The sequence below is a fragment of the Microtus oregoni genome, unplaced genomic scaffold (genome assembly GCF_018167655.1).
Source record: "Microtus oregoni isolate MIOR12 unplaced genomic scaffold, Mior012 000028F_ref0000031, whole genome shotgun sequence".
NCBI lineage: Eukaryota > Metazoa > Chordata > Mammalia > Rodentia > Cricetidae > Microtus > Microtus oregoni.
Window position 1 is genome coordinate 6,181,983 of NW_024543087.1, and position 72,089 is coordinate 6,254,071.

The window sequence follows — 72,089 nt, forward strand, 5'->3', positions numbered from 1 at the left end:
ATTATCTGCTTGTGTGACATATAAGAACCCTGACAGAGGAAGTGGCAGGAGGGATCACAGATGAGTCCAACAAGGTTCCCTGGCATGGCCCAAAGACAGGAGCTGCTATCAACTGTCCTGACTCATAGCCACACATTTGATGCTCAGTCAAAACACATGCTCTGTGGTACCAGAAGCTAAACAGGGCTCTTGTGGCTTTTGAGTTTATTGGGTTGTGGTATGGCTACATTTTACCAGGGAAAAGACTTCCTGCATGCCAACTGGTCAAGCCGGAGGAGTTTCTATCCTCTCCTAAAGTTGAAAAATAACGAACAGGGGACAGGCATATGGCTGTTGGTTCTGCGCGTGCCTAGCATATGTGCGGCCCTGGGTTTGGTCCCCAGCAGAGTATATAACAATGTGACAGCACACACCTGTATCCCAGCAACTGGGGAGGCAGAAGCAAGAGGAGGAGATGCTCAAGGTCATCCTGAATCACGTAGTGAACTGGGGGTCAATGCAGGCTATGTCACAGGTCAAAATAAACAGCTCCTACTTTGTTCTAGAAGTCACTAGAAACCATATTCTTCCATGTAAGCTTTCATCTTTATATGAAATCTTTGCTGATACTAGGTAATAAATTTTACATATTTCCCATGATAACTTTACAGGCAAACTTCAGTAGGGCTGAGTCATGGTTTGGGTTTTCTTGAAGGGTCCTTGCAAGAAGCCTTCATCTAGAAAGGGATCAACAGAGGCTTTTAAATTCAGTGGAGTGCCGGGCGATGGTGGAGCACACCTTTAATCCCAGCACTCGGGAGGCAGAGGCAGGCGGATCTCTGTGAGTTCGAGACCAGCCTGGTCTACAGAGCTAGTTCCAGGACAGGCTCTAAAGCCACAGAGAAACCCTGTCTCGAAAAACCAAAAAAAAAAAAAAAAATTCAGTGGAGTGATATATACAAGTAATATTAAATGCATCCCCTTGTGAGTTAGAATTAGTACTTAAGGAAGCCCTTGATGTTGCTGGGAACAGAACCCAGGGCCTCACCCAGGCTATGCAAAGGCAGCTATACCAACCGTACCCCCAGTCCTAAGAAGTCTTTTAGCATAAGAATAACTGTTGGGCAAAGGTGGCTCACTGAAGCATGATTAATAAAATCTCAGGACCAGAAACTGGGGTTCAACCTGAAGATCCGAAAAGCAAAACAGCCAGCCACTAGCTCTTACCTTGACCTCAGTTTAAAATGACGATCCTGCCTCCTGGAATCTCAGAACGAGACTGTGTCTGAGAGCTGTCTCTTCCCATCTTACATTCCTCTCTAGGGCTGGGATTAAAGGTGTGCACCACCGTCATTAAAGGCATACACTGCCCAGTTTCTATGGCAACTAATATGGCTATTGGTATTAAAGGTGCGTGTCATTATGGCTACTGAGATTACACGTTTGTGTTACGGTAATCTGGTCTATAAGGCTGACCTGTGGGACTGTTTTACTCTCAGATCTTCAGGCAGTCTTTGTTTATTAAAATACAGTTGAAATGCCACTACAGCTCATGGTGGCTCACACCTTTAATCCTGGCAGAGGTCGGGGATGGGGGGGGTCAGGGGGATGGAATCTCTGTGAGTTCGAGGCCAGTCTGGTCTATAGTGACTTCTAGGACAGTCAGATCTACATAGTGAAACTCCGTCTCAAAATACCATAAACAAACAAACAAATAAGGGGAGCATAACTACTGAATTCATCATTGGCTACCACAGAATTGCCACGTTAGGTAAATTGATATAAAGGAGCAGGCAAGACCACACAGCTAGATGAAGGCAGAGCGGGTTCAGAAGGAAGTAAAGTGTGGCTCAGAGAGCAGACACATCACTGTCCCCTGGGAACTGACAAAGAATGCCGAGTCTCAGGTCCACCCAGAGGCACTGCCTCAGAACCTGCCGGGAGCTCGTTAGAGTCTCGGAAACTCTCCTCACAAACCACACCGCTACAAAAGAGAGAACTTTGTTAAAGACAAGAAAGTTAGTGCTGACTTGGAGTCAATCTAAACGCCCATGGGCTGCAGGGCAGATAAAGAAAATGTAACATACAAGAGAATACTATGTGTCTATCCCGAAAGGAGCTCCTCTCATTGTGACAGTGTGGGCGGACTTGGGGACATTATGCTAGGTGACACAAGGGTGCACAGGAGACAAATGACTTTACTCCTGTGAGAGGCTGAGAAAGTCCATCTCTGGGTCACATTTCCCCCAACTGGGTGGAACTGCCCAGCACGCATAACTCAATATAGATGAATCATAACTCAATATAGATGAGGTTTACAAAGCAAAACCTAAAGACAGGTCTTTTTAAAGAGTACAGTCTTACCAAATCTTGTAGATATATTCTCATTAACCCATAGCTGTTATGAGGGCATCATAGAAAAAAATCAACAATAAGTATATTGTTAGCATACGCTCTGTCTCTTTCTTTTCTCTTTCTCTCTCTCTCTCTCTCCCTGTGTGTTCACACATGTGTTACATATATTCTTATTGGTTCATAATCCATGCTTATTTCAGTATTTGAGGTAATAACAGAGCCCCCCTGCCGCACACACACCAGGCTACTTGAAGTCCACAACAGTGAAGAGTCACTTTCCTGGCCTCTCTACATATTTCTTGATTTAGCTTAGGCAGTCTTCAAGGTTGCACTGAAGACTTGACCACTCTAAAATGTGCACCATTTCCAACCTAGTGCCCCACGTAAAAACTCCATCACTCAGCTCAAGTTCCTGTCCGCTAAGGTATACATGTTTGACTTCTCTTTACAAAAGTTGAGGTTCATTCTGGTCTACAGTCATACCCCCAGATTTGCAGAGTGCTAGTCGTACCAGTAGCTGTAAAACAAACAAACGCCTGTTGAATGGAAGCCGGAAGCCGGAAGCCGGAAACTGACTTGTCTTTTCCTCTTCCCCAGCTCCTCAGTTTGACCTGTCGGGGAGTTTCCTTGGAGAAGCACCTTGTCATCTCACAACTCTCTAAGATAACCGTGGAATGGAAGAGGGAAATTCTGACAGAAGAATTCCCCAGTATTGTGTTGCCCCGGTTGAAGCTGATCACATTTATCAAACACTACAGAAGTGCTAATGTTATGCATTGTTAGCTACAGTTAATGCAATCAAGGGAACACCTTTGTGTGTGTGTGTGTGTGTGTGGGCATGTGTGTGAGAATGGGAGAGCAGGAGAGGTTACAGTGGAAGTTAGTGTGGACTTCTGTCCCTTTAGGGAAAGACATGAGGACACTGGTGTCACCTGGGATGCTAAGAGTTCCTGACAAAGCCTTACTCAATAGTCAATGAAAATGTGTGTGTGTGGGTGTGGGTGTGTGAAAGAGGGGGAGAGGGAGAGAGAAAGAGAGACAAATAGTTTTTAAAGTGGAAAGCAAAATCAAACAAGACACCAAGGCCACAGGCTGCCACGATGGCGGATTTCTATTTGCTCTACCATGTGCTCACAGAAGCCTAACTCTGAAACACTTACTCTTTTACCTTCTGAAGCAAAATCCAAGCAGCACATATGGGCCAGAGTAGTTCAAAAAAGAGTGTGGGAAGAAGATGGAAAAAGAAGAAAAAAGAAAGCAAAGGACAAGGAGGAGGAGGGAGGTGGAGGAAGGGGGAGGAGAATAAACAAGATCCTAACATTTATGCAAACCTAAGAAAGCAAGCACTGTCAAGACACCTCTTACTGTGGGTGATTAAGGGAAGTAGTGAATGCAATTGACACAAGATTATTGTAGTAATTGTGGGTTTTCAGCTTCCCAGCAAACCATTCCATCCTCTCTCTCTCTCTCTCTCTCTCTCTCTCTCTCTCTCTTTCTCTCTCTCTCTCTCTCTCACACACACACACACACACACACACACACACACCACATACCTGCAAGATAACATAAACTATGAATATAGAACAAACCAAAATTAAGCAACACCATGAAAAAAATTAAAATAATGTATAAAAGACCAATATACTGTGGTGCTGTGCCCGTGTTGATTTTGTTCCCAAGGTAACATTTCTGCCTTGGGTTCGGTGTGTGTTTCCAAAAAACACCAGCATCTGAATCATTGGGCCGAGTGTGGAAGATTCACTCTCACCCTGTGTGATCCGGTACCATCCAGTCAGCGAGGACTGCTTGGAACAAAAAAAGCTAATTTTCTCTGTCTCTGATGGATTAGGATGCCCTGCCCATCTGCTCTTGAACTCTGGGACTTTTGCCAGCAGTGTTACAGATCCTCGGGTCTTTGAGCAGAGAGCCACACCATCGGATTCCCTGGATTTGAGGTCTTCCCAACTGGGTGGGGGCTTTCGCCTGGCCCTTTGCTCCTCCAGCTTGTGGAGAAGATACGCTGTGGAGAACTTTAAGCTTGGTATAATCATATGAATCAGTCCTCACAGTGAATCTATCCATCTCTATCATCTGTCTGTCTGTCTGTCATCTAATTTACTCTTCATCCATCAGCTGTTTTCATCCCTTATCCTTTTTTCCATCCGTCTTTTTTACTGCTTGTGTTTCCTCCTAATACACTAACCATGACCAATAGTCTACCTTAGGAGTACAAAGACACCAAGACAATACATTTGCATTGTCTTAGGCCGTCAAATTTATGGCATAGTTCTACAGTAGCAACCAGGAACCAACCTAAAGGGCAAGGACACCACTTCATCCTCAATGTTCACACAATAATACTCAGTAAAGGGACCATCTTAGCATGACCAAAGCCAGACAGATAGCATCTTAGTGGGCAGGCTACGTTTCCAAACAGTTCTGGAGATTTTAGCTGCACGGTAAAAAGTAAAAGAGCAATGGAAAAGAAAAGTGGTTCTAGTCCTAGAACGTGAGTGAATTCTGGAAACACAGGATCTGCTGATCACTTCTCCTCAGCAGTCCAAAGCCCTGAAGTTAGAATCTTCTGCATGTAAGGTACGCACACGCCTTTGTCAGGAACCTCACGCTTCATTGAGGTTAGGTTCTTAGTTCCTTAGTTGCCCTTTTAAAAATATAATTATCCCCAGGCTAGGGAGAAGTGTCAGTAGCTAGTGCTTGCCTGCAAGCCCGAGGACTGGAACCTGTATTCCCAGACCCTAAAAATGACATTTAGGTGTGATGGCTTGCCTGTCATCCCCACATCAGATGGTAGAGATGGGGATCTCTGGAGCAATATGGAGACCCACTGTTCTCACAAGCTCTGGGTTTGATGAAGAGAGCATGCCTTGATGATAAGCAAGGTGAGAGGGAGATCAATAGAGGCAGATTCTCAACATAAACATAGGGCCTCTGCAAGCACATGTATGTATATCCTCGTGCAAACCTGATACATGTATCCACACAATGCAAACATGTATGTATATCCTCGTGAAAACCTGATACATGCATCCACACAATGCAAACATGTATGTATATCCATGTGCAACCCCCGTATGTGTGGCCACACATGCAAACATGAGCATATATCTATGTACAACCCCCTATGTGCACCCACACAATCCAAACATGCATGTACATCCATGCACAACCCTTGTGTATGTGTGCCTATACACATGCAAACAAACACGTATGTCCATGTGTAACCCCTGTAGGTGCGCCCATACACAAGCACACACAAATGAAAAAAGAAAAGTTGCATATTTTTGCATATATTTGAGTCTTTTGGGCAATAGGAAGGAATTAATTAACAAGAATTTATGCATTATTTGGGTGCATGACTACACAAGAGAGTTTTAAGACGTAAAACAAGCCGTTGGGTTAAGTCTGACAGTGAATATGAACTTAATCAGTAGCTTTTCACCAGTTTTCATAAATAAAGACATGGTCACATGCTAGAACACCTCTGGCTCTAAGAATAGCAATTTCTGTAACAATGCTTTTTTTAAAAGTCCTTTTTAAAAGTTAACTATAGAAAAAAATCTTAGTGAACTCAAAAACAGGCATTTGGGGGCTGGAGAGTTGGTCCAATACTTGTTGCTCTTCCAGAGGACACGGGTTCAATTCCTAGCACCCACATGGCAGCTCACAACTGTCTGTAACTCCAGTTCCCTGAGATCTGACACCTTCACACCAATGCACATAAAATAAAGTTAAAATAAATTATTAAAAAACCAGGCTTTTATAATCTTCAGGGAGACCTATAATAGAATGCCAAGCAATGACCAGGGAATTAGGAATTAGTGTTTGTTTGCTTGGTTTCATTCTGAAGAGGGAACTATGTACCTCAATGGCTGGGGTGTGGTTGCCACAGGCGAGGTGCTGTTTAATCCCTGCAGCTACCCTGAGTACAGAGAGTTTTATAGATCCTATGGAACATTCAGGAAACAAGCTCAAAATAGGAAAGCATTTCATTAAATTATTTTCCTTAAAAAAAGAAACAGTAAAGAAAAAAGTACCAATTATTTCAAATTCAATGATTTTCTTTCCCCTCAAAAGGATAAAATCATTCCCAGATGAGATTAAGTGTAACCATGAGGATGACAAAGGACAAGTCACTTAAAAACTCCAAATAACAGCTGGATTTATTCAGTAACAAGGTCAAATCTACTTTCAGCCCCCTAGCTTGTTACTGACATTGCCTACCCGTCCCCCTTCTATCACTCAATGCTAGAGATCATCTCATCTAACACAGACAATGGAAGAGAGATGTTGCATCTGAAGGTGACATCTCCTGATGTCTCAGCAGAAGGGTACTCTGTTTTCTGAAAGAGGCCTAAGAGAGAGACCCTAGGCCTTCTGTGTATGGGCACAGCAAGCCAGCACTGATCATCCAGGAACAGAAACCTGACCTTCACCTGACATCAAATTTGCTGACTCGTTGGCCTTGGGCTTTTCTGATCCCAAGATTATGAGGAAGAAAATTGTTTTGTAAAAGCTCAAGTTCGTGGTCTTTCAGTGTAGGGGACAGTGTAATACAGGGCGTTGTAGAGATCTTCCATTATTAACATCCCATACCCGGGACTCTCCAGAGCCTTGAAGTGCTAAGAAGGTTGTGGCACCATTCACTCATCCGTCCATATTACCTAGCTCGAGAAAGAAGCTCAAAAATATTCCTGGTGGAAGAAGGAAATAGATTTCTTTCTAGATCACAACAGTCCATTCAATGAGCCTCCCCAAGGGTGTACTGTCACAAGAGATGTGAAACACACACACACGGTGGGATTAGAGATAAGTTAGCATGACTTTGGGATTTCACAGAGCAGTACGAAACACTGGAAGGCACTGGAGAAACGCCTTCAAGTCTAATCATTTATTAGCTTTATATTTTTTATTTGTTATCAAGATAGGTCTTCCTAGGTAGTTCAAGCCAACATCCATGAACTTACAATCCTCATGCCTCAGACTCTCAAGTTATGGGGTTATGGACAGGAGCCATGACACTTGCCTTTCACTAAAGTTGTAAAGAAAATAATTTCCAATCTAGAACTCAATATCCATCAAATTATTCTTTATTAAATATGAAAGTAAAATGCAGACATTTTCAGAGCTCCAAAGTTACTTCTTGAAAGTATTTTCTTAGAAAGATATTGGAAAATATGCTTGACCCAAACAAGAGAGTGAGCTAAGGAATAATAAGTTATCGGAGCAAGACATTGATCACCAGACTCAGAAAAGACATGAAGCAGGGTCTTAGCTTGCGAGCTGTGCAGTAGAGGACCACAGTTGTACAGTGGAGGACCACAGCTGTACAGTGGAGGACCACAGCTATACAGTGGAGGACCACAGCTGTACAGTTGAGGACCACAGTTATACAGTGGAGGACCACAGTTGTACAGTGGAGGACCACAGCTGTACAGTGGAGGACCACAGCTGTACAGTAGAGGACCACAGCTGTACAGTGGAAGACCACAGCTGTACAGTGGACGACCACAACTGTACAGTGGAGGACCACAGCTGTACAGTAGAGGACCACAGCTGTACAGTGGAGGACCGCAGCTGTGAGCTGTACAGTGGAGGACCGCAGCTGTACAGTGGAGGACTACAGTTGTACAGTGGAGGACCACAGCTGTACAGTGGAGGACCACAGCTGTACAGTGGAGGACCACAGTTGTACAGTGGATGACCACAGCTGTGAGCTGTACAGTGGAGGACCACAGCTGTACAGTGGAAGACCACAGCTGTACAGTGGAGGACCACAACTGTACAGTGGAGGACCACAGTTGTACAGTGGATGACCACAGCTGTGAGCTGTACAGTGGAGGACCACAGCTGTACAGTGGAAGACCACAGCTGTACAGTGGAGGACCACAACTGTACAGTGGAGGACCACAACTGTACAGTGGAGGACCACAGCTGTGAAGTGGAGGACCACAGCTGTGAGTTGCACAGTGGAGAACCACAGCTGTACAGTGGAGGACCACAGCTGTGTAGTGGAGGACCACAGCTGTGTAGTGGAGGATCGCAGTTGCACAGTGGAGAATGGCAATTGTACAGTGGAGAACCACAGCTGTACAGTGGAGGACCACAGCTGTACAGTTGAGGACCACAGTTATACAGTGGAGGACCGCAGCTGTGAGCTGTACAGTGGAGGACCGCAGCTGTACAGTAGAGGACCACAGCTGTACAGTGGACGACCACAGCTGTGAGCTGTACAGTGGAGGACCACAGCTGTACAGTGGAGGACCGCAGCTGTACAGTGGAGGACCACAGTATACAGTGAACGACCACAGCTATACAGTGGAGGACCACAGTTGTACAGTGGAGGACCGCAGCTGTGAGCTGTACAGTGGAGGACCACAGCTGTACAGTGGAGGACCACAGTTGTACAGTGGACTACCACAGCTGTGAGCTGTACAGTGGAGGACCATAGCTGTACAGTGGAGGACCACAGCTGTACAGTGGAGGACCACAGCTGTACAGTAGAGGACCAGAGCTGTACAGTGGAAGACCACAGCTGTACAGTGGAGGACCACAACTGTACAGTGGAGGACCACAACTGTGAAGTGGAGGACCACAGCTGTGAGTTGCACAGTGGAGAACCACAGCTGTATAGTGGAGGACCACAGCTGTGTAGTGGAGGACCACAGCTGTGTAGTGGAGGATCGCAGTTGCACAGTGGAGAATGGCAATTGTACAGTGGAGAACCACAGCTGTACAGTGGAGGACCACAGCTGTGTAATGGAGGACCACAACTGTACAGTGGAGGGCCACAGCTGTGAGTTCCAAGGTAGAGGACTTCCATAGGGAAGTGGACTAGAGCTTCTGCTTCTACACTCTTCTATAGCAATAAGATGGCAACTGCTATGTATGTCCAAACGTCACAAGGAGACTTCAATGACCAACAGAGTGAATGAGGATTGATGTGATGTTTTCTTTCACTCAACCAACCAATAGCAAACAAGACTGCTGTTAACTGTAGTGAAGCAAAACTCTGTACAGAGAAACCAACATTAGCACAGACACTCCACGACTCAGCTATAAAAGAGATTTCCAGTAACACAGGGTTGGGGAGATAGCACAGTCAAAGCACATGCCTTGCAAGCCTGAAGGACAGAGTGTGAGCCCCAGGACCTTAAAAATCCAGGCTTGGGGGTTTGTAATCCCAGCACTGCAGAGGTGGGGACAGGCAGATACCAGGGGCTCACTGGCCAGCCTAGCCTAGCCTACCCGGTGAGTGTCAGGCCAGTCTAGAAGAAAGGTAGACGCTGCCTAAAGAACACCACTAAGATTGTCTCTGACCCCCTTCTTGCCCACAACTTAAAGTACCATGAACACCGCTGTGGTGTAACCTGTAACCTGTGTCCTAATGCACCAGTGTAAGACACAAGACAACAGCATGAACGGTGAGACGAAGAACATGAGCATCTCATGGGGAGAGTCAACAGGGAGCAGGGAAAAGAGAAATAAATGCATCCATGTATGCATATTATTTAAGTAAAGCGATTTCAACATCAAATTAAAAAACAAAACTCCATTCAGTTGGGTTTCAGATTGTTTCTACTGCACCACGGTGGACACAGATACGACCCACAGAGTGAGGACCTCCTGGACCCTGCTGACCACTGCAGGGGTGGACTTGATATTCAAGCAGCTGGTTAGATTCAAGCTGCTGGGCACCGAGTGCTGCGATGGAATGTGCTAATGGGAGGCAGAGGGATGGAATGTGCTAATGGGAGGCAGAGGGAAGGATGGAGGCCCTGACGAGCCCACACCGGGCTTGGCTCTGAGCTAGCGTCTCCTTTAACCTTGTTTGTCAGAAGAACAAGCAACACCGCCTCTGACACCTTTGCCTGAAGAATAGAGAGTTTATTTTTAAGATGACATGTGTTGCAAGTGTCTACCGCTGAAGCTCATCACGCATAAATTTTACATTACGAATATCTCAACGGTGGGTACAACCCCCAGGAACACCGTAGGTTCTGAAAGTCGAGGTCAGTGTTCAGTAGTGCCTATCTTGACTCCTTCTCGGAACTGCACCATGATCTATTAATAAGATGGATTTTCTGTTCGTATATACTTTATCCTGAAGACTAAATTATGGGAGGAGGGTTTCTCAGTTTGAACTATAGTTTTGGAAAAGATGAAGATGCTCCAGCCCAGAAAGAGAAAAGGGGGAGAATTCGCTTATGTGAAAATATTCTAAGCTTTGAATGTTGTATCAGAATGTGCTCCGCAGAGCTCTGAGCTTGAAGGGCAAAGAACCCTTAACTAGACTTTGCCTGTCCAACACCAGCGTGCTCTGTGATCGCTGCATCTTCTGTGCCAATCTGATTTTCATTTTCTTTAAAGCAACACCCCTGGCGAAGTGAATCAGAAGAAACAAAGTACTAGTCAAACTGAGATCATAAAACGCTCAAGGGTGTGGATTTTCCCAACAGCGTTTAATGGGGGCTGCCAGAAAGAACCTAGTTTTCATCATTCTGCTGCATCTTGGTCTTGCTTTGAAGCCTACATGACTCCAACCAGTTCCTGTTGCTGTGTGAGAATCAGAGCATGGGTGGCAAAAATGACAGAGGTGGCTGTCCGTCTTTGCAATATCCAGGGGCAGAAATGGTGCCCGCACCAGTAGTATGGAGACAGGGATGGGTGGGCACAGCCGCTCTCATTAACAGTTCCCGATATGTTTATAATAAAAACAAAGAAAATCTTTGCACTGTATGAGGTATGGCCAAGCAAGTGCTTTTACCCACTGAGTCGGCTCACTAGCCCCAACAATGCTCTTCTGACCATGTAAGACTTCCACTATTTCCTGAAATAGAAGAGTTTATGGACTGAATTTCCAGAGAATCAGCATCATTACTTTTGAGGTGTAGGAAGATTGAGCCCCTTTCTCATGGCCACACGATCCTTAAAAAAGAAACTGTCTTTTAAGTCAGCATATATATAATTCAGAATTTTATTTAATGAATGATTTCATTCAATCATTAAAAAAATTGATTGAAAGAAAGTGAGACCTGGTACTGCAGGCCTGGAATCCTGGTCTCTCGGGAGCCTGAGGCTGAGGCATCACTAGGTCAAGTAGCATTTGAACTATAGAGTAAGGGCTAAGGCAGTCTAAGCAATTTAGCTGGACTTTCTTTCAAAATGGAAATAAGAATGGGTATAACTCAGCAGTAGAGAGCTTTCCTAGCATGAACAAGTCCCTAGGTTCTACTTTAGCATTGAAAGGAAATGGCTCAGAACCCCTGCCATTGGTCTGGCACAGAATACCAAGATGAGAAAAAAAGGGGGGACTATTTGCATCAGAGAAGTGAATGATGGTTCCTGTTGGTTCCCTTTGGTTCTTGCCCACCCTCACCCCTTTAAAGTGTGCTCTGCTTGCAATGGTCCCTTTGGTGACAGTCTACTCTCACCCCTTGAGAGACCTCCACTTTTCTCCGAAATAACCCCTGCCTGCCTTCCACACTAAGCTCTGTGAGCCTCAAGTGGATTCTTCTGATGGTATCTGCATTGACCAGGGTCCCAGCCAGCATCTCTAGAGAGAGCCCAGTGATAGCTTCTGGTGTCTCCATTTGCTTTTAACTGAATTTTCCTCATCTTCACTATGGTAAGGCTTGGAGACCTTGGGTTAGGACCATGGAATTCCCTGTTCTTTTATTTGCATCCAGTTTCCTCCTGTGTGTGGATGCTGAATCTGGCGACATCTTTATTACCTTCCTATTTTCAGGACCATATGCTACAGGTTACCAGATCTTGTTCCACTTGTACTTCTGCCTTCCCTGCATCCACATGAACCTAACTTTGTTGTCTTTCTCAAAAGGAGAGTGATCAATATTGTCTGGGTGTCCCTAATGTCATACATAAAGTCCGAGCATTTCTTGCATTGGATTGAAGAGGTAATATCAGACCTCAAGTGATAGGCTCTTTTGATTTTAAAGTTTTTTACTGTGTAGAATGTGTGAACTCAGTCCCGAAGGGGACTTAGAGATTTCTTCATGGCTATTAGCTTATGATACATTATAGTCAAAATAATCCTGCTAGCTCTAGATCAGTGGTTGTCAACCTGTGGGCCATGACACCTTTGGGTTTGCATATCGGATCTCCTGCATTTTGGACATTTACATTCCTATTCATGACAGTAGCATAATTACAGTTATGAAGTGGCAATGAAATAATTTTATGGTTGGGGGTCACCTCAACAGAATAAACTGAATTAAAGAGTCACAGTGTTAGGAAGGTTGAGAACCACTGCTCTAGATCCTTAAAGGCAGGAAATTCTATAGCTGAAGAATGATAACACTTGCTGCTAATGATGCTACATGGCCCACTTCCTAAATCTAGCCCCAGAGCACAGACACTGAGAGAAACAATTAATAAATGGGACCTCCTGAAACTGAGAAACTTCTGTAAAGCAAAGGACGCAGTCAACAAGACAAAACAGCAGTCTACAGAATAGGAAAAGATCTTTGCCAACCTCACATTGGACAGAAGGCTGATCTCCAAAATATACAAAGAATTCAAGAAATTGGTCATCAAAAGAACAAACAACCCAATAAAAATGGGGTACAGACCTAAACAGAGAACCCTCAACAGAGGAATCTAAAATGACTGAAAGATACTTAAGGAAATGCTCAACATCCTTAGCCATCAGAGAAATGCAAATCAAAACAACTCTGAGATTCTTACACCTGTAAGTATGGCCAAGATCAAAAACACTGATGACAACTTATGCTGGAGAGGTTGTGGGGAAAAGGGAACACTCCTGCATTGCTGGTGGGAATGCAAGCTGGTACAACCCTTTTGGATATCAGTGTGGTGATTTCTCAGAAAATTCGGAAACAACCTTCCTCAAGACCCAGTAATACCACTTTTGGGTATATACTCAAAGGATGCTCAACCATGCCACAAGGACATGTGCTCAACTATGTTCATAGCAGAATTGTTTGTCATAGCCAGAACCTAAATGCCCCTCCACTGAAGAATGAGTAAGGAAAATGTGGTACATTTACGCAATGGAGTAGCACACAACAGAAAAATATAATGACATATTGAAATTTTCAGGCAAATGGATGGAGCTAGAAAACATCATAGTGAGTGAGGCAACCCAGACACAGAAAGATAATTATCACATGTACTCACTCATAAGTGGTTTTTAAACATAAAGCAAAGAAAATCAGCCTATAATCCCAGAGAACCTAGACAACAATGAGGACTCTAAGAGAGACATACATGGATATAATCTACATGGGAAGTAGAACAAGACAAGACCTTCTGAGTAAATTGGGAGCATGAGGACCTTGGGAGATGGTTGAAGGGGAGGGGATAGGCAGGGATGGGAGTAGAGAAAAATGCAGAGCTCAATAAAAATCAATTATATATAATATATTTATATTTTATATTTATATATTTATATATAAATGGATGATACATGGCTTCATGTACATCTACATGGATACACATACTATATCAAATTACACATGTGTGCCTACATATATATACACCACACACACACACACACACACACACACACACAGAAATGTATTGGGCTAATTATAACCTTAGGAGTAAGCTTATTGGTCTTTGGCCCTTATGTACTTGACTGCTGTCTTAATTTGTCTTTCATTTACTGTTGATACACTTTCAGATGATCCAGAAGCAACCAAACCCCATCTAGTTGGGTTCCCTTAATGATTCTCCAAGGCCTGAAAGTCAGCAAGAATGGAAACACTAAACCCTTCCATGGCCCATTTCATCCAAAGACAGTCAGACTGACACATCTCTTAAATGATTTTAGAGTCTCAACTCTTGAGGGGAGACTGCAAGGTCTACACAGTAGCAGGCTTGTAGATCAGTAGACAGGCTTCTCCCTGTTCAAGCAACACTTGAAAACCAAGAACTGAAAGAGTCAGGCACACATTACTGGTCAAAAGGGTGAGAGACAGCCCTGTCTCTAGCTCTGGGTTGAGATGCGGCAATCTCTACTATGTGGAAGGCAATAGCACTAACTGTCTAAAGCTTGTCGGATCACAGATCAGCTGGTAAAGAACAAGACTTATCATTGTCCCCTCCCAAGAATCAATCAACTGGGTACAAAAGTCCCCTTCAGGAAGCTGTCAGTGTACAGCTTTAGAAATAGTATAAAACCTGCGTACAGTGTAGATCAGCATGAAGAACCCTTTAGCCATTGACCTCCACTTTCACCCTTCAGAGTGCATTCTTTCTTCCCTACTGAGAAACAGATCAGCTAGCTTCAACACACACACACACACACACACACACACACACACACACACACACACAAAGAGAGAGAAAGATAGAATCATAGAGACAGAGGCAGAGAGAGAACAGGCTGGTGGTAAAGACAACGCCAGCCAGTGACTGCTGACCATTACATGTTGGCTGAAAATGAGGAAGAGAGGGGAGGATGCTGGGAAGTGGTGGTGGCTTGGTTAAGTTGGTTAATGAAATCATGGAAGAGAGCGAAACTGAGGAGTCAGGGACTGGGTCAGCTGGACTTCTCAGGTTGTGATCAAACTCTGTCGTTTGTTTCAATGGAAAGTTTGTAGAAAGTCCGAGAATGGTGTGATACGCTCGGTTCCACTACATCACGTTGCTACTCTCAAACAAGTTACAGCATATGAACACAGCATACACATACATGTACACATGTTACATATTTGGCTTAATATTCTGTCCATATTTTCCTCCACTTAATTAAAATAAAAACCTCAAGTTCTCCGTCTCCTTTTAAACGTGTGGAACTGTGTCTTGGAGAAAGATTCTTTACTTGACACACAAAGGCTGCCAGTCCGCTGGACAGTACACAAGCTAGTTCTCCAGGTCAGATATGTAGCTCTTTCTTTGAAAATCTAGGTCTCTTCTAGATCTTTCTCCCCTACAATCTAATTCTCATTTTTTTTTTTTAGTCGTCTTGTCCAATGATACCTGAACAGCAGTAAGGAAGGGTGGACTCCAGGAGTCTACTAATGATATTATTTAGAAGAGGCAGTGGCAACCATGCTCTAGAAAGAAAACTGGGAAATAACAAGAAAAGATAGAGATTGCTGCTTTGTAGAGAATCTATATCTTGAATTCTGTAAAATGATCCAGATGTCTCTGGATCTGTCTCTGCCTTTGAGAGATATCTGTTCTCATTGCCTCATCATCTCTCATTAGGAACAGATGGCTACTGTACTCACGCCTCATTGTACGAAGAAGCCAACAGAGATCTGCTCCAGAGTCTTCAAGGGTTACTTTGGAAATGAATATGATTTGATAGGCGTCCATCTTTTCAGAGCTCAATGAAGAACATGCCACGAAAGATGCAGGTCATGTGGGCGATGAGCTTCGGCAACTCTTAACGCTTTCAGTTTCAGAAATGCATGCTCGACTCTAGTCTTTGATCAGTTAAAATGGTATTTTAGTTGTTTCATTAATATTGGAACAGAGATTTCTAAAGAGAAGAACATCTAATATCTAAAGAGACTCTGAATGAGAAGGAAGGGGAAAGGAGGAAGGGGGTGGGGTGGAGGGAGGAAGAAGAAGGGAAAGGATGGATGAAGATACCTTTCCTAAACCTGCTAGGAAACATTTTAGATCTATTTGAAGGCTCAATATATCACAATTAACATATTTTTAGGTAATCACACCCCCCCCAAAACTGCAACTTTATTTTTCTTTTCTTTAACAAACATCCAGGCAGAACTCTTGCCTTCAAACACATTTTGGATGTTGTAATTTGTTCATCTTATTGTTCCAACACATACCAATAAAATTAGTCTGCTAGGCTCTTAGTTACTTAGCAAAACATATGACATTTTAACCGGATGCTTTAAAACCCAGAATAGAAGTTTAGTCTGGATTTTAAGAATAATCTTGACAGAGAAAAAACATGTATTTATATAATTGAGCTAGAGTGTCAGCCACAGTGGCAATGTTTAAGGTCCTTTTAGAAGAGACTTCTGTCAGTGAACGGCAGACATAAAAACACAGCAGAGATTCTTCACTAGCCTGAGAACTTGAATAAATTAATGTCTGTTTTTCCACCTGTAAGTGGAAAAGAGATGTCATACGTAGGATGTTAAGTGCAATAACTGGCACATAGTAAGTTCTAGATCTCTGTGAAGTATTTGTTGGTCCCAACATCCTCCTCACAGCCTCACTGTCCAGGGGCAGCTGCCTTGAGGCATAGAAACACACAACAGTCTGTGACCACACCTACTGAGAATTGGAAAGCACCACTGAGGTCTTCAAGTTCCACCTCCCACCATTCACAGGTTGGAGAACTGCCTCAAGGGCACATCCTTGGTTAGGAGATTTCCTGACTTCTTCCTTGAGCTTGAGCTTAGACTGATGATGTCTCCACCTCAACACTGCAATGTATGGAGAGTGAACTGATCTTAGTGCTGGGTTCTAACTGGCTTCAGGATTCAGCTCGCAGTATGGGGTGCAGTGGGGTGGCTCTGAGATGAAGGCTGGAGTTGTGGAAATGGAGCTTGGAGATGCTTTCTGTAACACAGAAAGGGTGGATAGAGTTAATTATTATTATTATTATTATTAATGTTCATATTTAGTTTAGTTTAATTGTGTTGAGGACTGTCTCTGGGATTTTTACGTGCTAGGTATAGACAGATAACTGAGATAGACCCCAAACTTCAGTGACTGCTCTTTTGAAGTATGCATCAGGTCATATATTTTTTTTTTAAAGACAGGGTTTCTCTGTAGCTTTGGAGCCTGTCCTGGCACTAGCTCTTGTAGACCAGGCTGGCCTCGAACTCACAGAGATCTGCCTGCCTCTGCCTCCCGAGTGCTGGGATTAAAGGTGTGCGCCACCACCGCCCGGCTAGGTCATATTTTTATATACCCAAGTTAACAGTACCTCATCTCATTCAAAATAAAACCTTAAACAGAGACCATAAAGCTCAGAACAACTTCCCCAACACCCAAATGTCCCCATCCTTACTCTGCCTCATATACCTCTTGGTTATTGTCAGAGGATAGCTGGTACCTTCCAGATACAGGGCCTTGGTTCCTCTGCCTGGACTGATCACTGTTCCCAAGACATCCTGTGGCTCTGATTTCAACTCATTAGAACCAGCTCAAGTCTCTACTCGAAGGCTTCCACAGTTCCTCTCACACACAATGATGTTCTGCTCTGTCTAGCTGCCCTTCACTGTTCTTAACTTTATCATTGGCTGGCATTTTGATGAGGGATGAGTGTGTGTGTGTGTGTGTGTGTGTGTGTGTGTGTGTGTGTGTGTGTACTTTATAGCCATGTGTATATGTGTGTGCAAGTGGGTGGACACGTAGAGACCAGATGTCAACAGCAGATTAGCAGGTATCTTCATCTATTGCTATATTATTTCTTCTTCTTCTTCTTCTTCTTCTTCTTCTTCTTCTTCTTCTTCTTCTTCTTCTCCTCCTCCTCCTCCTCCTCCTCCTCCTCCTCCTCCTCTTCTTCTTCTTCTTCTTCTTCTTCTTCTTCTTCTTCTTCTTCTCTTCTTCTTCTTCTTCTTGTTTTCTTCTTCTTCTTCTTCTTCTTCTTCTTCTTCTCCTCCTCCTCCTCCTCCTCCTCCTCTTCTTCTTCTTCTTCTTCTTCTCTTCTTCTTCTTCTTCTTCTTCTTCTTCTTCTTCTTCTTCTCCTCCTTCTCCTTCTTCTTCCTCTTCCTCCTCTTCCTCCTCTTCCTCCTTTTTCTTCTTCATTTATTTTATTTTTGAAGATAGAATCTCTCACTGAACTTGGAACTCGGTGAGGTTGGCTGGCTCACTGGCCAGCAAGCTCCAGAGATCCTCCTGTCTCTGCCTCCTCAGAGCTGGGATTTCAGGCATGAACCACTGAGCCCAGATTTTTATGTGGTACTGGAGAACTAAACTCAGGTTCTCAAGCTTGTACAACAAACACTTTACTAACTGGGCCATCTCCCTAGACCTCGGTGACTAATTTATTTGCTTACTGTGTTTCTCAGAACTAGAATGTGGGTTCTGTTTTTCTGGCATCAGTGAGGATTTAAATGTGAACCCTGGCACTGTGAGGTAAATGGTGTACTCATGAGCAGTATCTCCAGCCTTGGAATTGGGCCCTTCAAGATCAGGAAGTTAGTCCCAGAAGGAGAGATGAACAGAGTTCTGTATACTTAAAAGACTCTATTGAATCTGGGTGTGGTGGCAAACATCTTTAGTTTGATCACTAGAGTGGTCAAGGCAGGTGGGTCTCTGTGAGTTCATGGCCAGCCTGGACTACACGAGTCCCAGGCCAGCCAGGGATATAAACTAAGAACATGCCTTAAAGACAGATGATAAACAAACAAACAAATTAAACCAAAAGACAAAACAAGAAAGCTGTATTAAGGGCTGGAGAGATGGCTCAGTGGTTAAGAGCATTGAGTTCAATTCCAGGCAACCACATGGTGGCTTACAACCATCTGTAATGAGGTCTGGTGCCCTCTTCTAGCCTGCAGGCATAAACACAGACAGAATATTGTATACATAATAAAGTAAATAAATAAATAAATATTTTAACAAAATAAAGAAAGCTGTATTAAAACTTTGCTCTCTTCTATACCTTAATGCATTGCCAGACCAATCACTGGTATATAAAAACTCAGCTAATGAATCAATTTTAAAATGTTTTTAATAGAGAGAGCCAGATATGGTGGTATATACCTGGAGTCCCAACACTTGGGAGGCAGAGTTAGAGAAGGATCAAGAGTTTGAGGCTAACCTGTGCTACACATAGTAAGATCCTGTCTCATAAATTCAAAAGCAAGAGGTTGGCCGTCTTTCAGACCTGATATGACATGTTCCCCCTGTAATCCCAATGCTCCTATGATGAGATAGGGAGTGGAGACAGGGGAATTCCCAGAAGCTCATAGGCCATGTAGCTTGGTGCTCACAAAAGCAAGCATGAAGAGATCCTGCCTCAAACTAGGGAGAAGGTGAGGATCAACATCTCCATTATCCAATGACCTCCACATGCACCATGCCACGCATGCACTCATATGCATGCATGTGTGAACATGCTTGTGCATGCATGTGCACACACAAACACACATGTACACAGTTTTTTAAGGAATAAAAACAAAAAAGGGAGATGGAAAACAATGTGGATTTATGGTGTCTGAAATAGGTTATGAAGAAGATCTAGAGATCCTAACATGAATTGTTTGCACTTAGCCAATAAAGTTTTTAAAAATGCTTAAGAAATTGGATTTATACAATGTTCCCCTTTCTTTCTTCCTACCCTTCCTCTGTATTTCTTTTCTTCAAATCCATGTATCTTGCTTACCATCAAAGGGCCCTTGCGTATGGTATTTCCCTAATGCTCATTCACCCACTAACAAATAGTTTTAGTCTTTGAGGCTCCTTACAAGTTGGACACAGTGTTAGCTACTACAAACAGGGTTGTGGAGGCACAGTCCTTACTCAGACCGTGTGTACTCAGTGTTGTAGAGCAGGGGGGCTGAGCACACTTGCAGTTTAATCTCACGGCTGATTGCCTGGGTGCTCCAAGGAAGAAGGAAAGCCCAAGAAAAGAAAGCCATGGATTTCTGTCAGATTTCAACACGGAAGACGGTCATGGGTGTCAGCGTCTGTCCTTCGCCTTGCTTGATTGAGACGGGGTCTCTTTGTCCCTTTTCTATTGCTCTCTGGGTCTCCCTTCCCCCTATAAAAGCACCAGCATGGCACATGCTTGTATTGTGTCTGGCTTTCAAGGGGGTAATGGGTGATGAGGATACATGGCCTGCTCCTCCAATTTCTGTAGCAACTGATTTACCCACTGGGCCATCTCCCCCATTCCAGAAAGTCATCTTTATCCTGTACCCTGAACAGCTTTTAATGCACATGAATTAATTTACCATTGTAAGTTCTTTACTTTACTATCCTCATTTCATAGGTAAGAGACAAATGGCTTTCTCAAAGTCATATAGCTCTTCAGGAGATTAAATGAATCCATCCAATGTCTTTCTGTCATTTTTCTTATGTAGTATAGGACCCTTGAGTTTTAGGATATTACATAGAGAAGCTGAAGACACCCCCTTTCATCTTTTACTGTACCTCTTAACTGCAAACAAGTTTCCACCGTCCACTGGGCAAGCAAATGTCTTTCCACTCTGTTGCTAACAAAGGAAGGAAGGTTCTTGCTAGAGATGTTAGCCTGCTGCCCTCTGGCTCTAGACTCGATGCTGAGATATAAACTGTGAAATGTAATTCTCTTCCTCTTATTTGACTGTCTGTGTGGGAAGCGCTGGCAGGGCACAGGAGGCTAACACATCTCTCCACCCACTGCAAAGTCTCCACCGACTGCGGCAGGTCCTTGGAGGTCCCACAAGTAGGAAAAGTGCTAAGTGAGGCAATGTTCCAGTCAGCGGGACAATTTTCAGGGAGAAAAATCCCCCTTGAATGCTGCTGTTGTTTTCTTTAAAGACCCAGTCTAGGAAGAGAGAGAGAAACAATAGTATGTGCTTTTATTTTGGACACCTTACTGCAAATGTTCTTTGGAAGCTTGTTTTTTGTTTGTGTTGTGGGGGACTAGACCTGACTATAAACTAGATGATACTGTACTACTCAATTACATTAATAGAGCTTTTTATATTTTTATTTTGAAATAAGGTCTTGCTAAGTTGTCTAGGCTGGCCTTGAATTTACTTCATTAATTACTCAGACTGGCCTTGAATTTATTGTTACCCAGGCTGGTCTCCAATTTCTATGTTACTCAAATTTGGGGTCATCCTCCTTAGCCTCCTTATTGACTGGGATCACAGGCATGCCCCTCTGAAAGCTACATTGTTTGGTCACTACTTTAAAAAGATGAGAGCAAAAATGATCTTTGAGGAAAACTGAGTGTGTGGCCAAGAGTGAAACTTGACCCTGCATGTTGATTGCTATGTCCACAATGCAGAGTATCGCTGGAATCTAATGGCTAACATCCAGGCACTGTAGACAGTAGTAGGCTCCTGTAGGTAATCTACAAATCATATCGATGTCCCCACAACCAAGAGTCACCTGGCCCCAGGTACCAGTAGTGATGAGGTAGGGACACAATATTACGAGGCTGGTCTATTATAGAAGACTCGCTTTCAATATTTCTAAATTGAAATCAATTCATTTTTAAATTGAGTTTCGTAGTTAGAGTATTTAGTAGGTCCTAGGAGGAAACCCTTAGGTAATCTAAAAGATCAAAACAGGGGCAAGACACAAAGACACACGACGGAATCTCGCTTCTGAGTGAATGGGGTCGATGCCCTGTTTCTGATGCCTTCTCTGAGTGCCACCCAAACCCCAGAGAACGCACATAAAATAAACATGGTGGCTAGAATGGTGCACAGAGGGAAGGCAGACTGGAGAGGAAGTCCGAGACTCGACTGCCAATCCAACAGTGAATCCGTGGATTTTCTTTCTGCCTCATGTATCTCCAGATCTGGTGCAGACAACTCTGGGAACTGGAAAAGCTGAGGGATGGGGTGAAGGGAAAGGGTCACCTGACACATAACTGTTGAGATAATAACTTCTCTGCTCTAGCCAAACCCTGCAGACCAGACTGTCACAAACCCTCTCCCAGGCTAGGAAATGGAGAATAGGAGCTCAGACATCTACCATGAGGGCTGAAGAAAGGTGTCCAATGTTCCCTGCTGCATGAGGTTAGTCACAGCCGTGAAAATACCGACTCAGAACTTTCCATTATCACGTGCAGTAACACAGTCCTCTCCCTGATGCCTTTAGTGGAGAACATCTCAGAAACCCAAACATCTAACTCCCCGACAGGAATAAGATTCAACATGTAAAAACACATAAAAAGATTACATGTCATGCGTTAGTAGGATTTATCCCAGGGAATGAAAATCTGGCTTAAATATTTAAAAACTGGTCCTTGGAGCATACCACTTACCGTGACTAAATAAGAAAACTCATGTGAATGCATCAATCAGTGCAAAACTATTTAACTTACACAGATTAAAAATGGCTATCAGAAAAGTAAGACTATAGAGGGACTTCCTCAGCAGAGGGTGTCTACAAAATCTCATCACTAACATTGGACACAGAGACGAAACAGCTCCCCTGAGATCAGGAACACTCCAAGAATACTTGTCTTTTGATTTTGCATTTTTTTTAGTCAGTATTTCAAGTAGATTGTGAGCCAGGGCAGTAAGCAAGACAAGAAAACAAAAGACATATAGATGAGAAAGGACAAACTCCCCCCATCTGTAGGACATGGTTGTCCATGTAGAAAAGACTTAAACAAAACATACAATTCCATATTCCATATTCTGGGAGTATAGGGTATAAAAACCATACCTGTTAAACGCATTTTTATATACTAGTAATAATCCTGGGCATCAATGTTAACAATATAATGCTGTTCTCAATTGCTCGTAAGATACTTGGTTGTAAATCTAGTAAAGTATATACAGGACTTGAGTGTTGAAAATTACACAGTACTAATGAAAGCAATCCCAAAGGCCTAACCAAATGAAGAGACAGAGGCGTTCTGTGTCCTGGTGCCGTGGCTTAACAAGTAAAATGTCAGTTTTTTACCAACACAAACACAGTGCCAGTGCAATTTCTACCAATATCTCAGTAAGCTTCTGTTTTGTTTTTGTTTTTTGATAGGACTCCAGTGCATAGCCGTGGCTGGCCCAGGACTTGATGTGTAAACCTGGCTGGCCTTGAACTCAGAGATACACCTGCTTCTGTCTCCAGAATGCTGAGATTGAAGGCATATGTCTTCACACTTGGCCTCAGCAAGTTTTTTTTTAAAGTATTTGTTTATCAATGTATTTTATGTAGTTGAGAGCTCTGTCTTCATGTGCACCAGAAGAAGAAATCTGATCCATTACAGATGGTTGTGAGCCACCATGTGGTTTCTGGAAATTGAACTCAGGACCTCTGGAAGAGCAGGCAATCTGAGCCATCTCTCCAGCCCCAGCAAGTTTTAAAACATTACCTTAAAATGTAGATGGATGAGCAGATGGTCCAGAACAGTTCAAAAGAAGAGCAAGAAGAGGAGAGGGAAGGGGAGAGGGAAGAGGAGAGGGAAGAGGAGAGGGAAGAGGAGAAAGGGGAGAAAAGAAACCAAGCATAACTAATTTCAATACTCCTATAACATGTACAGCCATGAAGACTGTGATGGGGGAGAGAGACAGAGACAGAGAGATCAACGGAACAAGATCGAGAACACAGAAGTAGAGTTCCATAAATATGCACAGCTGAGGCTTCCTCAAGGCTCAAATCAAATGGAGCTCAGTGAAGGAACGATACCACTTCCGGGACCTTGTATCTGGGCAATTGCTATCTATTGGCAAGGAAGAATGGAGAAGAAGGGGAAGGAGAGAAGGGACAGGAAGGGAAGAAAAAGGAAAGGGGTGGGGAAGGGGAAAGACGAAAACTCGACTTGAAACCCAACCTTCACCCAAGAATTAGCCCAAATGGATAACTGACTCAAATGTAAACTTGAAATTTAAATATTTTGGGAAAAGAAAGAAGAATGAATAGAAAAGCCTCAAGATCTGGAATTAAGCAAAGTTTTCACCATGAAGGGATTGAGGGACAGAGGTTGCTTTAACTTGGTTTCAACATTAGATGCTCTAGGAGTATTTAATAAATCACTTAGTAGCACATCAATGTAGATGTTTATTAGTTAAATACAAAAGAAAATAGCTATGGCCCTTTTTAATATAAGAAAAGCATGAGTCACGAATGAAAAAAAAAACCAGAAAGGTACTTCACACAAATCTGAAACTTTTATGAACATATTTGGGGAAAATCTGCTCCGTTTGAGATTTTCTAGTCACCCCCTACTGTAGCCTTAGCATCTAACCTGGTTCTGGGCATACAAACAGCACTGGATAAATGTTTTGAATGACTATATGAGCGTGTGCAAAGTAGCATACTCAAACCAGCCTGCTGTATACAATGCAGCCTGTTGTCCTCACTGACCTGCTGTATACAATGCAGCCTGTTGTCCTCACTGACCTGCTGTATGCAATGCAGCCTGTTGTCTTCACTAACCTACTGTATGCAATGCAGTCAGTCTGTGTACTCAGAAGATATCAATTACTTAAGCCACAGTATATGATCCAGAACACTGAATTTTAGGGAGAAGTAAAAGTATAAAAACAAACAGGAACTTCACTTTCTAGATAGGTGACATCTCCCACCTGGGACATGAGCACAGCATTTTAAAACTGTGGCGTTTGGATGCTAAGCATATCCTGTTAGCTGGTCAGGCTTTGAGTCTCTACAGTAACTGTCTTTCACTGGGTTGTGTGTGAATGGCCCAGACGTAACTTCTCTCTCCCTTGTCTCAACATTGTGCCTAGGATTGGCCTCAAAGTCAGTCTCCACATAGTCCTGGAGACAGCACTCCTCAATGGATCATAGCAGATTTTGGAGGACCCCTTAGAACCTCTGCATCTAAAGTGACCTTGCATAAGCCACTTCATCTGCTATTTGTGAATTTTACTGACCAGCTTGCACGGATGGAGAGCAGCCTTTCGGGTGCTGGGGCGCTGGAGGAAGAAGCACAGGTGTAGAGCTTCAACTGGGTCATCTTTCTTCAGGAGACTGGCTTTCACACGGAGTATTTTTCCTAGTCCGCAATAGACACGTCACTCGCTCCCTCCCTGCTGGCCCTGGCAGAGGGAAAGGGAGAGACAGGGATGAAGGGCTGCCATGCCTTCCAGGTGTCCCTTAAAGCAGTCCAATGTAGCCACCACAGGGCCTCTCTGCTTGCCTGCAGATATCCTTTTGAGCGTTCAATTAAAAGGGACATTTGCTGACGTCTGTACATGGTGTGCCTGGTCCTGGTGGTTTGAACATTTTGGCTTCCAGTATCTATGTTTATAACATTTGGGAGACACTGTTTTGTATTTGTTCAGGTGCAAACAATAGTGTTTACAAAACCTGGACAATTTTGTGTTACTTAAAGCTTCCTTGAAGTTGCCATTCCTCAGCAACTGAGATGATATTTTTTTGTAAAACTTTCTTGTGATGATTACAATTGTCTTAGCATTAAAAAAATGAGATTTGGAACAAAGCATGAACAGTAGCTGCCACGAATCCACCACATAAGGGTTCCAAATCTTACCAAGGAGGTTTAGGTTTTAAACCCTTGAATCACATTCTGAGAAAGCTAGGAATAAGAGGAACCTAATAAAAATCCTAGATTTATTTGTCCATAAAATGAGTATAGTAATAGCTACTTGGAGCTTTGGTGAAGCACTGTAAGGAATGAGTGGATTCTTTGGTGATTTTGGAAGAAGAGAAGACCCACTGACTATTTCACAGAACCCAGAGGTAGTCAACACCCTTCAGTATAACTTTTATTTTATATTTATGTATTTTTTTGTTCATTTTTGAGACAAAGTCTCACTCTGTAGTTCTGGTTGGCCTTAAACTCACCTGTCTCTCCCCCCACCCCACCAAATGCTAGGATTAAAGGTGTGTGCCACCATGTACACATATTTTAAATAAGCAAGCTAAATAAAAGAGTAAACCTGCTAATAGTTGTCAATTACAGAGAACAAAGAACTAATCCCTTTCATACATAAAGAGCTGCTGGAAGCCGAGAAGAAATATGTCTGAAAAGGTCACAAACAGACAACTTACAGGAAGAAATAATACAGATAGCCCTTGTATATATCCTCTCTCTCTCTCTCTCTCTCTCTCTCTCTCTCTCCTCCCTCCTTCCCTCCCTCTGTGTGTGTAATGAGTCTCCATTTCACTCACAATAAGAGGCAAAGAAAAGTGAGATTACATCGAAACAGCTCTTCTCACCTATCAGGTTGGCACAACCCCAAAAGTTCAAAATCACTGTGTTGGCAAGACTGCAGAGAAGCAGGCGCTAGGATGCATTGCTGGTAGGGGAGCGAGTGGCACAACCCATGCAGAGGGCAATTTGGCATTCTTTATCCACACTGAAAATTCATTTACCCTTTGACCCAGTAATCCCACTTCTGGGAATTTATCCTACAGATTGTATACATCTATAGGCATACACATTCAATCTCTCTCTCTCTCTCTCTCTCTCTCTCTCTCTCTCTGTGTGTGTGTGTGTGTGTGTGTAGACACACATATATGCATGCATATATACATATAATCTCTATCTATACATGTATGTATATATATGTACATGTGTGTATATATGTACATATACCCCTTTTGCCCTGGGAAATATCATTCTATTCTGTTTTTATGAATCTGACAGTCTCATATTCCAATTTAAGAGAAAAAGAACAGTACTGTCCTTGTCTACTGTATAATGTCTGCCAATCACTTTTGTTTTCTTAATATGGTATTTTGGGAGCACACACTCTTAATCGCAACACTCAGGAATTAGAGGCAGACAGATATTTATGAATTCAAGGACAGCCTGGTCTACATAGGGAATTCTAGGCCAGCCAGGGTAACACAAGGAGACTCTGTCTTAAAATGAAGATGGGATTATATTCCACCCTTTATATTTAATAAGATGTTTCCATCCAGTCACCTGGGCGTGACTCCGTACCTTGGGCGTCGTGTCGGGTGCTGAAATGAGCAGGAAGTGCAGAGCTCCGTGAGATACTGATGACGTTTCTTTTGCAATCTGATCACAAGTGGTATTCCTGGATTACAGATAATTCTAGGTTTAATTTTTTGAGGACTGTTCCATACCATTTTCCAAAAATAACCTTAGCAATTTACATCCCCACCGAGAGTATACAAGGATTCTATTCTCTCCACGCTGTTCCTATCTTTCTCCTCACCGCCATTTCAGCAGGCCTAAGATGGTGCCATGTGGTTCTGATTCCCCACTAATCAGGGAAGTGGGACATCCCCACATACACCCTCTGTCTGTCTTCTTTTAAGGAATGTCTTCAGGCTCTTTGGCTGGTTTTGCTTTACCTTTTGCTATTCAGTTGTATGTGTTTCCAAAACATTTTTTATAACACCCCCTTGTCAGATACATAACATGTTTTTCTCTATTCCCCAGACTGTCTCTGCACTCTAGATGGTCCTGCCTTGCTACCCAGAATCTTTCATTAGACGGAATCCCATTAGTCCCCTTGCTTTTCTCACTTGAACTTGGAGTGTTAAGTTTCTCTGAACGTTGCTTAGGTCCATGTCAAGCAACATTTTTCCTATATTTTCTCCCTGTAACTTCATAGAGTCAGGTCTTATATTGAATTTTTAGCTTATTTGGAGGTGATTTTTTTTTTGTGTGGTGTGAATTACAGATCTATTTTTGTTCTTCTGCATGTAGCTATCCATCCAGTTTTCCCAACAGCATCTATCAGAGACTGGCCTTTCTCTCTCCCGCATTCTTGCCACGTTGTCCGGGACGGGCTGCCTACAGACATGTGGGTTTATTTCTGAGGTCCCCATTCTGCCTTAGTGGGCTGTCTGATATCTGACAAGGGAGTCAGCAAAACAATCCCAGCTACCATGACAACAAGAACCAACTACTTCATTTTTTAAAGACAGTCATTGTCCAAAGGAGCAGGTTCACCTGGTCTGTCCACCCTCGGCAGTCTCTTGTTTGCATTAGCACTCTCTTCCCGGAACTATGTCCCATCTGAAGCGGTAGAACAAGCATCACGTGTGTGGTGGTTTGTCTTCACGGTCAGTTCGTCTGGATTTAGAACCAGCATCTGTTGTGTCTGTGAGGATGTTTCCAGAGAGGTTTAACTGAAGTGGGAGGATCCACAAGGAATGTTTGGGCCATGCCACCCTAAAAGCCTAGGTTGCCAAACTGAGGAAAATGGAGAGAGGGAGCTGAGTACCAGCATCCATCACTCTGCTTCTGGATGGTGGACATGTGACAGAGACCTCGAGCTCCTGCCACCGAGCCTTCCCTGATACACGCAAGGTGGGAGCCAACACAAGCCCGTAGTAATGTAAGTTGCTTCTTAGGAGGAATTTTGTCATAGTAAAGAGAAAAGTAACTACTATACATGGGTTACCCAGGAGGTGTGAGTCTGGGTCACATAAAATAAAGCCCTATGGTTCAAGGGCCTAGAACATGCTATGGAAAGAAGCCAATAAGGCAGAGGCAGGGCACTGGGATAGATTTTTGTCTACTTCAAAACTGTCCCTTGGGTCAGCCTTATCTTGGAGCCTTGTCTCTACTCTGTCCTGGTGGGCCCTGGTGGCTTCCTGGAAACCCAGGAATTCAGAGACAAATACAACTGCAAGTGGAGTGAGATTCCTATCTTTTATGAGCACACCAAGCAGAATCTGTGTGCCCGTCTTTACAAACGTGGCATCATTATGATGAGTTGGTGCTATCCGTATCTCACTGTAGTTGGCAAAGAACTGTGGCGTTTGGTAGGAGAAGTGATCCTTGGTTTCACACGTTCTGGAAACAACTGAGACTGCACTTCACCTGGGCCCCCCGGCTCAGAGCAGAGAAAGCACAGTTATATTGTGCCAGGGTCGTCTTCCCCTCTGCTCTTCCTTCATGAGCTCGTGGCTCATGGAGGGTAAAAACCCATCCCTCTCTTCCACATAAGGGCATCCCTGTGTGTCCACGGCTTCTGCAGATTTTAATAAGGGCCCCTATGTGGTTCTCCTCGAATTTGGACAAAATACCTGAGTGAGAAAATGTCACGTCTAATCAAGGGTGCTACAAATGTAATGCCCATGCCAGGCAGACGGCTCACAAGTGGCTGGAACCAAATTGCAAGCCTTGCCTGTTGGCAACCAAAATTGAAGAGGCTCATTTTGGGTTCCTGTTTCGGCAATTTCAACAAATTATGTAAGATTTTTAAGAGAAAGCGACATTTGATTTATACAGCCTGCTGAGAGAGAACCTAGTGTTTTTAATGTTTTTTCAAAAGGATATTTTAAAACACGTTTCACTAGCATTTATGTCAGTGCACTCTATATATGCCTGGTGCTGGCAGAGATGGGAAGAGTGAGCCAGATGCACTGGGACTGGAGTGTATGGTTGTGAGCCTCCATGTGGGTGCTAGGACCTGACCCTGTATCCTCGGCAAGAGCTCTTAGTGTTGAGTCAGCTCTCCAGCCCCGCTAGTGGCTTTTATTTTCCTGGAGAAAAAAGTATTTTTGAGACCCACACATGTTCCATTTAAATAGAAATATTTAGACACCCAACAGAATCACTCCTTTCCCACATTATAACAAACACTTTTTGAATACATGCCTGACACATACACACTCACATACATGTGCACACATGTCTATATGTCTGCGTGCTTCAGTGGGAGGGTTCCATGTGTGTGCATGTGAATGACAGAGTCAACTTCGGGTGTCAGTCTTCAGGAATCACCCACCTGACTTTCTGCGGCTCGGTCCTCCCTGGAAACCAGGCCCCCAAAGATTAGGCCCTGCTGGCTGGCTAGCAAGTCCCAGGGATCTCTCTGTCTCTGCGTTCCTCCCCTGGGAATACAAGGGCACACCACTAGATCTGGCCTTTATGTAGATTCTGGGGGTCAAACTCATGCTTGCACAGTAAGTACGTTGCCAGCTGAACCGTCTCCTCAGACCCAACCTCTGCTTGTTCCCAGTGTGTTTCCAGCCTAGAGTGCTTTAGCCCTTCAGCTTTAAGTCAGCATTGTATGCATCACAAAGTCCAGAGCCTTCTCCAGGGTCTGTAGAGAATCTAGTGCGTGGGATGGAGAATTTTTTGCAAATGCCTAGAGCATAGGAGGGTCCTCACAAATGGTGAGAGCTCAGAGATGCTGCTAAGCATCCTAGGCTTGCTATTGTCCCCCACAACCCAGCACTGCCTGGTCCCCAGTGCCATTGTACCAAGGCTGAGAGATCCTGTGGGTTCTGTTTCTGCTGAGGCATGGTGGCCAATGTAGCCTGCTTCTCATCTATTGCAATGCCAGTTTGCAGTCCTTGGCTTGTACCTGGGCTTCAGCTGGCTTCACAGGCTGCCATACCACTCGGAGGTTTTGTTCTTTCTCTGAGAGATGCTGCAGCCCCCAGGTTAGTATCACCAGAATCCCGAGTCAGGAAGCACTGCATCTCTCTAGTAGGAAAGTTCCATCTTTCCCCTCTCATAAGGACACATCTATAGCTTTTAATGGAGTTTGGGAGTCAAGGAGACACAACATCAGGACCTGCAAGGAGGCCCTGGCCATCTACTGTTCACAGACTAACTTGTCTACCTGCAGGTGCTACCCACACCCTTCATTTCTAGATATCCCTAGCTTAGGATGCCTTGCTCTCTGGTTCCCCAACAAGTTTAACTTCATATTTATCTCAGGAACTGAATAACCCCAGAAAGGCCTTTGCTGAACCAAAGTGACTACAGTCTTAACATTGCAAAGTTTTTCACAGAAACTTCAGAATCTGTTTTTTTATGGAGTGTATCCTAGACCAAAATTTCAGGCTGGGGATGGGAGGAGTGGTGTTTGGAGGGATGGCTCAGGGGTTAAGAGCACTTACTACTCTTTCAGAAGATAGAAGGTTGGGATCCCGCACCTCCATGGCTATTTACAGCCACCTATAACCCCAGTTCCAGGGGCACACACACACACACACACACACACACACACACACACACACGAAAACACATCCACAAACGAAACAAAATAAGTTTTCTAAAAGACTTCACTCATGGGACTCTCACACACAAGCCTTCGAGAGCTTGCCTGGAAATTCTGGCAAGAGAGTGCAGCTGTCGTGAATCCTTGACTGAACAGCTGACCTCCTCTATCTGGGGGAAGGTCATCCTCTTTGATTGAACACACAGCTTCTGAGAGCCAAACTCAGAATGGCGAGGAAGGGGACACCAGTCTACCCAGGATGATCAGTTAAATCAGCCCTAGTGACCAATGGGTGACAGAGGTCACAGCCAGGCCGTCTTCACATCCAGCAAACAAGTCTTTGGAATCAGAGAGAGTGGAGACTGTGGAGTCAGAACCTCCTCTTTTCATAGGCAGCACGCATGTGTATTAAGACACCAGAAGCCAGGTATGAAAAACCGTGTACGCAGCTCCAACCCATCGCCTCCAGGGCTCTGTTCCAATACTTCCATGTGCAACTAAGAACTCAAACTGCCACGTGTGTGTGAGCTTTAAAAAGCACCCACTGAATGTCTCGAGATCAAGTTCTCTGTTTGGCATCTTGAAGCTGAAGCCAATGTATCCTGTTAGGCTGAGCCAGGGCTCAGAGCCCACGCTACCTCTACCATACCCAAGTTGCTGCTGGTAGAATTTATTTCCTTGAAGTTGTAGATTGGAGGCTCTTATCTGGCTGCCAGCTCTTGGGGGACACTCCCCAGCCCTTGCCACAAGGTACCCACCTCAGAAGCAGAAAATCTTTGCATCAGTTTTCTCTCCTTCTCCTTGTCAGGAAACTCTTTACTTTTTAAAAATAGAATATTTTTGATAATTTTATACAATGCATTTGTCATATTTGTCTCCCACTCCTCCCCCTAATTCCTCCCAGATCTACGCTCATATCCTCCTTCCTTCAAGTTTTTCCTTCTTTCTTTTTTGTAGCCCACCAAGTTCAATTTGTGCTACCCACATACTCACGGGAGTAGGGGACTGGAACATGCTCTACCTGCCAGGGAGTAAACTAGCTATCTCTGCCCTGGAAGCTGGATAGAGGCCAAGGAGTCAGGAAAGACAACATGAAGTGGAGATCTGAGCGTATGCACTGGAGAACTGCAAGCAGATATGATTGCAAGTGGCTATGATTTGGCAGATAGGGATGTTCTAAGATATGAGCCAAGTGCCATGAGAACACAGGAAACACTACATGAAAATGGAATGTGGGTGCTTCCTCTGTGTGGAGCACATCCTCCCTGGCAGACAGGAAGCTCTAATATGGGGTTAGAAAGATGGGTTACATTTCGTAGAGCATGAATCTTGGTGGGGATCTGTGATGAGTTATTCATTGATCTGAAAGTGTAAAAAAAGAAGAAAAACACCTGAATGGACAGAACTAAGATACAGTGAGGCAGGGAGGGTTATCTTTTCATTTTGTATTTTATCAAATCCAAGTATGCATAATGATTACAAATAGTTTAATAGTATAATTTTATTAAAGACAGAAAATGTGTATTGTATTTTATTAATTCATTTTTACTAGTATTAGGAATTAAACTCGATCTTGGGCATGCTAGTCAAGGTTTCTGCTAATGAGCTATACTCCAGCCCCCCAAAAGACCCTATTCCCCTCAAGTTTTAACAAGTGATGTTTGGATCTTGATTATGTCATCCTGTGGGCAGCTGTGCATCTACAGCAATATGCAAACTGATTTTCCTACTTGTCAGTAAATATCCAGTTGAAATCCACGGAACATGCTCACACGATTTTGAAAATAGTCAACAGCTGTATGCTTATTTTTCCTCTTGTCCAAATATTAACACCATTAGAAGAGCTATGTAAAGCTCATGTTTATATTACATCATCTGTGGAATCTAAAATATAACCTGGGCACTGCGAAGTGAAGGTCTCATGTTCTCATCTTTGCCAAGACTACAAGATGCTAGGAGATCACTAAAAGCAAGTTTCTAACCACGAGCCTCAGACACATTCCTGAAATCCTGGAAAGTTGACCAGAGGCGATTTTTTTTTCTGTATAACTTCTTGAATAAATAATTTAAAAAGAACTTATTTTGAAATTAGTTGTAAGGAAGGTGGGTTTGAAATTAGTTGTAAGGAAGGTGGGCAGGGAACGGCAAAGGTTATCCTGCGTGATGAGTGATTCATTTCCAAACTAAGTTTTACTGTGAGATACCGACCCTACCCTATGGGGGTTGCCGCTTCTTTGAAGTGTCTGACTCACTTGTGGGTGAATCTGTACTTCAAAGACAAAGATCAATGACAATGTGTTTTGGGTGCACGGCTTCCTGCACAGGGTCCTTACATACCTTCATGGCATAGGACTCAAGGGGAAGCCTGCTTCTCCTGGAAAGCAGATTTCCCTGTAAAAGGCATGGCAGTTGATTTCTTAGTGGGCTTCTAAAGACTCATTCCTTTCCTTCTTCAGACGGCCACAGCTTGCAGCACTGGTAAACTTCATAAGCGAAGCTTCCTGACTAGAAGTTGGCGATCTTAATGGTACAGCTTTTTCTTAAGTCCTGGTTTTCTCTGAAGCAAACATTTAAAGATCCCTTGAGGAGTTTCTCCTACAACGCTGGGAGCCAACATCACAGTTTCCCTTTTCTAGTCAATACCTATGCTTCTAAGTTTTAGCTGATAGTATCAGCTAGAAATATGAATGCGTGTTAGAGAATGGATGAGTGTTGCCTGTTAGCAGTTAAGTGTACAGGCTCCAAACTCCAACACACACCTCCATTCAGCCCATCACTAGCAACTTCTTGATCAATTTACTGTCATCTCTCTGTGCCTAGTTCATTTGTGAGATCAAGAAGGGGGGGGGGAAGGGAGAGGGAGAAAAGGAGGGAGGGAGGAAGACAGGCAGGAAAGAAGGTTGGTTGGCAGTCAGCCAGTAAAGAGGATTGGTCAATAGGGGAAGTGCTTGTTGTGCAAACATTAGGACCTGAATTCAATCCTTAAAACACATGTAAAGATCCAGGTGTGGTAGTGTGAGTGTCCATTTCCACAGCTGGGAGGCAGAGTCAGGTAGATCCCTGGGGTTTGCTCACCAGCCAGCCTTGATCCAGACCAGTGAGAGACCCTGCCTTAGTACAAACAATATGGATATCCTCTGGGCTCTGACACCTGAGGTTGACCTCTGACCTCTATAAACACACACACACACACACACACACACACACACACACACACACACTGAATTTCTATTTATGAAGACTGGGTTCCCACCACTTTAGATGGGCAGAAAGTTTTAGTAAATCTTCTAGCACCTCCAACTACCAGCTTTTGATATAGCTTCTTGGCATTTGCACAAATTGTGTAAGGTATGTGTTGGAATACTTTTTTCTTGTTTTCTAACTTCATTTCTCCTAAAATTTGACAGCTTACATCTTTGCATTACAGGGAGTTGGGTGCCTGGTTGTATAGATGCGATTGAAAACCATCTGTTCTATGAGATGGTGAAGGAAGGGGTTTATTCTTGCAAGGGTGAAAGACCAGCGAGTCTTCTCAGTTGTAGGAATGGTTCTCTCTCTTTTCAGCAGCAGGGGAAGTGTGTGACCCTTCACCTACAATCCAGGATGTACCATATCTAAGAAACTATCCTTGTCTATTAATAAGCGTAAATTCTACCTAGAAAAGAGACTTCGTATGTTCCAACACAGTTCTTTGTCCAGTGTGGCCCAGAGAAGGCCAGAGTCTGGTCAAGAGTTTTGTTTCCTCTGACCAAAGCCTCTTCCCTGAGGACTAGTTCTCACAGTACCAGAAAGTACCTGCAAACTTCCCAGGGAGAAGAGTAGTCAACAGCCCTGCCCGGCTGTGATGTGCACAACCCACAACAATGGCCAGCGTGCCGAGATATCCCCAAAGGTGCAGCACGGCCTTCTTTCTCAGTGGTAACCACAGCTCTCTAATCGGACTTGAGTCTTGCTCTTTAGGAGGAAAATCATGCCAGATGCTGTAAACCTAGCCAGCTACCCATGCCAGGTACTGGTGAGATCATGGAACCTAGAGGAGAGCCTACTATGGCCACTTTGCTGAATTAGCACGATTTTTAACTGTCTTCTAAACATTCGTCCTTATACCCACAGATAAATGTCGCTCTCACCCCTCGTCAGAGAAGCTTCCTTCTCCAGCAGCTGGAGACCATTAAGGAAATTATCAAAATGCATAGAACAACTGATTGTGGAGTGCCAGACTCCTAGGGACACATCCACAACACAATCCTGTCACTTAAGACTCAGGGACCATCATGGTAGAAGAGGGTGGACTTTAAGAGCTAGCAGACTTGGACATCTGCTAGGATGCAGTGCCTTCTATGTATGATAGGGAGCTATACCCATGAAATCTCAACAACAGGTTGCTGAAACGAGACCTGCACAATAATGCCAGTGTGGACAGAACTGTCATGGGGCCCTGGCCCTAGATGAAGAGCTGTAGGAGACCAGCTACTGTCAGGGAGAAGAAGCCTTCCCCAAGGTTGAGCCTTCTAATTACTTATCCAATCCTTTGGGGTCAGCCCTAAAAACATATCCATACATGCCACTTTAAATAGACTTAGATGGTTGTATTTATATATGTATACACACACACATGAATGCATGTAACAGTAATTAAAGAAGGGAGCATGAATTTGAGAGGGAACAGGGTGGAGGTATGTCAAGAGTTTGAGGAAGAAGAGGGAAGAGGGCGAATGCAAATACAGTACTCATAAATGAAATTATCAAAAAATAATAACTGAAAATACACATACAATTTAAAAAGGCAAGTTTGAAAACTGGAGAGGAGATTCTTCCCAGTAGACAGCACCCCGCCCTGGGCATCCACATTGGCTTTGAAGCTGTGGTTCCCGTGAGGTTGAAACTTAGAGGTAAGAAAGAAAACTAGAGTCCATCACAACTGGGGGGGGGGCAGAGATCGCTGGAGAAGATGGCTCAGCAGAGCAGAACACTGCTTTTTCAGAAGACCCATATTTGGTTCCCAGCATTCCCGTGGCAGCTCACAACTGTCTGTAGCTCTAGTTCCAGAGGATTTGGCACTCTCTTTAGCCCCCATAGATACTAGGCACATATGTGGTGCAAAGACATACATGTAGGCAAAACACTCATACACATAAAAATAAATAAACCTTAATTTAAAGAAAAGAAACAAAAGAAATAAAGGGAACATATTGGACAGCAATCACTAAATTTCCCTTTGTTCAGGTTGTGGAGAATTGCATCAGCATCCTAGTTCACCTCATTCCCAAAGGGGAAGCACCAGGGACAGTACCGCAGGGTAGACCAGAAGGACGTGGACCAGGATAGACCGTCAAAGGCCCTGTTTCGCCACAGTAAGTTTCAGCACCTGGCACGTGACATTTAACTTTACCTCCTTTGAAAGGGCACCCAGAGGCCATTGCCTCCCAGTTCCCAAGCTGTTCTCAGGACTTGAGCTCATCTGAGAACAAATGACAAGCCACACACATTTTACTCACCTCCACCCACACAGGGAAACCTGGTTGAATCTGGGCTGCAGGCCACAGCACCTTACTTCAACATCGCTGTGAAAGTACTCATGCCTGGAACTCCCCCAAAATGACAGCACAGTGAAAATCTGTGCTGAGCATAGTGCCCACCGTCAATCACTGTGCCAGACCCTGGCTTTTAGCTGGATATGAATATTTCATCCTTATACAAACGCCATGATAGAGCTAGCAAGATGGCTCAAAGGGTTAGGGCACTGGGTGCTTTTGCAGAGGGCTATGGTTCAAGACTTGAACTCACCTGTAACCACATGATGGCTCACAACCATCTGCAACTCTACTTCCAGGGGCTCAGGCACCCTTTCCTGGCTTCCACAAGCACTGCACACTTTTGGCACACAAACATGCATGCAGGCAAAACAATCACACAAATAAAGTAAAACTAAGTAAAAAGATCTAAAAAGAAAGACACCCTATAAGGTAGAGACATGGAGGATTAGCTTGCCTCAGATTACAGCACTGCTGCCCAAGAAATCAGGAAACCTGACTCCTAACCCATGCTCTTAAATGTATTCCTCAAGCTTTATGTGTGTGTGCATGTGTGCACATGTGTCCCTGCATGTGTGTGCATGTGCCTGTGTGTGTATGTGTGCACGTGTGTGTGCACGCGTGTCCCTGCGTGTGTGTGCGTGTGGGTGTGTGCCTGTGTACGTGTGTGTGTATCCAAGATGTATATAAATGAGTTCCTGAGGACAGATGCCGGAGGTGTGACACAGGCAAAAAGAAGGAGAAGGAGAAAAGAGACATCCTGAGAGCCTGGGACAGCTCTTAATGGCCTCACCTTTCATGCAGAGTCTACAGGGGCCCTTTGAGAGCGTCGACAACAGGAGGCTGCTGGCAGGGCATATAGCAATTTCTCACTCTGTCCCAGTGACAGTTTGAGGAGACCAATTCAATAAAACATCATTTGCCAATTACTGCGGTTTCCTAGGAATCTCTTCGGGAAGGTGTGAATTGCAGTAAGAAGCCCTAACCCCAGTCCCCAAAGCTCGCTCTCTCCAGCCCTGTTCTGAGTGGATGCAGAAAGCAGCAGGCGAGGGTGTTGGGAAAGGGGGGCAACAAAGGATCAAAACACAGTACCGTCCCTCAGACCCAGCAAGGACGGGTCCACCACACCGTCATTTATATGTGTGTACAGCACAGCACTTATGCACACAAACAACAATGTAGAGTATATAAACGTGAACAAAGTCCGCCACCCCATGCATCTCTAGTCCTTCATAGCTAACAACGGAAGGCATCTTGTCACTACGACACAAGCTTTTCTTCAGGTGTCTTACTAAGGATTTAAAATATCTATCCTAATGTCAGCTTGTACATTTAGAAGGCTGTTCTTTTATACAGCTGGATGATCTCTCTCTCTCTCTTGTTCTTCCTAAAAAGAGCTTCTCACTCCAGCAAAGTCCACGTGGGTGGAAATACAATGGAAAGGGTTTTATCTCAGCTAACAGCCTGCTAACACGATTGAAGAACTTTGACACCGCTCAAGGACATGTGATTAGGAGAAAGGAAGACTGAAGCCCCATGCCACACTGGCTCACGGTTTGGCCCCATCTTGAGTCTTCCCCTCACTTCTCACCTTTACTGCATATCTTTAAGCACTGATTGATTAAGATGATAATGGACTTTTCAACATGAAACATGAGCTCCAAAGGCCCTCAGCTAAATCAGAACTCTCATTTTGGATGAGCAGTTTTTACTCTTTATAAAGAGATCCAAGGCAAAAGTCATTTTTTAAAACATGTGGCCTTGTAAATACGGACAAAGGCCTGTTTGGCTTCCACTGTACAGTACTAGGAATTCCTCGGCGATCCCACTGAAGTTCTTCTGTGTGTTCATCACTCGGCTCTCTCCCTGATTAGAACTGAAACAAGAAAGCAAGAGTGGAGGGCTGGGAAGATGGCTCAGTCAGCAAAGTGCTTGCCTGAGCTTGATTCTGCCAAACAAAATTTTCAGAAAAAAGCTGGGTGCTGTGGTTTGTACCTGTGACTGTAGTGCTGGGGAGGTTGAGACAGATAGACAGATGCCTGGGGCTTTCTGTCCAGACAGTCTAGCTGAATTAGTGAACTCAGGTTCAGGGAGAGACTCTGCCTCAAAACATAGGGTGGGGAACAACTGAGGAAGATGTCTACCATTGCTAGACTCCAAACAACTCCGAGTAAGCGTGCATGCACACAGGCACACATGCACACAGGCACACACACACTCACACATGCACACACACACTCACACATGCACACACACAGGCACACATGCACACAGGCACACACACATACACACAGGCACACATGCACACAGGTACACACACTCACACATGCACACACACATGCACACACACATGCACACATGCACACACACATGCACACAGGCACACATGCACACACATGCACACATGCATACACACATGCACACACACAGGCACCCACACATGCACACACACATACACACAGGCACACATGCACACAGGTACACACACACTCACACATGCACACACACATACACACACACAGGCACCCACACATGCACACAGGCACACACACATGCATACAGGCACACACATGCATGCATGCACACAGGCACACACACATACACACAGGCATGCATGCATACAGGCATACACACATACACACAGGCATGCATGCACACAGGCACACACACATGCACACACACATGCACGCATGCACACACACATGCACACAGGCACACACACATACACACAGGCATGCATGCATACAGGCACACACACATGCACACAGGCACACACACAGGTGAGAGAGAGGGAGCTTAGTATACAGTGAAATGGAAAGCACTCAACACACAGCGGACAAAGAAATGACCGAGGGGTGAAGGAGGAGGGGCTCCGACCCGACCCCTATGAGCTCCGTGTTTGCCCTCTAGCCCAAGGCAGTACTCTGTCGATTCCTCAGTGTCTTCCACAGCAGTCAGAGCAGGGAAATGGTATCATGTTTAAGACCAGTACTGGTGAGCGAGCGCTGTTGGGTGCATGGAGTCATTCAAGTGCTCCGTACACGAGGGAAGCTGTCTCTCAGGAATGGTTCTCCATTTCCCACATGGCCAGCGCCATGAAGTACATGTTGTCCCAGGATACAGCCTGATTCTCATGGCTCTGCTCAGTTTCAGGTTCCTTGTCTGTGAAAATGTGGTCATTCTTGTTAAATGGTGTAATACAAACAGTGGCTATTAATTTTTCTTTTGAGATGGGATCTTCCTTTGTAGCTTGGGCTAGCCAGGACTCATTATGTAGGTTAGGCTGTCCTCCGATTTGCAGGATCCTCCTTCCTCCGCCTCTTGAGTATTGGGATTACAGGAAGGAAACCAGATGTAAGGCTGCTCACCTGTGTGGAGGCCCCAACTGTAAGCCTGTTTCCACGTTGACCAAAGGTCAGAGAGTTGGAACTTCAAGAGTCCTTCAAGGTGGTCGTGTTTCTACCTCAGACATGGGTCCCACCTAGATTTTGAGCAGAGAGTTCTGCTCTCTCAAGGCTGTTGTCAACAGGAGAGGCTAGTGGTCAGACTTGTACTCCAAGAATAGAGAAGTAGATCTGTTCCTACCTCAGCTCAAACAAAAGTCTATGAATTCTACTAAGTTTCCTTAAGGCGATCACTTTGGATTCCACCCAGGGAGTGGTTTGCCTACAGAATGTTTTGGTCTAGGGTGTGAGTGTGACTTGTTTTGCTCTAGCAACAGAATGTTTAACTGTGGCCGTAGCTGGCGACCTTCAACTGGTCTGTTCATGTCCTGGTGTGTTAATGCAGTCTTTTGTCCCACTCCTACCTTTCGGGACCAGGGGGGTTTAAGCAGTTGGAAATTAAACAAGGGTGTATTTTAGTACTCACTGGAACTCCCTCCTGATACTATCCTATATGTTCTCTATTTTATTATTTTCATTCACATCTTCATATTCTTTACTATATTTCTAAATCCCCATGCCTCTACCCTGGCAAAAGGTATTTTTGTCTAGGCTGGTCCTGGACACACCTTCAGCTCAGAACATAGAAGGCAGAAGTAGGAGGATCAGGAATTCAATACCATCTTAGGCTACAATGAGAGTTTAATGCCTGCCTGTGCAACATGACTCCCCCCCCCCGCTGTGTGTGTGTGTGTGTGTGTGTGTGTGTGTCTGTCTGTCTGTCTGTCTAAGGAGGAGGATGAGGAGGAAGAGGAACAACAAAATCCAAAAGGAAAAATAACCAAAGAAAACAGAAAGGGGAATAAAGACAACTCTGTCATTCCAGAGACAAGAATGAGAGGAAAATCACAGCAAATAGGAAAAAAAAATTTAAAAAGAAAAGAAAAGAATGGAAGACATACATGACCACAGTAAGAGCCTGAAAACAAGAAAATGAAAAAAAAATGTGGCAGGGTGATGTGGGATTCCCCTCTGTTTGCTGTGAATACCAGCGGTTAAAAAAGAAACTGTCTAGACCTGTGACAGGGCAAAAGAGCAGAGCTAGGTGGGACAAACTAAACTGAATGCTGGGAGAAAGAAGGCGGAGTCAGTATGAAGCCATGTAGCCCCATCAGAAACAGAACCAGGATAGATCTTTACCCGGTAAGCCATAGCCATGGGGTGATACACAGCTTAATAGAAATGGGTTAAATTTAGATGTAAGAGTTAGCCAATAAGAAACTAGAGCTAATGGGCCAAGCAGTGATTTAATTAATACAGTTTCTGTGTGGTTATTTCAGGGCTGGGCTGCTAGATGAACAAGTGACCTCTTACAACAGGGATGTGGGGAGGGGGAGGACTTTCAGGTTAGGTTTCAAACAAAAAGAACACAAATGCCTTCTAAAGAGAAGCGCTTTAACACAGACCTGAAGAGGCTGGAGCAGTGAGGGTTAGGAGCAGAGGGTAAAGAGACAGTAAAGCAGAGGAAGAAATCCAAATTGTCTATGAATCTGAAAATACATCCAACCTCTAACAGGGTTAAGAGGAAGTAACAATGAGATTCAGGTTTCCATCTTTAGCAAGATGGACAGGAAGTGTTGGGGACAGCCAGGGATGTAGGGGGTGGGAAAGTGGGTTCTGCCAACAATACCAATTTGCCGAATTCTCCAAGGAATCCAGGGTAGGGCTGCTCCGGGGATAGCTGAGGTTACATGACGTTTTTAGATTTTTCTGCAGCACAATCATTGAGAGGTAAATGGTACGCAGGGGATGAACGCCATCACTAAGTCAAGTCAGCATCCTGCCAGGCATGGTGTTCACATCTGTGATTCCACACTCAGAGTACAGGAAGGAGAATTAGGAGTTCAAGAGCCTGGCCTACACACATGAGAGCCTGTCTCAGGAAACAAAACGAGCAAAAGGAGGGCTCCAGACCCGGCTCTGATTCTTAGACTACTCCATTCCTTCAGCTGTTTTACCACTCTCCTTACATGAATGACAGTTCATGCAAAACACATTGTACACTATTCAAAATCATCCTGATCTGTAACATTACCATTTTCATAATAATACACATACTGACATGATCCTATAGAAGCACAGGAAAAAAACCCACGTATATAAAATTCGACAAAATCTGGTCACTGTTGCCTGAGTGTTTCCACTCTGCCTTGAAACAATTAAAATCCACTGTAAATTTAAGAGAAGTGCTTCAGCGTCTTTGGCTCCAAATACATGGCCACCTTGTTTTCTTTATGGAAATGCAAGATGGCCCCACGCTCGCCCACAGCTGTGCCTGTCTGAAATGTTCACAGTCACTGGGCAGCGCCCACTCAGGAGGAGTCAGAGGAAGGGCTTTTAGCAGCTACGTCCCAGGCCCAGGCCACAGGCCTCAGCGAGGCTTGTCAACCCTGAAGTGGGAAGCGGGGATGCGGGATTCAGGCCACACCATCCTCAGTCTGCCTTTTACTGTCACAGCTACTATTGTCTGTGAGGGTGACATCTGAACAGCCGTCTGTCACTGGGGAGGGAAGGGCTCCACAATGCAGAAATGACAGATTTCTCAGAGGGGATGACGCTTTCTCCTCCTGTAAGATCCTGAGCATTATCTTCAAAAGTCAGGCCCTCCAAAGACAAACTCCAGGGCTGGAGAGATGGCTCAGGGGTTAGGAACACACATCGTTCTTGCAGAGAATCCGAATACAGTTCCCAGCACCTATACAGGCAACCTACAATCACCTGTACTCCCACTCTATGGGATGTGACATCTCCTGATGGCCTCTGTGGACACTTGTGTTCCCAGGGATACACCCACACACAGTCTCTCACACAGTTTTAAAACAACAATAAAATAAATCCAAAGACAATTCCCATGACATCTGTTTACATCGGCACTGCATATGTTGAATGGAAACTTTCACTTCCATTCAGGAACAGTCCTTAGCTCATGAGCAATGTTAATAAGTGAGACAGCAGGCAAGATGGCTTTTCTCTTTTGAGAAGAAAAGGCCAGATGACCTGGGTCCCTGTGAGACCCTGCTCCCTGCCTTCCACAAAGCATCCTGTACCTGGAAGAATCAGCTATACCTGGAAGAATTGACTGCACCCAGAAGAATCAACTGTACCTGGAAGAATCGACTGTACCTGGAAGAATCAACTGTACCTGAACAAATTTGACAGTATGAGGAGTATGAGGAGTGGTTAGTACTTACTTCCAAGTGTCGGACAGAACTGGCAGTTAGCTCCAAGTAGAAAAGACATCCACCTAGAACGCTCTGGAATCAACCCAGAGTCCTACCCAGATGAGCAAGAACAACCCTCTCTTGTGGATCAAGCTCAAGTTTACATTCTCGTCCTGATAAAGTGTGTGATTTCTAATTTGATTCTTAAATTGTGGTAATGGCACTTTTTATTTTAAAAGGTTCTGTTTTACGCATGCATATGCTTTTATTTGCCTTATAATATTAAAAATATGTACATGAATATTCATAGGCTATTTATTCAGTATTATAAAATGTTAAAACAAGGTAAACCTATTTTAGCTAATTAGTGGGTGAGTAAACAAATGATAACTTATTCATATAATAGAATGCTGCCCAGTAATAAAAATAATGATTCAGGACTAGTGAGATGGCCCGACAGGTGAAGGACCTGCTGCAAAGCCTGAAGACCTGAGTTCAAGCCACACAACAGAAGGAGAAAACTGACTCTGGCAGGCTGCCCTTTGACCTCCACATATATGCCATAACAATCCCTTGACAACACATATGCAAAATAAATAAAAAACAAATAAAATAAAATTTTTAAATGAATCATTGACACATGCAATTATATAGATATACTCAAAGTAATTACACTAAATAAAAATTACATTCCATATCAGTCCATGGATACGACATCCTTGAAGGGGCAAGAATGTAGAAAAATAAGTCAGACTTCTAGGGCTGGGAGCTTGAAGAATCATTGACATGTGGTAAGAAGAACATTTTAAAGTATTATCTTCTATATATTGATGATGACTATAATATATGACTCTGTCAAATGACAAAAATTATTTAAACGTGAATTTTACTCTAAGTAAAATAAAACTTCGCAAAAAATCTGATCTTACTTAAATAGAAACTGCAACAGAATGTGAATGCTAGGGCGCTCCCGCAGATCACCCGCAGCTGGAACCCACTCACCCGCAGCCTGAACCCCACAGCCATGGTGACCAACGGCAGATCACCCGCAGCTGGAACCCCACAGCCATGGTAGCCAACGGCAGATCACCTGCAGCTGGAACCCTGCCACGCCAGTCTCGGCGGAGGGTATCCAGGTTGAATGAATACACAGAGCACGAGCTTGATGTAACAGCCTTTCTTTATTGTCTGCTGGGCTGGTTTTATAACATGGCACCAAATGAGGAGGGGGCTGCGAAGGGACTGTAACCTGACCCTAGCAGGGATCAAGGACTGGTCACCATGCACTTAAAATTCCTTCCTTCCCCGCTCCAGGAGCAGAGGGAATTTATTATGTTTTCCTTGCAGATAAGCACCTCAAATGGGGGCAGGGATATCAACTCGGGACTGCAGTTCCCACAAAACCCCACAGCCATGGTAACCAATGGCAGATCACCCGCAGCTGGAACCCACTCACCCGCAGCTGGAACCCACTCACCCGCAGCTGGAACCCACTCACCCGCAGATGGAACCCACACGGCCATGATAACGAAGGGGACAAGCCACCTCAGTGTTTCACCATCTTGCTCCCCTATGATGGTATCACTGACAGATCATAATTGAATGAATGACTTAGCATGAGCAAACTGTGAATAATGGGGACAGAATAAGAAGCTAAGACTTTGAATCTGGTCCTGGCAGACGAATGTCAATGATAAAGAGCTGGATGGGACAGACCAATGGCATCAAATTTTTAATGAGTTGACCCTTCTGAACCTCATTTTATCAGCTCGTAGACTGGTGTGTTGTGGAAGCTGATTTCACAGGGTTACCCTAGTTTAAAAAAAAACCAACTTCAGTTTGTATTGGCGGAACATTTGTGTCATAGTTGGCTTCTTGGGCTGCAGGAAATCCCTTTTGGCAAGAGCTCAAAGTTCATATTAGGTCAGAATGTTTAGTGTTATATTCTCTGGAGAATTTCAGACTTGGGGTGTCTTTATGATGTCATAAACACTCTTCAAGTTTCTAGGGAAAGTTTCAAAGTTCTAAATATCATATATTTCTTTATCTCATCAATCTCCAAAACATCTGTTTCAAGTTAAGAAAACAGTGGGCATACATGAACATTGACCATGGGTGGAAAACCAGCAGAACGCTGGTGATCCTTTGCTGCTTTAAAGCCTATTGACTTGTTGACAGACAGCTCGGTTGATTCTATTACTTGACTGCTGAGAAAGGATTGCAATGAACATTGATGTAGCCTTTGAGTATATATATATACCTAGAAGTGGTATAGTTGGGTCATATGGTACATAGGGTAGTTCTAATTTTTGGCTAAATACACACACACACACACACACACACACACACACACACACACACAAAACAGAATTTTACTCACCCATAAAGTAGAAAATTTATGCAACTAGAAATCATCAAATTAAGTGAAATAAATCATATAGAGAAAGGCTAATACTGTATTTTTTCATCCACTTGGGATTCATAGAAATCTTTACAGAGACAGAAAGCATATGTATAACATATGTCACGTACCATATGTGTATCCACACACATATGAATGAAAGCAGAAGGTAGACCAGGGTAGGGAAAGAGAGGAGACAAGGTAGCAGGGAAACGGGAGAAGAACTAAAAGAAGATGGTAAGAATCTCCAGGTGCAGGAGATACTTAAAGGAGAGTGCAGGAAACGGGACGCTGTGTACAATGAATCCACACTAATAAAAATAGAAAACACTAATGAAAATAGAAAACCCACTTAAAGGAAATGCCCGCAGGAGGAAGCACAGGCAATGGAGCCTTCACTGTGCTTCCAAACCTCCAGGAAGGAAGCCCCTGCCCACGGGAGGGGCTGTGAGAGGACAGCTCTGTCCCCTAAAGCCATGTGTTTTCAAACATCCTCATTAAGGTTACCTTCTGCAAGGACCTTGGCCATCACATTTATATCAAATACCAGGAAGCTGTCTTTGGGTCTTGAAAAGTGTCTGAGTCAGTTATGAGTCACCGGCTCTGTGCTCGAGGAAGAGTTTCCTTGGTGCTGAAAGATGTCTGTGTCACTTAGGAAACGGAGAAGGATGGCGCCCTGCCAGCACGTGGGCTGTGGAGCATCTGAGCCGCTCAAAGTTCACGTTGGCTGTTTGCATTAATCACCATAATTTGACTAATAAGCCCGAAGTGACAGCTTAGCATCAGCCTGGCATGAGGGCCACACACCAGACAAAGGAAAACAAACAGGGAGATCTTTGAGACAGAAACCCCCCATTTGCTTCCCCTACAGTTGAGAATGTTCAGAATGTCATTAAAAGCACCAAGAACGTGAGCAAAAGGAGACAAGGATGGCAAGCCCAGGGTCAGATCTCCTGTCCATGTATGCATTTCTTGCTACAGATCTTAGCAGCCTGACCTTGACCTGTGGCTGTGGCTCTCTACCCGATGCAATCACACCATGACCCATGCTACCTTGGAAGTCCTTTGCCAGGTAATACTGTTCAGGGACCCCAGCAGGCAATCTGTGATTACAAATATTCAGACTTTTGTCATTTTCTTTTTCAAATTACTTAATCCTTCAAAGTCAAGACCTGGTAATAAAGAAAAAATTCAGAATCTCATAGAAACAAGAATAGACTTTTTTTTTTTTTGCAAGGAAACTGAAGGTAAAAGCTACATCCTCCCTGCTTGCCCCTTTCCCACTTTCAAAGACAAAGAAAAGTGACTCTATAAAAAACTGATTATTATTATTATTTTAGAACTTAAGTCAAAGATGGGTGACGTAGTTCAATTTCTAGAGCGCTTGCCTAGCATGCAGTAGACCCCGAGTCCCGTCCACAGCAATGCATAAGCTGAACATGATGGTGTGTTGGGGATTGCGGACCTCCAGATCCTGAATTTCCTGTACACAACTTGTTTTCCTGCAGCTGCTCTGAGCAAACAAAGACCCTGACGTTTCTGGTGGCTGCTTGCAGCTGAAGTATCCCAAGAGCAAGGGTGTGGCCATTGGTCAGGGAAGGCACTATATAAGCTGCCCTGGAATACAGTAAAGTTGGCATTCTTGGGGGATTCAAGGATGACCCATGTCTCTGTCTCTGTGTGTGTGTCAATCTCCAGGCCCTTGCCCAGTTTGCAAACCATCCTGTAGTGTAGGCTGTATGTTATAGGGGTAGTACCGTAGTACACGAAGTAGCGTGAACCTTACCGTAGTGTGTAGAGCAGGCGGGCTACAGTGGTGCATGTGTCTAAGTCCCAGCACTCAGGAAGAGGAAGCAAGAGGAACAGAATTTCCAAAGTCATCAGGTTCATAGTGAGTCTGAGGCCAACCTAGGCTACATGAGATTCCCATCTCAGCAAAGAAGCTAAGAGTAACAAAATCTCAAATCAAACAATCGAATGGCTAAATTCCCATGTATAGCACTTAACTTTACATAGTTTTTCAACTCCAACATGACCCATTCAATTTTCCAGAAATAAATTTTCTAGTCAAGTACAATGTCTAATGTTTCAAGGCTTGCTTTCTGCTCCATCATTTATATAATCTTTAAATCTGAACTTTAGACAATAGTCATAAGACAACAAAATGCCCTGGATGTTAGTAAGCTAGAAATGAACCCACACTTCTCTCTCAAGCCGTAGCTGGACTTCTCGGTCATCAATAAAGCCTGAGATTACAAAGTGCTATTCGTAGGGCTGGAATGAGGGCTCAGTGGTTAAAGAGCGCTTGCTGCCCTTCTAGAGGCCTCAAGTTCATTCTCTGGACCCTCATGAAAAGGTTCCTAACTGCTTGTAATTCCAGCTTGAGGGTATTCAATGTCTTCTCTGGCCTCTGTGACAAACTGCACACATGTGCACATACAGATGCACATGGGCAAACAAGTTAAAAATTTTACAAGAAAAAGTGATATTCATAACAATAAGCCTGCCTATTCTAACTTCTGATTTCTGAAAACCAAGAAACGCAAGGCCAGTTCTCTTTGAAAGCAGTTGTCTTTCCCATACGAATGTATGGGTTCATAGCATTTGGGAGAGAACAAAGAAGATTCTGGGTCAGAGAAGGGGCCACCTTATTTTACAGTCAGTGGTACAGACACACTTTCAAATTCAGCCCCAACTGCCCTGGCTGAGCCACAGGAGCGGCTGGAGAGGGATCCTACTGAGTTTAGCTAACTGCCTAAGAGCTTAGGCAGGTAGCTACTCACAATTAATTCCTGGAAACCACTTCATATAGTGCAAACACATGTATCTTCCTGGTCGCTTTCTGCCACTCTCCAAATACAAACATGCACGGCTTCATGCCTCCCACATGTTTGTTCCTGAGGGTCAATGTGGCAGCTGGTAAGATATAGAGCTACATCTACACGCCTTCCCATCTCCATAGAGGAGAGCAGTCACCCCTAAGGTCAGGAATGTGGCAAGAGTATTCCTCTCTCCATGGTCTCCACTAGCACTTAATATTTTAGCCAAAGCAATAAAGTAAGAGAACTAGGAAAGGGAGGAGCAAAGTGATCCCTATTGCCAAGGTGTGACCCTTTACTTGAGAGACCCTGAATACGCCACCAGAAAACTATCAGAAGTGATCAGTTCTTCCAGCTGAGTAACAGGATACAAAATGAACATGGGGAAGTCAGCAGCCTTTTTATATACCAATAATGAATATTCTGAGAAATAAATCAGGAAAAATAATCCCCTTCACCATAGTCTCCAAAACAAAACAAAATGAAACAAACAAACACACAACAGAAAATAAACCTAACCAATGAGGTGAGGGATCTCTATAATAAAAAGCCTAGAACACTGAAGAATGACATGAAGTAAGACACTAAAGATAGAAAGACCCTTTCTGTGCTCATGGATTGGAAGGACTAGTATTGGGAATGACATGAAGTAAGACACTAAGACACTAAAGATAGAAAGACCTTTTCTGTGCTCATGGATTGGAAGGACTAGTATTGGGAATGACATGAAGTAAGACACTAAGACACTAAAGATAGAAAGACCTTTTCTGTGCTCATGGATTGGAAGGACTAGTATTGGGAATGACATGAAGTAAGACACTAAGACACTAAAGATAGAAAGACCTTTTCTGTGCTCATGGATTGGAAGGACTAGTATTGGGAATGACATGAAGTAAGACACTAAGACACTAAAGATAGAAAGACCTTTTCTGTGCTCATGGATTGGAAGGATTAGTATTGGGAAAATGGTTATATTACCAAAAGTACAGATTCAACCCAATTCCCAATGAAAATTCCATTGACGTTCTTCAGAGAACTAGAAAAACACCCTTAAAACTTATATGTAAACCCCTCACAGGTGTGCCTAGTAGTTTGGGTTTTTAGTTAATTCAAGATGTAGTCCAGTTGACAACAAAGAATGGCCATTGTGATGCATTTTTATTATAAGCATCCTTAGCCAGAAAATAAATGCAAATCAAAGCTACACAGAGGTTCTGCCCCACCCCAGGCAGAATGGCTACTGTTAAGAAAATCATACAAGTTGACTAGGACACAGGGAAAGGCACTCTTGTATACCATTGTAGGAAACACTCATCACTATCAGCACAGTGGTTCCTAAAAACTAAACTAAAAATATAGCCACCTACAGCCCGGGCTACACACCCTTGGGATACACCTGAAGGAAACAGGTCAGTAAAGATACTCTCACACCTGTGTTTGCAGAAAAGCTGCTGTGACTTCGTCTAGGTGCCCATCAGTGATGAGTGAGGAAGGCAATTGTGGTCCTAAACTCACAGCAGAGTGTATTCAGGTTTAAAGAGAAGACATCAGTGCTGTTCACAGAAAAACGGATAGTTTGGAAATCATCCTGCTAAGAAAAATAAACCAGACTCCAAGACCAAAATGCAGGGGTGGAGGACGCCTCAGACCATCTGGGAAGAGGATGGGGGCAAATATACAGTGAGACGAGAGACAACCGTGATGGGGGAGTGTCATATATCAATCTGTTGATTTCATTGGTTAAGCAATAAAGAAACTGCTTGGCCCCCATAGGTTAAAACATAGGTGGGAGGAGTAAACAGAACAGAAGGCTGGGAGAAAGAAGCTGAATCAAGAGTCGCCATGATTCTCCCACTCCAGGCAGATGCAGGTTAAGATCATTCCTGGTAAGCCAGCTCATGGGCTACATAGATTAGAAATGGGCTAGTCCAGGTGCGAGAGTTAGCCAAGAAAAGGCTGGAACTAATGGGCCAAGTGGTGTTTAAAAGAATATAGTTTCCGTGTAATTATTTCGGGTAAAGCTGGCCGTGCGGGTGGCAGGGTGCTGGGAATGTAGCCCCGCTGCTCCTAATTGAACACAACCGGAGCAGGAAGACGGAAGGGATCAAAGTACGTTAGAGACAAGGATGACGTATGGAGGCTTGAATCAGAACGGTCCCATGGGATCATATGTATACATATACATATACATATATATATATATATATATATATATATATATATATATATATATTTGAATGCTTGGTCCCCAGTTGGAGCTTTTTGGGAAGGTTTAGGAGGTGTGGCCTCATTGGTGACACTGGGGGAGGGACTGAGGTTTCAAAAGACTTCATGACATTCGCGGTATGACTCTCTCTCTCTCTCTCTCTCTCTCTCTCTGCCTCCTACTTTTCGTTAAGGATGTGCGCTCTCAGCTGCTGTCCAGCTACCTGTCACCACATCTTTGCTCAACCATCACAGACTCCAACCCTCTGAAACCATAGCCAGACTAAACTCTGTTTTTATAGTTTATCTTAGTCATGATATTTTGTCACAGAAACAGAAAAAATAACTAAGGCCATATTTATGACATATGCCATTGTATCTGACACAAAAATTTGTAATAAAATCCCTAATTTTGTACAATCACTATATGCCAATATAAAAGGAAAACCAGAAAGAAGACTGCAGCTGTCGCTCTAGGGTTTGGCTCACGGTCACTCCACACAGTCTATGAAATGATGGAACTGCAGATGCTAAGGTCTTTCGAGGTGCTAGGATTTGTATAGCTAATAAATGTCTCAGCACACTCATTATTGGTAGATGGTGGAGGGACTGGTAGATGTTTATCTCAAGGATGCTTTCCCATACAAAATCAGAAGGTGAGCCCTGCAGCATAGGGACCCTTGCTTTTTGTAGACGAAACCCCACTTGTCCTCTGGCACATTCTTTGAATGTATTCCTTGAAGAATACATTGCTTGATTTGATAATGCAAACAGTCCCGCAAGAAGTCGTCACACACATACTACAGAGCACATGATGGCTAAAATTAACGCTAGCTTATCATGTTAGCTGTTAAATTCCAATTTTCTATCCATGGTTGATTCCAAACTGTGTTACCCAAATGCAAGTCTAGAAAATAGATGCCGCTTGCTTTGACTGGTGCTGTCCTAGGGCAAGCGTGACATTTGTGGTTTGAGTGATTAGTGTTTGCGCTGTTCCTCTCTCTAATTCTCCACCTCTGTCTCTCTTCCTTCCTCCACCCTACCCCTCCCTCCTCTCCCTGTCCCTCTGATTTAATGAATGCTAATACATCCTGCCCTACAAGAATTTGCAAGCTGTACTGAGAAATAATGCAGCGTTAGTTTTGTAATTTAGTGTACAGAGCACATTTGTGCACAAGCTTTGTAAACTGGGCCTGTGGTCAAAAGGGGGCAATTAGCACTTTGTTAGTATGCAATGATGTACTAATCTGCACCGTCCCCCAAAGCAATTGTCTGTTCCATTTTGCTCTCACTTGTGATACCCGCCCCCCCATTGTATAGGGCACTCTTCAAAGAATAACACTCTGCCTGAATGGTGCCATAAATTGGGTTTGTGTTCATGAAGACATATCAATTAGAAAATTATTTGTTGGGGGTAGGGGCTGCGAACATGAGTTTGGCCCTTCCAGTCCCCTCTATCCATCCTCTCCCTCAGATTTCAGAAGGTTGTCTCTTCCCCTTTGGAGGACTGTGGGGAGAGTGTTTAGTTGGAAAATGAGACCCCAAACAAGACCAATTAAACCCAGAAGCACCTTCAGTTTCCTTAACCTATAAGGGTAGGTGTCACACTTACCTCCTTGCTGAGGCAGACCTGATTTGTATTTAAACAAGTAATCTTGTTCCTTGATTTAAATAGAACATGGGAACCATGTAGAAAGGGTGTGCATTCTTTGAATTTGTTAAGTTCTTAGGAGTGAGGCACATGACTGATATGTTAGCCATAAGAATATCAATGATGGGGGCTGGCGTTGGCTCAGTGAGAGGGCCTATTAGGCAGGTGTGATGTCCTGAGTTCAGATCCCCAGTGGTCATGAAAATCCTGAGCATGGCCACATGCTCCTATAACCCCACCACTGTCGGGACATGTGACCTTAGCTTTCCCCTTTGCACACATATAATGTACATTGATCACAACCCCCTTTCCTCTTCCCTCCCTGCCTGCTGAGCCCATTCTTCCTACCCCCCTCCCACCTTTGTGTCTTTCCTCACCCTTGTGGCCTGGTGCATTCAGCGAGGGTTGCCTGTGTGCGGACGGGTGAGGGGTTGTTTCTCTGAGTATGACTTAGCAGTGGCCACACCAATCAGGAATGGGACTACCTTCCCCAGCAACCATTAACTATCTAGAGCTTCTCAGAGAGGGGTGAAGCCTTATGGGCCCCTCCACCACCCATGATGGAAGGTGTTGATGGTCCCAGTCCTAACAGCATAATCTTTCAATTGTGTATTTAATCAGTGATCATTGTTTAAAGTTTAATGTGCTCCAAATGCTAAGAAAACAAAATGGTTCCCTTGGTAAAAGAAATGAAAAATAAAATTGGGGCAAATGTCATTTTGATTATATTTTATCCACTAAGTAATGTCCAAACTCAAAAGTGACAAAGACACCTGAGGGCCTGCTCTGGTCTCTGCAGGAGTGCACAGGCACACTTGCATGCTTGTGTGCATGCACCACCCATGCAACATACATATGTGTTCACATGTTCCTCATGGTTAATCTATTTCAAAAGTGAGGGGGATAAAGATATTCTAATGTGGACCTGGGAGATGACTCAGGTGGTCATATGAGCATGAGGATACTCAGCTACTCTGTGAACAAAAAAAATGTGATAATACAAACTCGTAAAACAAAAGCTGGAGATCCAAGATTTGGCATTTAAGCAGGCATCAGGCTGAACAGGCATCTGCCATCCTTCATTATAGGTTTGTGCAGTAAGACTAAATATTCAACTTTTGCCCAAAATGCACACACCAATCCACATCCTCTATCATTCCCCTCTCGTTGTTTTCAGGATTCTATGATTTCACTGCAATCCTCAATCTCTGCATTCTTTCTTCCTTACTCCTGCTCTCCTTCTGTGAACTCATCAGTCATAGAATGGACCTGTGTTGCTCTTTCCCTAAAGCTCTCTCCCTGTCTCTCTGGTGCTCTCTCCCTGTCCTGTTGCTCTCCCTATAGTTCTCTTCCTAATCTAAGCTTTACTGTTCTTTTCAGCTTTAGACACTGGGTAGCTTAGTATTTCTCATTGCTCAACAGCAGCAGCAACAACAGCAATAGCAGCAGCAACAACAGCAATAGCAGCAGCAACAACAGCAATAGCAGCAGCAGCAGCAACAACAACAACAGCATCAACAAGATGCTTAGGCTGAAGAGATGGCTCAGTGGTTAAGAGCACACACCACTCTTGCATAGGACCAGAGTTTAGTTCCTAGTAACTAAATCTGGTAGGTCACAACCACTGTAACTCGAGGGGATCTGACATCCCCCACACCCTTTCAGCCTTGATGGGCACATGCACCTATGTGTACACCCCCCCCCCCAGCATGCAATTTTCTTTTTTTTCTTTTTTTTAATTTAATTTTATTATTATTTTTATTTATTTATTAAAGATTTCTGCCTCCTCCTCTCCACCGCCTCCCATATCCCTCCCCCTCCCCTAATCAAGTCCCCCTCCCTCATCAGCCCGAGAGCAGTCCTGGTTCCCTGCCTTGTGGGAAGTCCAAGGACCTCCCACCTCCTTCCAGGTCTAGTAAGGTGAGCATCCAAACTGCCTAGGCTCCTACAAAGCCAGTATGTGCTGTAGGATCAAAACCCAGTGTCAGTGATCTTGACTTCTTAGCAGTCCTCATTTTCCTCTATGTTCAGCGAGTCCGGTTTTATCCCATGCTTTTTCAGACCCAGTCCAGCTGGCCTTGTTGAGTTCCCGATAGATCATTCCCAATGTCTCAGTATGTGGGTGCACCCCACGCGGTCCTGAGTTTCTTGCTCGTGCTCTCTCTCCTTCTGCTCCAGATTTGGACCTTGGGATTTCAGTCTGGTGTTCTAATGTGGGTCTCTGTCTCTGTCTGCTTTCATTGCCTGGTGAAGGTTAATCTCCAGGAGGATGACTCTATGTCTTTCTTTGGGTTCACCTTCTTATTTAGCTTCTCTAGGAACACGAATTATAGGCTCAATGTCCTTTATTTATGGCTAGAAACCAAATATGAGTGAGTACATCCCAAGTTCCTCTTTTTGGGTCTGGCTTACCTCACTCAGGATAGTGTTTTCTATTTCCATCCATTTGCATGCAAAATTCAAGAAGTCATTGTTTTTTACTGCTGAGTAGTACTCTAATATGTATATATTCCATACTTTCTTCATCCATTCTTCCGTTGAAGGGCATCTAGGTTGTTTCCAGGTTCTGGCTATTACAAACAATGCATGCAATTTTCTTAAAGGAAAAAACAAACAGTTATAGGGTGTTTATCTATTGCTTGAAGCACAGAACAAAATCCACAATGTGATTTTACTCCTTCATTGTGTCATTATATACATCTACGCACATGTAAATGATTTTATGTCTCTATAAAATTGGAAATCCACAAATAAGAGAATGGATGCTCCACCCACCCATCTTTCTGAGTTATTTCACTTTTAGATGATCTCTATTTTTATCTGTTTTCAGAAAACAAAATAATTTTATTTTTCTTTCTGGTTGATTTGGGTTTTTCTGTATGTGTATGACAGGTCTTATAATGTAATCCAAACTGACCTCAAACTTGTGATCCTCCTGCTTCAGTTTCCCAAGTACTAGAATTATGGGTCTGAATGCCCAACTCACACCTAATCTTTTAAAAAAGATTTATTTTTGCCTGCGGTGGAGGCACGTGCCTTTAATTCCAGCACTCAGGAGGCAGAGGCAGAGGCAGGCAGATCACTGTGAGTTTGAGGCCAGCCTGGTCTACAGAGTGAGCTCCAGGACAGTCAGGACTACACTGAGAAATTCTGTCTCAAAAAACAAAAGAAAATTATTTTTAATGATGTATATATGTATCTTTGTCTAGTGTCTATGGCAGCCAGAAAAGGGGATTGGATCCCCTGAAGTTCAATTGGTTGCGAGTTGACTGATGTGGGTGCTGGGACCCAAACTCAGGACCTCTGGAATGAAGGCAAGTGCTCTTAAACACCGCTCCTGTATTGAGTCCACCCAGGCGTACTATTATCTCTGTGCGCTATGGATAACTTATCTGAAAGCCATGGCTTCACAGATAGTCATCAGGCTACCGTCATTTACCTACAGTCCCCACTCCAGTTCTAACTGGCTTATCTGAAACACGAAGAGTTAATTTTGGCTTCAGCCCACCTCCCAGCCTTTGTTCTGGGCTTAACACTTACATGATAACATTTTAAGAACATGTAAGATGCTTTCAGAAATGCTAAAACTCAGAGAATTCACACCAGTGACAGGGGGCCCCAGTACAGATTAGCACATTTTCTTGGGAGAGAGGATTAATTGAAAATAAAAAGACGTAAGTGTACCGAATAACCCCGAGAACTGTGTCCGGAGAGACGCTCGCTGTTGACAAGGGTTGCGCAGCAGATATGAAACATCTTCAGCGGGCATAAAGGGAGCTGGTCCTCCGGGAGACCTCATTCCAGCTCTTGGCTAGGAACTCTTGGTGGAGGAGTGGGGGGAGACTGCTGGGTTTTCTGTGAGAAGGACTGAGTTTGTGGGTTATTAAGGAGGTGAGAATCAGTGAATACACGGGGTTAGGCTGCTCAGCGCTCTGCAGAAACTCATTCTGTCTTTACTGTTTACCTTGCTATAGACTGCCTTTCTCGGATTTAACTAAAGTTCAGAGAATATTAGTTTTTAATATGGTTACTGTTTTGCTTGGTTTGGTTTGATTTTTTTTTTGGGGGGGGGGGGCTACTGATTCATTGCTGTTTCAGCAACAAAATCATTTAAGGGAGAGGAATTGAGATGGAAAAGAGAAATAACAGACTGCTAATAATAACCTTAGACCATCCCCTCCCCAGCTGTTGCAACCTTTAACAGGCCCACAAGGGGAGAGACACCTTTCCAGCCTGAGGAGATAGGAGGTCAGGTTGCTTCCCTTGTAACAGGTTAAACCAGAGCAGTATTATAAAGGAATTAACTTTCCTTGCCCCCTTCCCTCAGCTACTACAGCTACTATTTAAAAAGAAATCCATTATTTTCTTTTCCTCTGTCATCTTTAACATTGACTTAGCACCTGAGAGGCACCAGAGTTAACGCTCTGGCCAATTTACAGAGCGCCGGAAGGAGCTCGCCTGCACAACGAGCCGAGGGGAGCGAGGCTGTTCTGACGTCAGCGTCTCATCAACTTAACGTCGCACGGGTTCATCTCTTGCTTTGTGTCTGTCTGATGTGGAAAGTGGTTCCCTTTCAGCTCTCTCATGGTCTAGGGATGCAGGGACTTTTTTTTTTTTTTTACAGTTTCTTTGTCCAATGGGTGAAAATAGAGACGAGTATTGCTTAGTTCGGGTTATTGTTATGATGCAACACCGTGACCAAAAGGCAGGTTAGAAAGGAAAGGATTCATTTGGATTATACTTCCAGACCATTTTTTGTCTTAGGGCTTCTGTTGCTGTGAAGAGACATTGTGACCATGGCAACTCTTATCAAGGAACACATTTACTAGGGACTGGCTTATCGTTCAGAGTTCAGTTTTTTTGTCATCAGGGTGGGAAGCATGGCAGGATGCAGGCAGTCATGGTACTGGAGAGGTGGCCAAGAATTTTATGTCTAGATTGGCAGACAGCATATGGAAAGAGTGACACTGGGCCTGGCTTCTACATCTGAAACCTCCAAGCCCACTGCCAGCGACACACTTCCTCCGTCAAGGCCACACCTCCTCATAGTGCGGCTCCCTAGGAACCTAACGGGGGTCATTTTCATTCAAACCAGCACCCTGTTCATTATCAAAGGAAGTCAAGAAAAGAACAGAAACAGGGCAGGAACCTGGAGGCAGGAGCTGATGCAGAGACGTGAAGAGGTGCTGCTTACTGGCTTGTTCCCCCTGGCTTTCTCAGACTCCTTTCTTTTTCTTTTCTTTTCTTTTTTTTTTTTTGGTGCTTTTTTTAAAATTTATTTATTAAAGATTTCTGCCTCCTCCGCGCCACCACATCCCATTTCCCTCCCCCCTCCCCCTCCCCCAATCAAGTCCCCCTCCCTCATTAGCTCGAAGAGCAATCAGGGTTCCCTGCCCTGAGGGAAGTCCAAGGACCACCCACCTCCATCCAGGTCTAGTAAGGTGAGCATCCAGACTGCCTAGGCTCCCCCAAAGCCAGTACGTGCAGTAGGATCAAAAACCCATTGCCATTGTTCTTGAGTTCTCAGTAGTCCTCATTGTCCGCTATGTTCAGAGAGTCCGGTTTTATCCCATGCTTTTTCAGACCCAGGCCAGCTGGCCTTGGTGAGTTCCCAATAGAACATCCCCATTGTCTCAGTGTGTGGGTGCACCCCTCGCAGTCCTGAGTTCCTTGCTCGTGCTCTCTCTCCTTCTGCTCCTGATTTGGACCTTGAGATTTCAGTCCGGTGCTCCAATGAGGGCTCAGACTCCTTTCTAATAGAACCCAGGACCATTGGCCCAGGGATGGTCCTACCCACAATGTGCTGGGCCCTCCCCTGTCAATCACCAATTAAGAAAATGCCCTACAGGCTTGCCTACAGCCCAGCCTTACGGAGTCATTTTCTCAGTTGGGGTCCCCTCCTCTCAGATATGTCAAGTTTACATGAGCACAAGCATTAAGTGGGGATTTCCACGAACCAGGATGGAGCATGGATGTCTGTTGCATCTTGACAGTTCAGTCACTTGGACAGAGAGAACGGTGAGACGTGAGGAGGTAGCCGAGTTCCTCCCTGGTGCACAAAGCATTGGCTTTGGGGAAGAATTCTCCAATCTGTGCCACACATGACTCCCAGTGGGAATCTTACACCGTGTGGCTCAACATTCTGACCACATCTGTCCTCTGAAATCTCCTCGGCCATCTGTGTCACTGGAGTTAGGCACAGAAACGTTAACCTGTTTGGAGCAAACTGCTTGAGAAACACTTTGCCCTATTATTTTAATAAGTAAGCAAACTATCTCAACCCTGTTCTTCTCTGGGAGCCACTCTGAAATGTAGACTTTATGGTCAGCATACTGCCAAGGACAAAATTAGAGGGATCGGACCTCAGATTCACCGGACTTCATTCCGCCATAACTGAGCCTCATGCTAACCACCTTTGTGCTGTTTACTGAAGCAACATACGTGCTGTGTATTAACCCTCTCATCAACAAACAGCTCAGAAGAGGGAATGGGCCTTGTGGTCTGACTGGACTATGCTTTTAGTATGTGCGTCATCATTATCAACCCCTCCTGCTCAGTAGGATGGCAGTCCGGTCAGGTAGAAAGGGCCAAGCTTGATCATCTGTGACTCTTTCACTGAGGGATTTTACACTCAAACAAACAAAAACAAATAACACCAGAAACAAAAAAGGCATGCCAGCATTTAATCCAGAAAATGTTTCCAGCTCAAGCTAAAGCTACTGGAACGGCTAGGAAGACAAATGTTGGGGCTGGTGACGTGGCTGCAAAGTGTGGTGCTGCCACCAAGCCTAAAGTCAGTCCCTGAGACCCACACACTGGAAGGAGAAAACCGGTTCCTGCGAGTTGTCCTTGACCTTCACAGGCACGCTGTGGCCTGCCCCACCCCATCCCTACCCACCAGCAGCCCAGTAAAAATTTCAAAAACTGAGCAAAGGGGCTGGAGAGAGAGATCAGCAATTGAAAGTGTGTACTTGTCCTGCAGAGGACTCGAGTTCAGCACCTGGTATCTTCGTGGGGTGGCTCACAGTTGCCTTTAACTCGGCTCCAGGTAATCCCACACATCCCCACACCCTTCTGACCTTAGCATGTACCACTTACAGCCGGCGTGCACTGCAGAGATACACACACACACACACACATTAAAGAACAAAAATTTAAAAATGAAAACAAAAACTCCACAACTTGTTATGAGTATGGAGTGTGTAGACCTCTCGTAGGCGAAAGGAATGCTGAATCATTTGACCACTTCTGGACTTCCTTAAAACTCTAAATGTTCCAGCCCTGAATTAAAAACTACTTATAGCGTTTCTCCAAGAGAAGAGGAAACTTCCTCGGTCACACATCCACAATCTCATCTATAAAATGTACAAAGATTCCCCAACATTTTGGTCTAGAATCATGTATATTCTTCAGTTAAAATTTATATTTAATTTTCCATTCATTCATGTGTGTGTGTGTGTGTGTGTGTGTGTGTGTGTGTGTGTGTGTGTGTAGGTCAGAGGACAACTCCTGGGAGTCAGTTTTCTCTTTGACTGTTTAGGTCTCCAGGGTTGAACTTTGGTTGTCAGGCTTAGCTTTATAATTCTTAAGACCCAGTGAGGAGTCTTAATGGGGTTTGTTTATGTAGATTTTGTTTATTAGTATTCATTAAATTAGAAATTAAAACTGAATTTAAAGGTATCTATTCATAAAAAATAAAAGCAATATGTTGGGGAATATTATTTCCATGTGTGTGACTTATGTTTCTGCTGCATTTGTTTAACTCTGTGAAGCTGGGTTACTGTGCCTGTCTAAAACATCTGATGGTCCTAACAAAGAGCCTAACAGCCAATAACGAGGCAGGAGCAAGGATAGGTGGGGCTGGCAGGCAGAGAGTACAAATAGGAGAACTGAGAAAAAGAACAGAAGAGAACAAGGAGAGGAGGACATCAGGAGCCTGCCACCTGGCCACCCACTCACCCAGCCAGCCATGGAGTAAGAAGGAAAGTAAGATACACAGAAGTAGGAAAGATAAAAGCCCAGAGGGGAAAGGTGGGCAGGTTAATTTAAGAAAAGCTGTCAAGAAACAAACCAGGCTAAGACAGGGCATTTATAAGAAAGAATAAACCTCTGTGTGTGATTTATGTGGGAGCTGGGTGGTGGGTCCCTCAAAAAGCCACATTTTAGCATACCAGCTTGGGTTAAATATCCATATAGAGCCTAAAAAAAGCTGGAATAAAACGGAAGGGAGGGAGGGAGGGAGGGAGGGAGGGAGGGAGGGAAGGAAAGAAGGAAGGGAACAGGGCTCCTTTAAGAGCTGCTGCTGTTCAGCTGGCAATGTTAAATAGATACTAGAAATGGCAAGCTAAGTAAAAAACGCTTGTGGCAATGCAGGAATCGGCTTCCAGAGTTAAAAAGGGTTAAATGAAGTTTTTGGTCATGAACCTCCAACCAGGGTGCAAGCTTGGGCTTGGCTTTTACAACCTGACCTGAGAGTGGGTAGAGCCAGCTGCTAGTGTATGTGAAAGATCCAGATGTAACTCAATAGTCTAAAGTTGCTTGTGTGGTTAAAAAAAAAAAAAAAAAAAAAAGGCTAAAAGATACCTAGTAAAAGAGGTCCACCAAAAAACAACAACAAAATCAAACCTCTAGAAAGTTTCCAATGTGTTTTACAATGTGTGTAGGCTTAAAAAAATAAAGAAAATGAAAAAAGAATTAAAAATTTTTAAAAATGAGTATAGGCAGTTATAGAAAGAAAAAATACATTAATAACAATAATAAAGTCCTTAAGGAGACAGAAAAGTAATGTAAAGGAAAAGCATGTAAAGATGGGAAACACAGAGGAGTCTGGATCCTGCATTGGATTGTGTTGATTTTGAATTTTTTGATTACCTGAATTTTAAAAAAAGTAAAAAATGTATTTGTCAAATGGAAATCAAAAATGCTTTGGAGAAGAGGTTTTGCTTTTGTTTGGAAACAAGAGCCTGTGGATTTGTTTTAGGTTGATTTGGATTTGGTTTGATCAGGAAAGACCTTCTGAAACATGACAGGCGATATCTATCAACAAAGGTTATAACTGATCTTACCAGGACTTGGCCATTATATCAAATTTTCTCTCTGGGACCCTAAAGATGCCTTTAGCCACAAACAGCAGGAAGCAGTCTAGAACACAACATCCAAATTCCCAAGAGAGAAGGGGTGTGGGTGGTCTTTGGTTATTTTGTGGGTCATGGATGTTTATTATATTTAGGGGAAAATAGGAATATAGGATAAAAAGAAAACTATTGATCTCGGATATTTGCATTGGCATGGATTTTGATATATGGGCACATATTCAAAATCAGTTTTATTACATTATGCATATGCTTTTACATTTGTTTAAAGGACTTTTGTATATTGATACAAACTTAAGGTAATTTTTGTTACAACACACTGTATATGTGTTTCTACACTTGTTTAAAGGATTTTGTATATTGATACCAATTTAAAGTTATTTTTGTTACAACATATTGTATATATATTTTTGCTCTTGTTTAAGGTATTGTACCTATGTAGTTCATTTAAAAATTTAAGGTAAAATTATAGAAAACTCTTATTATGAACAATTTAGAGTAGTCAAGAAACACAGGTCAGTAGTCATCTACAACAATCAAATTTGTAGATATGCTTAGGTATGTTTTCTAGATAATATTGTGATATTTTAGATAGATGGTCTTCAAATACTTCAAAGACCTATGGAATATGGCATTTAAAATATTTTGTTAACTCATGGTGGTGAGACACATCTGCTCCTGGAAGCACCAATTTACTTCAGAGAAGATGTGGGTTTGAAGAAACTCCTTATAGAGTTTGCTTTTGTTGTGGCAAGGCTAGCCAGTGAGCAAAGAAACTGCTCTTACCTTTGGCTGCTGGCTATGTACTGTGTAGACTGGGCATGCAGGACCTACAGGAAAGTGACTCCTGCAAACTTTGCCAAAACGAGGTGGGATGGTCATTCAGGGTTCCTGTCTCACAGAAGAAACTGTCAGATATTCTATAGGACACAGAGAAAATGATGAATTTTGTCTAAACAAGGCAGGGCAGTCCTTCAAATTTCCTGCTTTGAAAAATCTGCCAGATACTATGATCTTGCGGGAAAGAAAGAGAGAAGAGGGAGAGAGGAAAGAAAAAAAGAAGGGAGATAGAGGTGAAGGAATGGAGAGAAGGAAGAGGACCAAAAGGAAAAAGAGGAGGAAGGAGGGAAAGGAAGACAGGAGTGGGTAGGGAGGGAGAAAAGCTAGAAGGGAAGGGATAGGAACTACGGAGGATTAACAGCTACACCAGTCAACAAAGCAACAGGAGAACCATTTGCTCTTGGGTCAGAGTCGAATGGACAATCCAGCCGGTACTCACCCTGTGAGACAGCACAAGGGTACACACGGATGAGGACATTTGTGGAGTAAGGTGAATTTCTACCTGCTGGTGAGGGTTATATAGGACTATCCTTCACGCCAAACTACCATCTGGGGGAGATCTGCTGTGCTTGCAAAAGATCATCCCAGCTGGGCTTGCTGATTGCTTACATCCTAAGAGGGTCATGAGGTCCTCAGCTCGCTATCCAGTTACTCCCTACCATTGTTGTAATGTTGCCCTAACTGCACATGATCTCATGGAGGGGCTGGCAGAGTACACAGCTGAGGGACTAAGGGAGGGAATGTCACCTGTGCAGCTATGGGGACAGTCGCTCCCAGGTGGGTAAAGACCACCCTCTCCTGAAGCTAACTCCTTGGCTAAGTTCTGCAAGAGCTGTTCATTGGTTTTCCAGAGTGAACTAACCGTAGTGGAATTGCACCAAGGTCATTGGAGCCTTAGGAGGAAGGGTAGATATTGCTTACATTTTCCCAAGGGAAGGGGTTTTAGTAACAGGGACTTTCATAAGTTTTAGTGCACACACACCGTGGCTCAGGATTGATTCCTCAGTATCACAGACTATGGATACTTAGACTGAAGGATTTCCTGTTCCTGATTCTTCATGTCCTTCAGTATCCCCTCTTCCCATTCAGTTCCACGGTTTCTTGAGTACCCAAGGTTTAGGCTTTTGAGACCATCAGCCTCGAGTCACAAAGACAGTTGTCTAGTTATCTGACTAGAGAGACTTCACGAGCCATCATAGTGGGGGATGAGGGAGAGGGAGGGATGGAGAGGTCCAACAGCCTTCCCCACCAGCTGAGGTTCCATCCATTCTTACCAAGATGCTAGTGAGACTTTAAAATTTTTTAATCTTATGGGATGTATGTGTATATAACATGTGTGCATGGTATGTGTGTGTGCAAATGATGTGTGTGGTGTATATATGAAGTCTATGTATGGTGAGTGTGTATGGGGTATGTATAATGCGCATGTATGATGGGTGTGTTTGTGTGTGTGCTCACACATACCATAGTGTGTAAAGGTCAGGGCAACTTTCAGGAGCTGGCTCTCTCCTTGGACTGTGGGTTTGGACTCACTCAGCTCATGTGGGTTGTGCAGCAAGCACATGTGCTCTCTGAGCCGTCTCAGCATTCCCAGTGAGACTTTCAATAGAATTGTGGGTGGCCTAGGGCTCATCCATAATCTGATCACAGCGGCAGAATTAACCCTGAGTGAGAGACCAGTCTCTGCTGAGGCTTAGGCCAGTTCAACTCTTCCAGTATTGCTCTTAGCTGCCAGCAAACAGACACACTTAAGGACGCTTTAGTCTTGGGCCTTGAGGGACTACAGTCCATCACTGTACGGAAGGCATGGTGCAGGAGCCTGAGGTGGCTGCTTGCTGTATGGTGCCAACCAAGAAGGAGAGGAGTGGAGCCCAAATCAATCGGCCCTTCCTCTGATGCCCTATGGTCCCACCTCTCCCAATGAAGGACCCTGTTCCGAAGCCTCCCCAGACAGCTTCATCTGCTGGGAAAACCAACATGTTCACACTTATGTCCCTGCAGGACTTTTCACTTCAAACCATTAACAATGGCCGACATTTTAAGCTGCTAAATGCAGTTTATTCTGCGGCAATGTGTAACCAAAACATACATGCAGGCAGATGTTTGGAGCGAAGACAGAGACTCTCGAACCCAGACAGTTACTTTTTCCAGCCTGAGATCCTTTCAGTTTGGTATTTGCATCTGGCTACACCCTGCTTCCACCTTGCTATGCTAAGACGAAGAGTTTCAGATTGTGTCTCAAGAGCTGCAGGTTACTGTTAACTCTGGAATTTAAGAAAGATCCACTGACTGGCCCTACACCCATGACTTCTGGGCAGCAAAAATTGGACTTGATGTGTTATTTAAGAAAAAGAAAAGAAAAGGAAAAAAAGCTATGAATTTGGGAGGGGCGGGAGAGTGGAAGTGGATGTGGGAGGGTTTAGGGGATGGAGGAAAGTGACGATGTTCAAATGTATTGTACACCTGTATAAATTCATTTTCAAGAATTAATAAAAATGTTATACTTTAAAAACAGAAAGACCTGCAGGAACTTGAAGCCGGAAGGCAGAGAGCCATCCTTTAATTTGTACCCCCTAAAATATGGCCCCTTCTAAAGGGGAACACGTTTGTTTCATTTCCCCGAAGCACTGGGCTTTCTGAATTGGATCTTGGACTCAGAGCCGCTCGCACAGGCTCCTGAAGTCACCTCCTAACAAGAGCCCCTCTGACTTTTGTTTTTCTTCTGGGAAGCAGCACCTGCCATTAGCTGTGGTAGTTCCTATTTTCATATTGTCTGACAGTAGCAGTTGGACCAGGCTTGAGCCAGTGTGACTGAGAGGCAGGCTTCCCGCTTCCACAAAGCTGTATTTAATAAGATGAGAACAGCATGCCAAGATGGGGCAGCTCCCTCTCTAACACTTATCCTGACACCAGCCCCTCAGCGGGCCTATTGCTGTGGTAATCTGGGCGAGCTGGACAGAGCTTCCTGCTTACAAGTTCAATATAATGGCTCAGCAGGGGGAGGGCTGGCAGGAAAGCTTAGAAAGTTAAAGCCTATTATCCTATGCATGAGGAAAAATGAGTCACTAAATATTACACCCAGAGCAAGACTTGAACCCGCCAAAGGCGGTGGCAACACACGCTAAGCCTTGTTCATAATGGGGTATTCATTATTCTGCCTGTCAAGGGTAATGTGGATTTAAATGTCTTTAATCCTAATGGAAATGTGGATGCAAATTTCTCCTCAAGCCCCTCCCCCTCCCACTCCAGTATTCTTGTGCTCCACTCAAATTTAATGGACACCAGTGACCAGATACTACATATGCCAAAGGAAACGATGGCTTCTTAATGTGCCTTTAATAGTAGGAAGTCGGCCAGAAATCGCTCGGCTGCATCTCGTGGTCTTTGTTGTTGCTGTTTTATGGTTCTTGTGGGTGTTGGATTTAGAACCAAAGGAAGAAATAGCATGCAAATGATCTCTGAGTTCAGTCTTGGCTGAGGTTTAGGCTTAGTTACCCTGAACGTCAACTCTTCCCTACAGTGGATTCTAACAAGATCTCAATACAGGTTAGCTCTGACACACATTCTTCAGTATTGGCTGGTCCAGTCGGTCTGCTTGATTGGAAACAGATTGGCCTGACGGTTTCATCCAGCAGCACCCCAGAGCCAAGCCGTGACTCCAACCAAGTGGAAGGCTATCTTTTAGGATCACGAATCTTCAGCTGCACTAGGATGGAGGGCGTCTGAGATCATAACAATAGAGCTAAAATTTGGGGTTTCTTCTGTTCCCCCCAATATTAGCTACCACTGCCTGATCACATCAAAAGCCCCTGGGACCATCAGGTGTCCCCTCAGTGACAACAGTCATCAATCTGTGAGCGCTTGCCATAGGTCAAAGTTTCTGGTTGGTAAATTATAGCCATCACCCATGATCCTGTGTGTGCATGAGTGCTGATGTACAGGTGTGCACACGCATCTGGGGCCAGAGGTGGATGCTGAGCTGCCATCCTTAGTCACTTTCCTCTTTAGCTTCTGACACAGTCTCCCATGGAATACACTGTTTTGGCCAGCAAGGTCCAGGGATTTTCTCTCTGTCTTCCTAGTCCTGGGGTTGCAGGTACAGGACACTGAACCCAACTTTTTCTGTGGGTGCTGAGGATCTGAACTCAGGTGACAAGCATTTTACTGACTGAGTCTAATCCAAAGCAACCAAAATGGTTTCCCTTATTTTATTTTATTTTTCTTTTAAAGTGTGTGTGTGCCTGCCTGCGTGCCTGAGGAGGCCGGAAGAGATTGCTGGATCCTTGAAGTTGTATTTCCAGGTGGTTGTCAGCTGCCTGACATGGGTACTCGAAGACCCTGAGCCTGGGTTCTCTGGATACCAGGAAGGGCTCGTAAACGCTGAGCCATCTCTCCAGCCCCTTAGGTGGTAAGAATGATGTTCATCAGATTGCCCTCCTCTGCAATTTGCCTTTATTTCTAGCTGATCAAGTTGGTTTGATGATTTTCCAGTGGGGAAGTATTCTACACTGATGAGCTTACTTATCCCTTATGTCTTCTAGTTACTACAATCTCGGGATGTGTGGTGTTTCTCAGATGTATGAAGCTTTAAGAGTTCCACTCTTTTGGGAATACTGTGCTTGTGCCAATGGAGACTCAGGAGATGCTTTTTGGGTTCTTGCCGGCCCTGCCTTGGATGGCTGGTTATAAGGTCAGAGGTAGGAACTGAACCCTTCAGAGCCAACCTGACCAGGTGGAGCCTCCTGCTGGCTTGCTGCTCAAAACTGTGACTGTGGCCTATTGAGCATGTTTATGAGGTTCTCACACATTTCAGACTCTGACCCAAGGCAAGGGTCAGGCCATCTCTATCTCTGAATTCTGTGTCTACAAACAGAGAGTAGGAAGGTCTACATAGTCCATCCCTCCACGCCAGAGGCAGACCAGGAGAGCAAGCCTGCTCCGTGGTCTCCCTCACCACCCCCAGTTCCTCTTCTGCCAAGGACACATTCCTACTCTTCTTACTCCTCTTACCACAGGGTGACAAGGTGAAGAAGACAGGCTCTTCTCTCAGAGGCTTTCGGGGACTCCTACTACCATCTGAGCACCTTTTTCTTATTTGTTTATATGTGCAGTTTACAGGTGTGTGCAAGTGTGTGTGTTTGCAGGTGTGTGGAGGACCATAGTAGCTGTCATTACTCAGGTTTGGCTCACTATTTATTCATTCATTCATTTATTTATTTGCTTTTTGATACATGGTCTCTGACTGACCCAGAACTCAAGAAGGCCAGGCTAGCTGGCCAGTGAGCCCCAGGTATCCTGTTTCTGTCTTCCCAGTGCTGAAATTACAATGGCACACTGTCATGCCTGGGTTTTCACATGGGTTCTGGGGACCGAACTCAGGTTCTCCTGTTTTCAAGCCATCTCCTAGCCCTCCTCTCAGTTCTAACACAGAACTAACAGTGAGGAAAACATCAATGGAGAAGTCTTACCTTCTTCCTTCATCTTCTAACCTGTCTCCTAATTAACATGTCCCTGGCCTAGAAGTAGAGTGCTTCCCTTCTATTTCTGCGTGGCCAGATCCTGCCTTCTTATCCTGACTTTTTGTTACACCTGGACCACTCCAATTTGTGTTCTTCAGAGCAGACAAGAATTTAAATTGTAGCAGGGTTATTTTGGGAGATGGGATAGGGAGGGGGTAGGGCACAACAAAGTGGGAGGGAGGGACTGATGGGGGTGGGGTGTGTGTGAAAGTGACATTCTGTGGATTAGTCACCACGCTGGACAACTGGACCTGTGATTCCATGGAGAAGCCTGGGTGACAGTGTGGAAGCCCAAGCCTATACTTACACTGTCTGTGGGATAAGGAAGGACTAGCATTTATATGTCTGTTCCTGTTGCTTATTAATTAGTTCAGGGCCACTCAAGATGGTCCAATGGAACTGCTCTTTGTCTTATTGGTGAAAAAGTACATATGATAATTAATTGTAAGAAGCAAATATTCAGCATTATCTGTCGCTAAGCAGTTATATATCCACTTAACGAGATGTCATTGATATCAGACAGAATAGTGACATTTTAAAGCGCTGGCCACCACACCTAGAACTGGCAAGGGTGCAGGCAAAAGAGGCCCTCATTCATTGCTGGTGGCACTGTAAAATAGTGCAGGCACACGGGAAGATATTTGGCAATTTCTTATAAACATAGACATGTACTCACTGTGTGAGCCAGCTATCTGACCACTATTGTTTTACTGAAGGGATTTGAACATCTTTGTCCACGTAATATTTGAACATAGATAGTTATCACAGCATTAAAACCTGGAAGCAAGCAAGCCAGGCAGACAATGGATAAACAAACTGTGGTCCATCCATACAGGAACTTTACCCAGTAGGGGAGGACACACGTTACCAAGCCATCAAGAACTGTGTTGATAGGAACAGGATCAGCGGGTGACAGCGTAGTCAGAGAGAGAGAGCGGGGCAGAGAGAGAGGGGGGCAGAATGCACAGAGTTCTTAGGAAATGAGCTGGTCTTCATGCCGTTATGGGAATATGGTGTATACACACCACTATGTACTTCTTAAACTTGTAGAACACGCAACCTGAGAATGAAAAGTGAACTCTCGTGTTTCTGATTCAGGAAATGGGCTCCTGGAGTATGGCAGGTACTGTTGAGAGACACCAGCATGGGCAGCGTGGGCAGCGTGGGCAGCGTGGGCAGTGTGGGCACAGAGATCAGGTGGGAAACCACTTACTGCTTCATTTCATCTCTGAAAAATAAGACTCTCTCCCTCCCTCCCTCTCCCCCCCTCCTCCTTCTTCCTCTCTGTCTCTGTCTCTCTCTCTCTTTCTCTTTCTCGCTCTCTTTTCAAGATAGGGTTTCTCTGTGTAGCCCTGGTTGTTCTGGAATTCACTCTGTAGACCAGGTTGGCCTTTAACTCAAACATTCACCTACTGCTGTCTTCTAAGTGCTGGGATTAAAGGCATGCACCACAACTGCCAGGCCAAAAACAAAGCAAAATAAAACAAACAAAAAAAAACAAACAAAAAATAAAATCCTTAAAAATGACATTTTATTGATTGATTGTGAGTATGTGTATGGTGTCCACGGCACTTGTGCAGTCAGGGAACAACTGTGGGAGTCAGTTCTTTCCTCCTACCCTGTTTTTCAGAATCAGCTCAGAGTATCAGGCTTGGCAGCATGTGCCCTAAGCCACTGAGTCATCTTTCTGACCTAAAACTCATTTTAAACCAGTCAAGTGAACAAAACCCATGGTACTATACACCAAAATGTTAAAATTGTTATCTACAAGTTGTTTCAATAATTGATATACATATACATTAAAATAAACAAGTAAATAAGTTATTTAAATAATAGAACCTGAAAACTAACTTTCTTTCTTTCTTCCTTTCTTTTTCTTTTTGTCAGTCTCAAGTTGACCTCAAGGCTGGCCCTGAACTGGCTATGCAGCTGAAGATGTCCTTGCTGACCTCAAGGCTGGCCCTGAACTGGCTATGCAGCTGAAGATGTCCTTGCTGACCTCAAGGCTGGCCCTGAACTGGCTATGCAGCTGAAGATGTCCTTGCTGACCTCAAGGCTGGCCCTGAACTGGCTATGCAGCTGAAGATGTCCTTGCTGACCTCAAGGCTGGCCCTGAACTGGCTATGCAGCTGAAGATGCCCTTGAACTTCAACTCTGATCCTCCTGTTTTTATTTCTGTGGTGTGCTGGGACTGTAGCTATGCCCACTGTGCCTCTTTTATAGCATACTAAGGATCAAACCTGCACCCTCCAGCCCTCACTCCGCACTCCGCATGAGCATTCAACAGGACAGCACTCTCACACCAGGGCTGCAACCCCAGCTCCAACTCTGCATTTTAAACAAGATTCCTCTGGAGGATCCCTGTGCCCCTTAGGGTTTAAGAAGCCCCAAAGCACAGAGTACTTGCTCAGCTCACATCACAGGTGTTTCATCACGGGTGTATCTAGGTCTTATCTTTGCTGCTTTGCACCCCTCTCCTCAGATACTGGAATTTAGGTCAAAATACAGAATCTACTACCTGAAATTTCTTCCCACAGATGAAGGCCCCTCCCCACTAGTCCCTTCCATCTTCCCAGACTCCGTTTCAACCACCAGACACAGTCTTCCTCACACCTATTTATTAATGCCAAAGCTTCATGCTCAGATTCAAGTAACGATGGGAGAAAGGATCAATGTCTTAGTAGGATTCAGAGAAACGAAGTTCTTTAAAAAAAAAAAAAATGTTAGCACCTGGTTTCTCCCTGAATTACCCTCCCAGGCAGATGTGCTAGCAAAGTATTAAAATAGACTCCTCCACGAAGGGCTGGAAAGCGAAAAGTAACGTGGAAGGGATGCCTAATGATTCGGAAAAAGAAAAAGTTCCAACTGCATTAGTGGAGACTCACGAGGCAGGCGCCCATGACCAGAGACACCTGAAATGTGCTAATTGATCGCCCTTGGATGCCATTATCAGCGAAGCCCCTCGCAGCCCTACTCACAAGCACATCTGAGCAGAAACCCGAGCTAACAGCCCAGAGAGCATAAGGAGGGCTCAGAAGGGCGTGCGTCAGCAGGGGCGGGTCGCGATGCTCGCGGTTCATGAGACATCCTCCACTCAGCGTGAGTACGCCATCGTGAGACAAGCTTTCGTTTCTGAGGGAACGAGGTGTGGAGATGACTTGGTGCAGGCGAGGAAGTGGTCAGTCAGTCAAGAACTTGCCCAAGGATTTGCCCCAGAACTCATGAAATCCCAACAGGGAGGAGGCAGAGACAGGAGGATCCCTGGCACTCGCTAGCCGGTTAGCCTAGCTGAATTGAAATTACAGGTAAAAGTGAGAGACCTTGTCTCAAAAATCAATGGAGAGAGTGGCTGAACAAGAGACCTGAGGTTGACCTCTGCCATCCAGATTCATGCAACAATCCATCTTTAGAGGGAACAATAAGAAACATGGCAGGATTATGTACATGTACAGAGGCCTTCTGTACATGTACACATGCACACACATTCAACATGACAATTCTTGCTGCTCAAAATGTGTTCCATGGTTCAACCACAGCGGCATCACCTGGTCCCACCCCCACTAATTAAGATTAATGCACAATGAAGCACGCCAATCAATTTGCTCACGATGTGGCTGCATACAGGAACGATAAAGGGATTCCACGGTGCAGAAGACATCGAGAAGCAGTGATTTAAACTCCAGTATAAAGTGGTGCCCGCCCCCGCCTCTGCCCCCCCGCCATGGAGTTCTTTGCATTTTAAAACAAGGCATTGGTCAGTAGAAAAGTCACTCTGCGAAGGCTGTTGGAAGGCCCTGCTAAGAGGTCTCTTTTAGAGATTACCTTTAGTCTATTCTCGAACCATCTCCCAGCTATGTGCTTCCTGATGCTAGGAACTGCGAATTAGAGACTCTGACTCTACCCCAGTCATCGGGGTTTGTGTTCTACCACTGTCTAAAGTTAGTGACAAATTACCAATAACAAACATAATCTCAGAGTTGTGGATTCTCTGTGATGTTCAACATGCACTCTCACGTGCACGCTCATGTGTGTGTGTGTGAGTGTGTGTGAGTGTGTGTAGGCAGGACAGAGTACAAATGCTGGGAGTTGGTTCTAGGCATCAAACTTAGGTGACCCCATTGTTTGGCGAACGTGCTTATCTACTAAGCTATTGGGCAACCATCTCAGAAGCCCAGTAGGGTTTGTTTTTTGTTTTTTTTTTTTTTTTTAACTAATTGTATTTTCAATTAAAATTTGTTTCAAATTTTATTTATTGTAAACTCGGCATATAGAATATTAGGCTTCTTTATGACCCCTTCAAGCATATGAAACTTTCCTGTGCTTTGCTCCTGTTCTCCCGGCTCTTGGTCCTTCTCCCTCCCTGCTGCTGTTTCCCAGTGCATTTGATACCTCTCGCTTCTTAGGCTTCCCCTAGAGCTGCAGCACGCAGATCAGGAGGGGCTCATAACTGTGTCTAAAGAGAGAGTGTGTCCTCTCCTCTCTAGCTGGACATCCCACCAAAGATACCTTAGTCACTAGGAGAAAGATTTTATGAATATAAGTGGCCATAAAATGGCTC